This window comes from Pelecanus crispus, chromosome 2 (genome assembly GCF_030463565.1).
Source record: "Pelecanus crispus isolate bPelCri1 chromosome 2, bPelCri1.pri, whole genome shotgun sequence".
Classification (NCBI taxonomy): Eukaryota; Metazoa; Chordata; class Aves; order Pelecaniformes; family Pelecanidae; genus Pelecanus; species Pelecanus crispus.
In genome coordinates, this window is record NC_134644.1 from 130882205 (window position 1) to 130954293 (window position 72089).

A 72089-nucleotide genomic window follows, 5' to 3' on the forward strand; every position below is an offset into this window, starting at 1 on the left:
CAACTGTTAAGAAAATTTCAGTTATTTTTTTCTTCAGGCAAGTGTGAGTTTATTTATATCCACATTGTCACATGAAAAAATGTTTTTCTATTACAACATAAAAGATAGATACGCAATTGTTAAATTGAAAATCTACTAACCGTTCCTCCCAGCAAAATTTACAGCATTCAGATATATTTGATTTTGGTAGACAAATTTCTAATTTTTGTGAAAGTTAAATTTCCCATGTTTCATCGTACTGTATTATGTGTGAAGAGGTACTTCAACAATCCAGTCACAGTGACATCAATATTATCACTGTTAGTCTCAGAGGGATTGTTAGCACTTCTATTAAAGGCCTTTTACTCATGTCCCTCACTTTACACACATGCAGCAGCATGTACTGGCCCTAGATGTTAAACCACAGTATTTGAACCACCTGGCAGCTGAAAGTTTTTGGAATTATCTAGGACTCAGATTTACCTTATCCTTAAGAGAGAAAGACTTCCTTGCCTTGCCATGCCCTCCTCTTGAGAGATCTTCATTACAAAACCCACAAAAACATATTGCTAAACAACATATGGCTGGGAAAGGTATGCTCAGGTTTTTTTCCCCTCATGCTCACTTTTTTCCTAAGAACTTATTTTTACTTAGACCTTGATAAATGCATGTTTTCTCACCCATGGTTTCTTGGTATTAATAAAAGGAACCACATAATTTAAAACTTAATGTTTTATTTCATCAAAGTGCCAGCTGTTCTTACATAGATAATAATTGAAAATTGCCTAGGCAACCTGCATAACTACTCAAGACATGAGAGTTTCTCCAGTGATACTGGCTCTGACAGCTTGCACTTAATCACTTTCTTCTTTAGGCATGAGCAGCAGATGGCCTTGTATCTGTACAGTGCATCGCCCTCTCTAGAGATGGCACTCTGACCCTCGCTGTCGGCCTGTGTACACAAGCTGGCCAAGGCTAATGCTAGCCTTATGAGCTGAGTCTCCTTATATTGCCCTTGCAGGCGAAGGAGGGAGTCACCTCTGTCCCACCGATGGGTGAGTAGCTCTGCCACTGTTGCCTCTTGAGGAAACCCGAGCCAGTGAGCCCAGGCAGACTGAGGGCAGCCTTTGTGAACACATCCCCGTCTCCGCTTAAGCAAATTATGATGAATTCATGTCTCTTACTCCAATGGATTGTTAAATATGGGAGAACGATTTTATAGCTTTCCTTGCCAGATTAAACCCTTTCCGAATGTCCATTCTCAGGCAACCACTGATAAGAAAACCAGTTGGGAAGTTTGTTTGTATAACCTTAAATTGCCAGGTTTTTTTTCTGAAAACTGATAGCACAGAAAGTTCTGTGCCACTCCATGTTCCCCAATGTAATATTTTCCATATCAGTGTGTTTAGTTTACAAGTAATGTTCCTCTGTGTGGTGGTGCATCCTGCCCTCCCCCCCTTTTCTTTCTTCAGCTGCTTTATGGTTTCAGGAATTCCAGACCACGGCCTTTGTGTAGTGAGGTGGTTAGTTACGCACGCCTTAATTGTAAGAAACTTCTACATGGTCAAAATGGAGAGCGGTCCTGTCCTTATCAGAAACTCTGTATTATGGCTAACGAGGGGAGTAAGAATGAGACGCTACCCCTGACAGCCTTGAAATAGAGTGGTATCATTGTTACTGGAATTCCAGCAATTACCGACCCAAATTGTGGCTCAGATGGAAATTTGCTGATGACTAAAGCCAGTCATCTCACAGTCCTGTAAACAGCAGTCCTAAGGAAGGTCCTTTGAGCTCTCCTGGACTGCAGCAGCCTGCACCAGCATCTCTCAGAGCTAGCAAACTCTCGAAGTTTGCTAAAATAAGAAGTCCATCACCGAAGACCGACGGTGGAATCTGGGCTGAAACCCTTCGCTCCTTCTCAGAGGCTCAACCCTCACCCACTGAGAAATTCAGTGTCAGTATTTCATGGAACTTGAGTGGAATTTTTAACAGGTATACTTTTATATAAACGATTCTATGGTTCTATATATAAATGCGCATTCGTGTCTGTATGTGTGAATCAGTTTAAGTAGTCTGTAGATGTATGCTTTAATTACAAAGTGAATCTCATACTGCCGCATTATCCTTATTCCTATAAACCGTTGACCAAATCTGAGACTAAGATTGGACCTAGCTGCACCTACACTCCTCTCTGGTAAGGAATTTAGAAACCAAGGGGGTCTATTCTGAACCACATGGCTCAACGGGAGGGTCCTCCTTATCCCCTGCATACACGATCTCTCTGTGAATCATTCCAACTCAGCATAACTTAATTTTCCTTTATGCACTTCCATGTGGTAATAGAGTGAACCTTGCCATCTTCGAATCCGTAACTAAGTCACTGTTTTGATCGATTTTCTCTGACCACTTTGTTAATCACTGATGATTGAGTGCTACTAAAATATCACAATCAATTCCTGCGATTTGCCACAAGTAAATTCTAAACTGCTACTAAATCAAACTGTGTGAAGTCACTCATTCATGATAAATTAACATTATCAGCAGGATTCACAAATCTGCATTCGCGACATTCTGATTTTTAGCCCTATACATAACCACCAACAAGAAAGCCAGCTTGATTTCTTTTCATCTCAATAAAAGCTTAAATTCTCCTCTAAAAGTATATCCAGACAATAATCATGAGAGACAAAAGCAAATAGCTACCCAAGCAAGCCAGGACAAGCCAAGTTAAGGATCACAACTGTCTAATCAGGTAGGTGCAGAATTGAGCACTGGATAATTTACCACACCTTGATGCATGTCAATTTTATCCATGAATCCTCTTGATCTTCAGTGTGGCAATGAGCTACATAGTCTCTTGCCATTGTGTTTGCACAGGTATAACCATTTTCAGCGGGAATGTAGTACATTTATGTATTTAGGATTTTTTTCAGAAGTAAAAGTAGTATCCAAATAATTTACTTCTAGAGTACTACAGTGTTCAATAGCAAAAGTAAGAGCAAAAATTTACTTTTTTAAAAAAAGCAAGAAGATAAGCCTGGAATGCACGGCAAGTAGAAAAACAACCTAAAAAAAAGTACCGTGGATGTAGCCTACTCTCAAAATAAACACCAGCTATAAGTGCTTATGTTTGCATTTTTAATTTACATTATCGAATTAGCATTCAGTACCCATAGTCAAGATAAATCCCACATAAATTGAAATCAACAGTTACAGTACTGAATTACAGCAATCTAAGATGAACTACCCTATAGTACAGAGATTAAAATTCAATTATTCTTAGGAGATAATAAATTCAATTAGATTCCATGTTTTATTAAAAAATAAATCAGCGAATGTCTCAAATCCTGGACAAAGAGTTTAGAGCCTGAATTAGGTTGGCAGTGTTCTCACAAGTCTGTGGGTTGTTTTTTCAGTCCAGGACTTTTAAATAACAGACTAATAATTCATAGAAATTAAAGTGACATTTTGATCCTGAAAAAAAACACAAACAATATCGCAAGCACAGTCAGTGTTAAGGTCTACTGCCCCAAAATAAAAAATCTCTGGAGATACGACTGTGACTTTGTCTTCTGTAATATTCTTTTACGTTAATCATATTGTTCTCTGATATTCCACTCTCTTTGCCTATTTGGAGGCCTCATTTTGGCTTTGGTGAGGTCTTACATTTGTCCTTGTAAAGAACAGGAACTTTATGACTAAAAAGCATGAAAAGGTTAAGAGGAATGTTTCCTTCCCTGTTCCCTCCATCAGACCAGCATCCCAAGAACAGTGATGGTACAGATTGTGGAAGAAACAGTGCCCAAGATAGGAATAGGAGAATAGTCAAGAAAGGTTGTAGACATCAGTACCAAGATTTAGCAAAAAAAAAAATCCTACACCAAAATATAAATAAATAATTCAGTAAGGAATTTTTTCAGGACATACAAATTATCATAATGGATAAAAATGAAAAAACTTTCTGGCATAGAAGCTGAATAAAGAAATGGGTCAATATCATTACATTCACAACATATGTAATCAGCATAGAATAACATTTGAAAGACAGAAGACTGAAAAAAATTACCAGGATAATTTTTTTTCCAATGTTCTGGATAAGTTATTGATAAATGTAAAATCTGGGTGGCAAGACTGAAAAAATAAACATTTATTTTATCATTAAATGTAGGCTTCTTGAAGTCACTTTTGAAATGCCTCTAACTTTGGTAAAGCTCAGAAAGCCATAAAAAGCAGCACAAAAATAGGCAAGTGGTTTTAAAGTGGTTTTGAATTAGTTTTATTAACATGTCACACATTACTTTAACTTCAGTTTCATGTCTGGAGATTCATGATGGTATAGTTTGGTAGAGAAAAAAAATCAAAGATCCTAGTTTTCAATATCTCTGGTCTGCTGCTGAACCACAGGTTTGTGCTGAAGGTGTTTCTTAGTGGCTCTTGTCGTTGCTCTGCTTAGCTGACAAGCTCTCCTGAGACTTTGCCAATCATTGTTTGATGATCCTTTGGTTCCCTGGTCAGGTATATTATTTAAAAGCAAATAAACAATAAAAAAGAAGGCAAGGTAGAATAGCTTTTGTATGAGATACGTGGAAACAGCTCATTATAAGTGTGAGGATGTATTCTGGTTTAAAAGAGTGCATTTCCCATTTTTAAAAAGCATTAATCCCTATATTCTTATGTCAAAGATCAGTAGAGACTACAGAGCCTCCAGAGATTTATTTTTTAATGAAAATAAGGTGTTCAGCTGCAAGTATACGTGTTTCTACCATGTTCAATTCTCCACAGTATGTCTAAACCTTATGATTTTCATCAGCTTACGTATATCTTTATCTCCACACTTGCATCTACCCATCTTGAAGGTGAGATAGGAGTACAAGATGTGTTTTAAAGCCCCCAGTCTTAAGGAAGGTTTCTCTAACGAACTGTGCACAATATCTAATGGCCACCTTCTGATTCTTATCTCAAAATTCTCATATACCATATGAAAGGTAAGACAAGTGTGAGAGATTATATAAAACTAAAGAGTGAAGGTTCATAGCATGCCTGCAGAAGACTTCAGGGCTACCCAAAATATATCTAGAGCCACCTCAGTGCCTGGAAAGGTCAAAGGTTACACGTATGGCCCATCTGAACTGTTGCATGCACCTACAACATATGGCAGAAACTCTTCAAAAGGAGCCAAAAAATTGCATAAGATTATGCAGTTTTGAAGCTCTGCAAAAAAAAAAGAATTATGGCAAACTAAATAACTCATCAGCATTTGGGAGAATAAACACCAGAAGGAGCCCTCAAGGAGATGTGTATCTTACTGCATTTTAAACAAATATCAAGGTAGTTAACTTGCATGCTAAACACACTGTCATTTGATTTCAGTAATTTCTTAAAAGGAAAACAGTGATATTTGTTTATCTCAAACAATTACCAACATTGCATAAGTTGCTGTTATTTTCAAGCACAGTTTCAGTCCCAAGCATGAATTACAGAACAGAATTTCCATTGTATTTCAAATGCTTTTCAACCACGACTTGTCCTACGCAGGGTGTTCTGGGCAGAATTAAGGTTATGCAAACACACCCTTCACCAGTTTTTATGTCATCATATGCTAGCTATATCCTCACACTCACTTCTAGTGCTAACTGGGTTACTTAAAAATCTGTGAAATCATCAGATCTGTTTTCTAGGAACCCACTTATCCCCACCCCGTCACTGCAGTACCTAAGTCATGCAAGATTGTCACCTGTAGAAACAGGCTTTTTTACAGTCTAGTCCCTACATGTCTCTCATGTTAGGTCTTGGTTTGTGCTCCCAGCCAGGTCTGTCTGCAGCCACATACCCCAGGCAGAGGGCTCCTGGTCCAGACCTCCTCATCACAGTCAGACCTATAGCAAGACGGTTTCTTCAGCCAACAGGAGGTGGTACCATTACAGCTGTGAAATTACTTAAATCATATAGACCATCTTTGTAAAGGTATCTGAAAATGCAGATACGCCTCCAGTGTTATTTTTAAAACGTACCGGCACCCAACTCCTTCGGGGAGTCAGCTGCCTTAGCATTTCCAAATTAATCTTTCTTGAAACTACCTCGCAAAATTTGCCCACCTGACTTCCTTGATCTTCTAACAAGTATTGGTGACACTGTCTGGGGATGAGCTCCAGTTTCCCAAGTCTTAGTTCAGGACATCTGCAGAATCATTCTTCGACTCCTGGAGCTGCTAATTGAAGAGCTAGAATGTGAGCTTTATAAGGGACAAAACATTACCAGCTCTTTTTTTAATAAGCAACACAAATATTTCAGTAGGTTTGTTAAAAGGAAATTTGGAATTCACAGTCAGTTTCCACCAATGCAAGTTTCCCATGAATACTATTTAGCTCCACTTGTTGAAAGCAAATTAACAATATGGTGTGGAACAGAGCTCGCATCTGCGCATTCACTTATGCCCAACACCCTGTGCTTTGTCATATGATACACCAAAACATAGATTCTTACATGATAAAATCTCAGATCAATCAAAGCATTGCCTACATGAACCCTTGCTAACAAAGCAGAGAGTAAGGAAATAAAGGACTGGGAAAAGAGGAGAACTCTTTTCAACTGAAAGCAGCTGCTCAAGCTGTCTGAAAAACAAGAATTCAATTTGTAGCAACAACACCGAAACCACTTGAAAATGTTCAGGGAGAGAGAGAAAAATCCTCAAATACAGACCTGACAAGCCTCCCACGCCTGGCGAGACACTCATGTAGCTGGCTCCCATCTCGTGCTCCTCCTCGAGCAGAGCTGTATCCCACTTCTTTGCAGTGCAATGTCACGGCCTCTCTCCTGCTCCGTGCCAGACATGGCTTTGGGTATCTGGGTCTAACACAGCAGGTCTGACACTGCCTGGGCAGGGCCCACTTCCCAAGGAGCCCAGCTAGAAGGCCGAGTGCCCTGCCTTCACAGCCCCTTGCAATAACATAGCTTGTCTGAAGCCCCCCATGCAGGTCATCTCTCCCACAGCATGAGCCATTCCTGCGTTTCACATCTCTCCAGACGAGAGGTCTGCACAACTGGAAAGTGACTGCCAAAAGATTTCATTTAGTCCAGGGATGAAGCCACTATCTAGGACACGGGAGATCCATGTTACAGGCCCTGAACACCCCTTTTCAGCTGTACTAAACTCTGTCTCCTGCATCGCTAGTAAGCACGCAGCACCTGAACTGCAGCCCTTCTGGAGGCTGTTGTGTTTGTTTTCACTAAAAATTACACCCTTCCCTAAGAAACCTCCCCTAGGAAAGTTTTATCAGAGCAAATACATTTACAAAGAATTTCAGTTTTGACAAAACAATACTTCCTAGTGATAAGTACAGCTCTCAGTTACATCCTAGTGCCTCAATGTATGCTAATCACTGGGATGTGGTGAGCTTTGTTCACTGTTGACAAAGATGAAAGCATAGGCATGAACTCTTTCTGTCAACTGTCATAATTAGCAATAAGCTAGTGTTCACTGAAGAAAGTTTCTGGCAAGTTGTCAAAAACAAAATTGAAAATCAGAAAAAGAGCATTTATCAGACTTGAAAAACAAGTGTAGCATTTAATCATGCTTAATGCAAGGCTTGGTTTCACTGCATACAGCTGATCTGTGTGGAGTGGAAACAAACAGAAACAGGTATCTGAGAGATATTTGAGAGAGAAGGAAGAGAAGAGATTAGCTGACAAGTGGAAAAGTGTTATGGGAATTTGCAGGAAGGTCTAAAGCATCCAGTTTATCTTGTTTACTAAGTTGGAAATTTCTGGATACAGCTCGCAGTAGAAACCCTTCCTTACCTGCCCATTTTTGCATATCTATGGAGGGAATTCACCTTACGCTTGCTACACAAGTGTTTCTGTCTCCACTGAGGATGACAAAGAATGCTGAACTGGAAAAGACTTAATCAAAAAGCCACAAAAGTTTGTAGGATTCACCATGTCAAATTGGTCTGTTGCTCTAGCAAGATCAGTGTACTTCTACCACAGAGGCAGGAACAAATGACTTGGCAGAGGGAAAAACACAACACATCTGAACCCAGATTTAATGGAACTACATATCAAACTCACATTTAACCTCCTAATTTCTCATTGACTTTTAACACCATTGATAAATATTTTGAAGCATGATATCCGATACTGTTTTTCTAGCATCTAGCGTATGTAACTACAGCAAGAATGTGTTACTGAGGAAAACAGATATAAAGAGCCTTCACACTGAGAGTATGGGACATGTTAGGAATATATGCAAGGCTTACAAATAACAATCCAGATTAAAGCAATACAAGACCACTTCAGGGCTATACAACTCTCCTTTTATTACTGGCAGGGCTGTAACAAGGAACAGGACAAGACATGTCTGCCCTCAGATGAGGGAGAAGGGGTGCCAGATGAATACAGAAGGGTGGGATCAAGAAATTGAGAGAGGGTCCCATCTCAGACACATGCAAGATGAGGTATTTGGAGATTATGTATTAAGATTCAGCAAGATAATTTTAAAAGAGATGACGTGATGACTCTGACAGATTTTATGAGCTGCTTACCACACTTCAGTAGGCAAATTTCCCTCATAAAGAAAAATTCCCTCTATATTCCCATATGAATGCTTCTTCGATGTCCAAAGCAAGGACAAATGTATTTGCATGTATTTGCTGATGTTCAGAGGAAACCTCCTGTGTTTCAGTGTGTGCCCATTGCCTCTGGTCCTGGCACTGGACACCACAGACAAGAGCCTGGCTCCATCCTCTTTGCACCCTCCCTTCAGGTATTTATATAAATTGATAATATCCCTCCAAGCCTTCTCATTTATCAGATAAGCAGTCCCAACTCTTTCAGCCTTTCCTCATAGGAAAGACATTCCAGCCCCTTAATCACCTTTGTGACCCTTCATTGACCTCTCTCCAGTATGTCCATGTCTCTCTTGTACTGGGGACTCCAGAACTGGATGCAGCACACCAGGTGTGTCTCACCAGTGCTGAGAAGAGGTGAAGGATCACTTCCCTCAGCTTGCTGGCAACACTTCTCCTAACACAGCCCAGGATGCCATTACAGTACTCTTAATAGACTCCTCCTACTCAGCAATATCATGATTTCTTTTTCGTCCTTCAATCCCACCTTCTCTATTCAAATCATTGTCCTAGCTTTATAAGTAATTATTGTGAATGCAATGAAGAAAGTAAAACAGAATCCAAATAAAGCTTAGCATTTTATCATTTGCCTTACCTTGCTCTTTCCAAGAGCCACAAATTTCAAAATTAAAGCTACTTAACCTAAGTTTTGCCAGTGAGATAACTAACATGCTGTGCCCATAGGCCACAGCCACATGCCACAAACAGAAAGTTGTTCCGGATGCCAGTTTAGCTCCTTCAGCAACTGTTAGTTCCCAAGCCATTTTCTCCGTGCTCCAAGAACATCTGTCCCCCTCTTCAGGGGCTGGCGATGAGAGTGCCAGGCCACCAGCAATAAGCTATTTTTCACCAGAAAAGAAGAAAAAAAGACTCTGCTTTCTTATCCTCTTTTTTCCCCCTTCATCCATCACAATGCTTTTTTGAAAGGAATTCCATATTCAGATCAGTATTAATAAAGAAGGTAGCTTTCCCCATCTACTAACGCGTTCCCTGGTAAGCAGCAAATTTCCATTTCTTTCCTCCATTTATTAAAGCGATGATTCATTTTATACCTCAGAGGGTTCTTGTAAGGCTGAAGCACCCAGGATGCGTGAAATGTTCACATCAAACTAAGCCACAGGACACTTTACAAATTCATAAAAAGCTGTTAATATCATAGTAATCCACAAATATTTTTCTCACTGACAGATTTTGACCCCTGTTTGTGTTTGCAGGGGGAAGAAAGCTGATTCCACAACGCACATCTCATGAAGACCTCTTTTCCCAAGCAATCACTTTAAAAACATGATTCTCTAGGCCCTGCCTGAGTTTATTCCAAGCCTTTACGAGTAACAAAAGTAGGCGGCAGAGCTAAAATACAACACACTTTTTGTTTTATTCTGAAAATAAATGTTTAGCAGATAGTGGATAGGCAGCAACAGAACAGATATGTGAATGCTGTGGCCCGCCCTAATCTTTCCTATAGCATCTTCTAGCATGGCATATGCTCCCAACCACACAGTGCCACAGATGGCAACCAGCCAAGTGTCCCCATCAATATCAGTGCTTTGTCTGGCTCTGGAAGGAGCTAAAATCTCTTAAAGGGCAGCACTTTTCAATCTCTCATTGCAGAAATGAGAGAAAATAGAGAACAAATTTGTGAAAAAAATATTTTCTTTCAAGACTGTTTTTGCAAAAGTATGCCACCTATCACTTGTTTTGGGAGGAAACCAGATGAAAGGTGAAAAGAGTAAGGCAATATCCATGAAGTGTCTTCTAAGCATTTGTTAAAAGACCAGAAGTTTTTGAAATAAAGAGTGGTGTAACTATTTTTTAGCTTATGAGGAATGTTTTTCAGTTTAGCTGACTGAATTGCTCACAGTGCATGTTGAGACAGCATAGTCTTTTCCATGAATGTTTATATGTCATTTGTATCTTGCCATGAGGTGCCACAAAGGTTTGTGAGACTGCCATAAAATAGAATGAAATAAAATAAATTAAATAAAGTATAAGTTCCTGGGGTGTGTAATGCTCAACAACTTATGGCTAGAGCCAATACTGACAGACTGGATCAGATGAAAAAGTGATCTCTGTTACTTCACTACACTTCTCCAGCAAACAAAAAAAAAAATCTTAATTTTAGTAATTATATAATCTTAACAGCAGTTTTATAACATCTATGAACAATATGGTGGTAAAGGACAAGGTAAGGTGGATTAACGTATCACAATTAAAGTAAAAGCTTGCACTAAAAACTTGATGATTGTTAGGATGCGAATGGTATTACTCCATCTTTTTACCTGAGAATGGCGGTATCCATGTACCCAAGGTACTCCTACCTGTATCAGCTTCTTAATCAGCAATACCCAACACTGAAACTCACCCTCACTGGTATGGAACATAGGAATCAAAGCTTTTTGAGTAGGAAGAAGTACAAACCAAGGCTTTCAGCTGCATTTCCTGTGATAGCTACAAGGCCAGAAGATGCCACTCCAGCAATACCTCTGTAGGTGCCTCAGCATTTGAATTTCCTTAACAAGATACAGTTATTCCATAAAACAGGAGGTCCTCAGAGTACCACCTGAGGGGCTAAGTATCTTCCAACCAACGTATCCTCCAGTCCTGTCTTCTGCATGGTCCCTGTACTTGGTCAAACCAATCCCTTTCCCTTGTCATGAGCCACTGTTTGCCCTTTGGGAACATCTCTGCTGTAAAGAACATCAGATTGGCTAGAAACCCTATCTGCTAGTTTTCTGCAAAACCACAGCATTTCCTTCAAGGGGGCTGGCCAGTTAAAAGCGTGGCAATTCACCTACCCGAAATTCTCTGGCTTTACATTTAAACAAAAAGATCTTTTAACTTCGCTCAATAACCAAATAGCTTGCTGCATTTCTTCAGCAGGAAAGAAACTTCTGCTCATTGTATGTATTTTGTAAAGTACCTTGGGATCCCTCCAAATTAAAAGGGCTATAAAAAGATACAGTAGCTTTATTATTTTAATTTATTTGTAAGTTCTGTGTTGTTTGATGAGACCAAAATGCTTCCCACAGAACAGCATGATGCTTGTCCTAACTATCATCTCTTTTTTTTTTAAGCCATTTAAATGAGAAATATCCCCTTATAAAACTTTTCCCTATACTGGTTAAGAAATGAACAAAAATGTTAATACATGTGTTGTACAGTGGTTGTATGAGGGAATCTAATCTGACATGTTGCATATGTGACACCAATTAATATTGCTTGAATAGGTAGGATTCAAAATTTGTGTGCTCCTGTCCAGAATTTGTATGAAGAGTTAAGCTTCTAAGTTCATAAAAAGAGCTCTATATTAGTCATCTGATGCTAATGGGGTTTGAGCTGCAGCTGTGATGTTCATGGGGTTATCATTAGGTCTATGTGACTTAACTGTATTTTATTTTCTATTTAAAATTCATTTATCAGAGTGAAATCAGAAATGTGGTTACTGTCACCCACAGAACAATTACTTTCTGTACAAAGGCTGTGAAGAGGAAGGTCTGCTTCTCTTTAAAGAATAGGTAAAATTTAACAGAATTTTGTACGCCAGCAGCACACTTTCTATATCTTGCCCAGCTGCCATTTAACACTATAGAAACCTATAGGCATACACTTGTTCCTGAAGTTTTCCACATGTCCAGATTTTTGCCTTTTATATGCTGAGACTGTGCCCAACCCAAACAACATCTTCCCTAGCTCATGCTTTTGCCTGACAGCTGTGGCTTGGAAACCTCTCCCACACGCCTCTTGGGGTTCAACATAAAGTGCAGTTGCAACTGCCACCATCTGGCATTCAGGCAAGTGAAAATAACAGCATTAACTTGGGGACAAAAGCAGTCTACACCATGCTTAAATCCAGCTCTGAGACCTACGACGTGATGTTCAAACTTGTATTACTCACTCAGCTGAAAGCGCCCCAACAGCGCGCACAGAAACTCCTCTGTGTTGCAGAACGTTTGTTGAAAATGGAAGTTGCAGAGAGTTTTATACAGCGGAAAATGAAAGCTTTTCCGCTGTATAAAAACAAATAAAGCCCGTCGGCCATAACTGAAGTGTTCTCTGGGGATGGGAAGGGCTTCTGTTCTCCCCCTGATCCCAGAAACAGTACATGCATTTTTTCATTAAATGAATTAAATGACTCAAATGTCTCATTTTGTCAAGAAAAATATTTTGATTACTTTCATAACATTTGATATGAGCCATTTGTTATTACTATTATTATTATTATTATTATTATTATTATTACTCACTCTTATGGCCGCCACACTGAGGAATAAATTTATATGTACCTCTGGGTTATGGTGCAATCAACAACAAAACATTTTTAAAATGCACAAACACAAATGCAGTTAAGAACCATCTATATCATCATATGTTGCTGATATCTACAGGGTGCAGTAGAGTGGCTAAATTTCACTTTGCCCTGTCAGATAAGAACAGATAAACTCCATACCAAGAAGCAGCTGCCAGGGAGCACTGTATGTGCGTACTTACATAAGAGGCAGAGATGCAACACCCACCATAGTTCACATAGGGCCAGAGCACTATATTTTTTATGTGACTTTCACAGTTAGAGGTAATAACTGAGTTTTGGGAATCTATAGGAGTTGCTGAGGTGCAAAAATAGATAAATAAATAAATAGATAAATAAATAAGTAAATAGTAAGATACTGATGTACAGATAACAGCTTTATGCATAGATGTAAAATTTCTAAATCTCTTTTTCTCAAGAAGAAGACAGAAGGTGGAGCAGGATTGGCAGGAAGAGAGAGGCATGACAGGGTAGGTAAGCCTAATCCCTGTGCAGGAGCAGTGCTGCCTGTGGCAACACCAGCAGCACCTCTTTTCTCAGCTGGTGCCATGACCCATTGCTGAGCACCAATCAGCATCAGCCCATGGTTCTCCCCATCCCACCCCAGACACTTCTTGCGCTGTGACACAAACCAGAGATAAGAAACATCACCAGACTGAGGAGGAAAAATGTGCTCTGAGAGCATGAAATACCACCTTACCTAAGAGAGAGAGTAGTACATTAATGCTATTTTTGAGCTGAAGAAAGACATATTTTCAAATAGGGGCAAAACATTCAAATTTTGGCCATACAAAATTCTTCTTCTAGAAGAAAGGGAAGACAGGGGGCAGGTATGTATCCCTAAGATGTGCCCTGCTATTTCCTTGACTAATTAACAGTGGCTTTGCCAACTACATTACAATTTCAAAGTACAAGAGTATTTTCACAGATCAATCAAACAAATGTCCAACAGATGCAGAACTTCAGTGCTGTGTTTCAGATTTTTAGAAATGGAAAATAAATACATTCAATAGGTTTCTTGCATATAATAAGCAATAACTAAAGAACAACCTGTAGTCCCAGGTCTATCATCAGACTGCCTTCATGATTGCTTCCTGGTGTTGCTTTTTCAAAACCTTGTACAGCAAAATATTTTAAGAATGGTCATGACTTTTTTGGAGATAGACAGCTAAGTATTTGTTTTGACAGGAGACAGTCTGGAACAAAACACATTAGCAGTAATAAGTAGTCCCCTTCCAAGAGATGTCTTCTTCCAAGACACGATGGCCTCTATCAAGAAAATCTGCAGTATTTCATAGAAGTGTCCAAACTCCCTTTTTACCTTACAGCTTTGTGCCACCATACCAAATCTCATGTCTTACTTTTGTACATCAGTACCCATCTTTTCTACTTTCTCTTCTGCTCGTGGCTGCTATCACATACATGGTAGCTGGGTCCTTCTCCTGAGGGGTAGAGATAATGCAAAGACTATATTTAATGAGCAAATTCCCTGTTCTGTGAGAAATTCTGAAACTTTCCATTTGGTTTTGAATCAAGACAAGAAGTGAAACTTGCAGGATTTTTCAAGAAACAAAACAAGCCAAAATACTTTGATTCAGCCAGTTGAAACATCTCCTTTCAGTCTATCACTGGCAATTAATAGATGTACTCACTATATTGTACTACACACCTGCAAGACACAGTTAAAAATGAAGCACTTTGATATTATCCAGGCAAAATGAATTTCTTTATTTGACAGATTAGGTAAGTTATCGCAAACTCAATCAATTTTGCTGAATCCACATTTTTCTGAAGAAAATACCCCAGTGCAAAAAAAGATACCAGATATACAAGGGTTATGTTTGATTAAGAATTGATAAGCAATTAAAAAATAAATCCCAGCACAATCACCCCTGACTGTCTTCTTTGTAAGGACTACATTCATTTACCAGCACCAAGAGAAATGCTGGCTCAAATCAGTGAGAGTCTTCCCTTTGTCTTTCACAGGACAAAATTTTCCCTTTAAATTTTGCTCTGAATTTCTCAGCGTGTTCAGATATTGCTCATTCACTAAGCTTGGAGTTTCTCAGCATCTGAGCATCATTTCTCTGTCGTCTACTGGTCTCACCATTTCATACATCTCAAACAGATTTTTACTCGTGCTGTGCCATCCTGTTACCACACAGCCTTCACCTTAGAGGTCTGCCTTTTAGGCAGCTTCGCAAGTATTTAAAGCTGGAATGAAGTTCTAGCAATTCAAAAATATTACATTTCTGTGAGGAGGTAGGACAGGGGAAACAAAGGTATTCTCATTGGTGGTCATTTCTGTTCCATTGAGCCTTTTATTAGTGTGCATAATGAGTAACCAAACCTTATCAGAGAGCAACACTAATTAGCTTTCAAACCAGTGCTTTGAAATCAATAGTCCAGAATAATTTGTTCTTTCTGGACAATGTCCCACATGTGTCCTTTGCGGGAGCGGGGGAGGAGAAAAAAGAAAAGAAAAAAAAAATCTGCAATCTTTCACAAAAAGAGGCTAGAAAGGAAGGATTAACTGTATCTTACTTTTACTTTTTTTTTTTTTGAGCAATCTTCATCACTCTGTGAGGTAAATCGGCTTTGCTCCTCTTCCTTCTTTTCCTTCTATTGTTTCACCAGTTCATAATCCCTCAAAAATGTGTTGCTACTATTCCTATCATACAGTCAAGCTGCTTAAGAGGAAGCCAATTACTACCAACACATTGAGGTGAAAGCTAATATATGCAGAGGTTTTCTAGCTGATTACAACAGCTGCAAGCAGACAGTATGAGTGGCAGCTTGAGTTAGTTATAATCAGTTGCCAGATGCTAAATCAAAAGTGTTTAAATCCAATCCAAACCAAGATAGCATCTCTCAGCATTAATCACCTCAAACTAGATTAAACTACCTTACAACTTAGCTCTTCCTGTTCAGAAACAATGGCAGAACATACCTTATTTTTTGCATTGGAGTAACGATGCATAATCATAGAATCATAGAATCATAGAATTGTTTAGGTTGGAAAAGACCTTTAAGATCATCCAGTCCAACCATTAACCTAACATTACCAAGTCCACACTAAACCAGTCAAGGGTAGACTAGACTAAACCATGTCCCAAAGTGCCACATCTACCCATTTTTTGAACACTTCCAGGGATGGTGACTCCACCACCTCTCTGGGCAGCCTGTTCCAATGCTTGACCACCCTTTCCGTAAAGAAATTTTTCCTAATTTCCAACCTAAACCTCCCCTGGCACAGCTTGAGCCCATTTCCTTTCATCCTATCGCTAGCTACTTGGGAGAAGAGACCAACACCCACCTCACTACAACCTCCTTTCAGGTAGTTGTAGAGAGCGGTAAGGTCTGCCCTCAGCCTCCTCTTCTCCAGACTAAACAACCCCAGTTCCCTCAGCCACTCCTCATAAGGCCTGTGCTCCAGACCCTTCACCAGCCTTGTTGCCCTTTTCTGAACACGCTTCAGCACCTCAATGTCTTTCTTGTATTGAGGGGCCCAAAACCGAACACAGCATTGGAGGTGCAGCTTCACCAGTGCCAAGTACAGGAGGGACAATCACCTCCCTGCTCCTGCTGGCCACACTATTCCTGATGCCAGCCAGGATGCTGTTGGTCTTCTTGGCCACCTGGGCACACTGCTGGCTCATGTTCAGATGGCTGTCAACCAACACCCCCAGGTCCTTTTCGGCCAGGCAGCTTTCCAGCCACTCTTCCCCAAGCCTGTAGCGTTGCATGGGGTTGTTGTGACCGAAGTGCAGGACCCGACACTTGGCCTTGTTAAACCTCATACAGTTGGCCTCGGCCCATTGGTCCAGCCTGTCCAGGTCCCTCTGCAGGGCCATCCTACCCTCCAGCAGATTGACACTCCCACCCAACTTGGTGTCGTCTGCAAACTTACTGAGGGTGCACTCAATCCCCTCATCCAGATCATCGATAAAGATATTAAACAAGGCTGGCCCCAAAACTGAGCCCTGGGGAACACCACTCATGACCAGCTGCCAACTGGACTTAACTCCATTTACAACTACTCTCTGGGCTCGGCCACCCAGCCAGTTTTTTACCCAGCAAAGACTATGCCCATCCAAGCCACGAGCTGCCAGCTTCCCAAGGAGAATATTGTGGGAGACGGTGTCAAAAGCTTTGCTAAAGTCGAGGTAGATGACATCCACAGCCTTTCCATCATCTACCAGGCGGGTCACCAGGTCATAAAAGGAGATCAGGTTGGTCAAGCAGGACCTGCCTTTCATGAACCCATGCTGGCTGGGCCTGATCCCCTGGTTGACCTGCACTTGCCCGTTGAGTTCACTCATGAGTTTTTCCCCAACTTTAAAAAAACCAAAACAATTATTCCTTGTGGTACAATCCTAGTACACAAACATGTGTAGACTGAGTTAAGTCCCCAGGAATAGAGAGATTTTAATAAGTTTCTAGTTATTTTTTACACCTAATTGTTCTTTCACAATCTGTATTAAAAAGTACACACAATTAACTGTAGGGGTTGTCTAGTGGCAGCTGTAGAGTATTTAAATGTTAAGGATAGTTAAAATTACAGTGGAGACAGAGGTGAGACTGAAACAGCCCCCCACTCTCTAGTTAATCTGGTACCTCTACACTGCAGAAGTCTGAGATTTCAGAGAAGATATTTGACCTGCAAACTTCAGTAACTCCGTGGTACTGCTCTTTTGCTCTACTCTCCAAAGCAGAGACAAAAGCACTGAATCAGAACACCTGGTATGTTTTCCATACAAAAGATTTCTAAATGAAAAGAAGCAGGCAACACAGAAGGTGACACCCTAATATCCACACTAGTTGATTGGAAATTAACCCCTGAAGCAGTTTAAATGACTGTGTACCATACTTTTGCAATACCAAATTTTTGGAACCTCCCAAAAGGAAGAGAGGTGAGACTGGCTGCAGCAAGTATGGCTGATTCCCAGGCTGCCTGCACGTGTCTGCCCCATATTGCCTTCCTCCAGGACCCATGGGACAGCACAGCCTGTCCCTGCTGCCCCATCCCTACCCAGCTAGTTCCCAAGTACCAGACTCCCTGGCCTGAATCTCACAGCTCTGCTCCACATGGCAGCACCACTGAAAGGCTGTGAACACCTCTGACAGTTCAGAGCTGGTTTGGTACTGCAAGACAAATGTAGGAGCACTGCATCTATCAACCTGATATCAAAAATATTTGACATACATGACTGTGTTAACAATGAAGGATGTGGAAGTTATGCAGAGGGATGAATCTCTACAGGATTTCTAAAGGAACTGTACTGCCAGCTGTAAGAGCAAATCTCACAATTTATACTGGTGTGCATAAACGATTTTTGGTCCAGTAGGACCAACCCAGACTGTGTTTCTGAGAAAAATTGCCATGCAATGAAGGCACCCACCTTATTTATGATTTTATATAAAGAACAAAGTTACCAGGAAGATGTCTGGTGACCAGATCTGTTCCCAGTGAAGATAATGAGAGCATTCCTCCAAACTTCAGCAACAGCAGAAGTGGGAGTAGTAATATATAACCATTAGGATGACAAAAGACTACAGACTGCAAGTTAGGCTCAGTTCTACCATAAACTTACCTTCAGCAAGCCAGTAACTTGTGTAGCTGTGCCTTGGCATTTCCATCTTCACAGAAAAACCGAGAAATTTACTGAATTCATAGGACTGTATTGAAGAAAATGTATCATCAATAAAATGGGAACTTTTCCAATCAAGTGCCATTAAAGCATCCAGTATATTTAATCTTCATTTCCTTTGTATCAATCCAGTTAATCCATGTGCTAATTCACTAGTTTCTCATTTGTCAAATATTTATTTTAGTCTGCTTACAAATTGTCCAGGAAAACAAGTACAGCACTATTTTAAAGTAAGTCCCTTTGTCCCCTTTTCTGAAAATGGAATGCGACTATTTCCCCCCATGTAATGAATGTGGCACAGTTTTTCATCAGTTTTGTAACAAGTGAAGTATTTGAAGTTTTCTAGCCTCTTGTTCAAAATACAGCCTGAAAATACATATTATATTATTCACAATCAATAAATATACAATCATCTTGGAAAATCACACATAGAAAACATTACACACAGATGATTAAATATGTGCTAAAAATGTACTAACAATTCTCCTTAAATCCCAATATTTTTAAATGCCAAAATGTTTTACCATACGCAGACACAATAAAATCACTTTGGTGTGTAGGCAGATCATGCTTAAATCGGATTTCCACAGCACAGACAAATGTTACAGATATGTTAGTTGAGGACAATATGGATTATAGATCTGGCATTGTTCTGCAGAAACCTAAACAACACTCTTCACTGTAAAAGAGTATGACAAGTCAAGTTGTCAAACTACATAGTTGAGAAGCAATCACTGTTGGAGCAAAAGTTTCTGGCATAACTCAGTGTTATGACCAAATGTTGTTTAATATAACGTTAGGTATTGTAAAGAGAAAAGCCAGAACTTTCCTCACCCAGAATCAGCTGGTACAACACTATCTCCTGTCTCCCAAAAGTGTGTATTAGTACCTGCTAAAGTACAGCAAACATGGTGCCAAAATCTAACCATCAGCCAGATCCTTTTCATTTGAGCTTATTATCAGGAGATTCTTGTTTGTCGATAATTAACTTGCTTTAGTTCAAACTACTAGGATTTCTGAAATATTCCAGAAATGTCTGTCTGGGTGAGTCTAGTTCAAACTGCAGTGGTAATCTGCGTCAGTCCTAGGTCATTGGACTCTTCTCTCTCTTGAGGACAGTAAGACGACATTTCCACGACTAGTCATACAGGTTTGTTTGTCCCATCTGTTTCCCTCATATAAGCTGTGTCTTGCACAGTGTTTCTGACTCTGCTGGTGCTCTGTCTGTCCATCCTCATTTTAAAGGGGAAGCAGAAGTCCTTGAAACACCTCTTGAAGTTTTCATCCAAAAAAGCATAAAGGATTGGATTGAGGCTGCTGTTGGTGTAACCCAATGCAATACAGAAGTAATAGCTGGATATAGCAGCAGTACTGTGGGACACATCCCCTAATGCTTCAACCAGCACAAAAATGTGAATAGGGGTCCAACAGATAATAAAAACTGCCACAACCACAAGAACCAACCTGGTGATGCGGCGCAGGTTTCGATCTTTTTCTCGAGAACCTGAGAGAAGCCGTACACTTTTAAGGCGCAGGATCATCAGAGTATAGCAAACAATTATAATGAGAACTGGAATAACAAATGCAAAGACAAAGACACAGATTTTCATGAAGATGTCCCACCACACGTAATCTCTGTCTGGAAACTGCAAGGAGCATTCAGTGCTAGCAGTATCTAGGAATGAAAGAAGCAAGAAGAAGAAAATTGTTTTATTATTAGGTATTCTAAACAATGTAATTATCATAGCATAAGCTAGGAAAAGTGATTATCATGTAATGTGATACTAATAAATGGAGTTATCATTAAATCACTCCAAGGAAAGCTATCAATTACCATTGAAACTGGTTTTATGTAACTGTCTCTAGAAAATACTTAGACAGGTAGGGTTTTTTTAAAATGCATAACATTGCATAAAATTTGTTTCCCATGGGAGGACCTAAAAATGCAGAGCACAATAATAAACATTTGTAAAGATGTTTCCACTTGAATCTCACTGAGATTTAAAGCCATAATAAGTACCACATTCAATGGAGTAGAAATCTCACAATTATTATCAAACTACATATGTTTTTGTCTGCGGGCGGAGACAGATTTTTGGTATCATGAATGGTGGGAGCCAAATGAGGTTTTAATCGTAGGAAGATTTTGCCAATATATGATAATTGTGTAATAATCTTGTCCCACGTGCCTTCTTCAGTGCAAATGGAATACATGTAAGTGCTTGCATTTAGAAAAACTTATTTCCTGGCAATAGCTTCTTTTCAGTTAAACAGAAGCAAAATAGATGTGTGTGTGGAGTCAAATGGAAGCTGCTCTTTTTGCAGATCAGATCACTGAAAATTCAGCCTGCACAGAGACTGCAGGATCTGGGCCACCAGCACCAGCCCTCTCCCTTTCTGATTGCCCATGCCAGGAGTCAGAGTCACAGGCTGTCACTTGATTTTATGTCTCAGAAATATTCCATCTGACAGGAGGCTGCTAAGGAATGGAATATTTGAGGCTTCATTTGCTGACCTCATTGGAGCCTTCCAGGATATAAATCATATGGAAAACCAAGAAACAAGATAAATGGCAAGGCAAGAGAAGGGGTAAATTTACAACCACTATCAGCAGTTAAACTCTACTGAAGACAAGTCAAGGTAACAGGGTCTTTTCACTCTGAATTGTAGCTTAGATTTTATACTATTGAGCACTGCATTATTCTTTGGAATTTTTTTCATTTTTCCTACTGAATTTGTCATTCGTCTACAAATAATTGTGTATTGGTTTTTATTGAATTAGATCTGAGGGTGGAATGATTCAATATACTCTTGCACATCACTTTTTCATTTCTGTCTCCAGCCAAACTAGTCAGAAAAATTCCATCAAGCCATATTTCCCTGCTATCAAAATGCTTCACAAATCAAGATGATATTGCAGAGAATTTGTTTTGAAAAGCAAGTAGGGGGAAATTATCAGTATGGTATCATATAGACATTTCCGTGGTGAGCTATCAGAAAGCTGTTACTGGGTGAAATTGAATACTGAAATGTTCAAATAAAAAAGTTGAAATTAAAGCTAAATATTTGAGGTTTTATTTTAAATAATATAAAAACTAATGGATGATTCTGAAAGATGAAAAGTGAAAAGACATATCTTTCAAGCCTGAGAAGGATGCTAAGCTGACAGAAGTATGACTTAAGAGGGTCTTGACATTCAATCAACTTTTTAAAATCCTTTGTGATCTAGGTTTTCATAAGTGTAGTTGCTTTTACTTAATTTTATTCTAGAAATGTCAACAATCATCTTCAAAGAAGTTCTCACATTGATTATTACTGTTATTTGTAGATCATGGCCTAGCAGCAGCAATAATATCAGGATGCAGCTATAATATCTACACTAGCAAAGCTGCATCCAGATGTGCAGTTCTGGATAAAACTGAGGTGTGATCAAGGATGACTGCTTCAGAACACATCCAGTTACTCACTGAACCCCCCTCCCAAAGGAAACTCCTTCTTCAGATCTACTGACACATTTTCATATATTTATCAAAATAATTAGGTCATGCTTGCTACATTTTAATATAATTTGTAGTTGGCAATGGTATTTTAGAATTCCAAATTATCAAATACGAATTTAATGATTGTTTTACATCTTATTACAGATTACTTTCTATGGAAAATCTTATTCTAAATTCACTAATATTCATGTGTCTCACTTGATATATATATATAATGCTATGAATTGTATCTATCCCATTTATATTTTCCCAGTTTACAACTGGCAAACAATCAACAAAGATCCTTGTCACAAGGCACAGTATCATAATAATTTTCAGGAACTTTGGAAGAGAATAAAATCCACTTCAAATTTTATTCCTGTTGCCTGAAAAGATGCAGAACTAAGTACAGTGTCACAAACTGAGTACTTAAGATTTCATACTGACCTTTTCCACTCTGAAAGCCAAATATTCCAAATACATTGATCTATTTAAGGAAAGATACTGCATTGCAGATGGTATTTTAGTGTACATATATTTTTTAATGTGTTTGATAAGCTACCATTTAAGATTTAATCTTGACATAGGAAATATATTTCTGTTAGATACATTATTAATTATGTCACCTTCAGGCATCCATAGTCCTCCGTACTCAAGTGAAGCCTTCATAATATTACTGGGAATGCTAATAGTACCTCTAATTTTTTTTTTTTTTTAAGTGAACAATTCTTCAGCAAGAAAGGTTCCATTAAGAGAGAGGGAATATTTACACAGATGTAAAATTTATTCTGCAGGGAAAATGTATCCAGAAGGACACCACTGGGAGCAATCCTGTACTGTGAGAACAAAAGGGACTAACTCAGCATGGGGTGGGAACTTTAAATACAAGCACTTTCCATTTGATGTTCAGTTGTTTAAATCTGAATCCAACAGATGCCCTGTAGCATATAAGCAACAACTATTTTGACCAACATAACATGAAGTTTCAGTCCTGAGCTCCAGCTGTCAGGCAAAGGGAGGATCCTTGCTTTTCTCCTTCACCATTTATCAGTGCAATTCATGAACACACCAGACAAGATAATTGGCAGTAAATGCTCAAGAGAGACCTTAGATCAGACCAGTACGGTGAACAGTAGGGGCTGACAAGCATTTGCCAATAATTTCCAACCTTGTTTGGCCCAGTTGAGCTGTGTATTACTAGTCTCTGTTTCAGGAGAAAAAAAAAAAGGCTGCATGTCACGTGGCGTGGAAAAGACAGTTAATCATTGCTGGCCTCAGAGCAGCCCCTTGAACTCAATATGATGCTTACAGTGAATGACAGGAATATTCTGCTAGTTAAGCATGCTCCAACAAAACACCTGATTGAGTCTATGTCCCATGGCCTTCAAGATCTCATACGCAGTGAGACAATTATTCTTTCCAAATGAAGATGCCTGGAAGTGAATGTTTCCTGAGCTAGACATTGTTTTATAGAGCCTGTCAAAACTTTACTGCGGAGAAGAGTTACAGCACTGCAGACCAAGACACTTGACCCCCAAAGGGCTGAAAGAAGGGTTTCCAGAGGACTCTCCTGCCACCTACCCCCACAAGACCAACGGCAAGAAAAAATCTATACCCCTTCAGCCAAATCAATCAGCCCTTGAGCAGCTGTTACTGAAATGTTTTGTTTGCATTGATCTATGCCAAACAGTTTAACACACAGGATTTATTGTCTCTGCCAGTTAAAACAGTGTCCTCAAGCAAAGTTTACCATTTCTCTTGGGAGGAGTGAAGCCTTTCTAATAGAAAAGGTTGTTAATTCAGGAACTTATTAATCATTCCTCAAAAGATTATTTACACATCAAACAAGACTACCACCAAATAAATATGCATGTCTTGTATTTTATCAAGCCACCTATAACAGACGGCCCCAGCACAAGGACATCACTAGAGGCCTCAAGCATTTTGAAGACACTGAGGTGCTCCTGCACCACTATCATACTTGTGGTTATGAAGTATATGTTTATGAGAATGCTTCTCCCCTTTCCTTCTCAAGAAGGATTTCAAAATAAGATTAACTTCATAGCAGGGCAGTTTTGGTAATGAGTCACCAGTTATAGGGGCTAAATCTGCAGTCCTTCATGGATTATAAATTTCAAGCAGAGCCTACAGATGGTCTGTGCACAGATCTCATTGACTTCATATTCTTGTAGTTGCTTCCCTGACATGGTCTGTATTCCCAGTTCCTCTGATGATCCTTATTCTCAGCCTTTCCAAGTCTCCATGTACATCCCCATCCCTTAAAGAATTTGAGATACTGTCATTTTCATAGACTTTATCTTCATTTTCTCTCTCCAGCTACTGACTTGTTTCCTTTCTTCACCACGCCTTCAAGTTCTGTGAAATGGTTGCTGATAATAAGCTCCCAAGTCTTTAATACTAATGATAGTTTTAATAATACTACTAATGACAATCAATCTAGTTTCTGCTCTTGGAACTTCAACAGAAAAACTCTCACAGCACCTACAAAAAAGCACCTTAAGCCCACATTTCAACTTTCATCCTAAACTGATCTTTGATCAGCCCACTGTGATCAAATTCCTATTTTCCCCTGGTGTTTGCTACTAGTTTTTGATAGTCTTATTGTAGCGTGGACAATGCTTCAAACCGCATTTTTTTTTTCTTGCAGTTGGCAAAGGCATCTGCACTTAAATGATTTATATTTCATACTGTAATGTTCCACAATATATTTCAAAGTGTCAGAAATTTAGACATACTTTTTGAATCAAGGAATTTGGATGAACGTGCTGAGCACACACAAATTATTGAAAAAGGAATCATTCAGGTTTAGTCAATATTCCAAGCTACATTTTACATCATTTGAGAAACAAAGAGACTCAGTTTTGAATGCTCACACCCACCTTCCCTGACTTTGGTACCTCCAAGAACTATCGCGGATATACCAACAGATGAGGACAATAGCCAGATACAGATGTTGATTATCTTTGCCTTGAGAGGTGTACGGAAGTCCAGAGCCTTCACAGGGTGACACACGGCAATGTACCGATCAACACTCATCATGGTCAGTGTGAATATGCTGGTGAACATGTTATAATAGTCAATCGAAATAACTATTTTACACAGCACATCACCAAAAGGCCAAGAGTTCATCAGGTACTCAGTGCTTTGGAAAGGCATAGTCGTGGTAACTAGTGCATCTGCCATAGCCAGATTGAAAATGTAGATGTTGGTTGCTGTCTTCATCTTTGTGTACCTGAAGAACAAAATAAGTAAGGTTTTATTATTTCAAAATATAATTATGTACATTCAGATATGTAACAGTATATCAGTCAGGCTTTGCCATAGTTAGGTTTTTTTCTGTCATTTCTAATTTATGACAGAAGTGCACACAAATGCAAGGCTCTTGGGATAATAGTAAACACATTTGACTCAGTCTCTCAGCACCTGCATTAGCAGTTAGAACTATTCACCACAGGCAAAACCAGGTATATGAATACGTTTAATCTAATTAGCCAAATGCTGGTTTCAATTTTATCTTCTCAAATCCTTCTACAAGAAAATATCATTGTTACATTTGCAAGTGATCAAAATGTTTTGTGTTTCCTTTTCTTATAGCTAACAGTCAGTGATTGTGAGCTTCCAGGGTTTGTTTTGTGGAAGGAATAGTTATCCTATTCTCTGGTAAGAATCCATGTTAACTGTTACATCTGCCGGGCCAGATTGCCTCTTATATGAAAGCTTCTCTTCCTTGAATTCACTGCAACAATGCCAGCTTATACAAGTTTTAGCCATTTCCCTTCTTTGCTCCTTCATTTCCAATTTCTCCTCCTTTCTTATCCTCAGCTTTTCCCAGTCTTCACTTCTGTGACTGCTAATGTAAAACGTAACTATTGTTTAAGTAGGATACTACATTGGGGAAAAAAAAGATCATAGCATTTTTTTCTGCATCCTTTAATTTCACCAAAATGAATCACTTGTTTTGTCCAGCTGGTAAGGAACTCAGCCTACACAGAAAAACAGGATCTGTTTCTCCGAGACAGCACCCTGCTTTATTCTGCCTTGATGACAGTCTGACGCTGGGGCACAGCCTGTGTCCCAGGGTGTGGAGGGCTGCTTCCAACTCTGCTATGGACACAACAGATGAAGGAGAGCCTGTTAAAATAGGGACATACCTAACTCTCCTTTCTGAAATGCTTCCTCCCCCTAGTTACTTTTGCTCATTGCTATTAATTTATTTGAGATTCAATGACAGATTTTCCTTCTCAAAACTGTTTCACCCACATATTTTGAATGTGTTTCCAAAGTAAAAGGTGCACATGCAACACACAGAGAAACATGTGTAGCTAGATTTCTGTATGTATCATTAATAATTTACAGTGGAAATATAAGATTTGATCAGTCCAGCTAATGAACATGTAGAGTAATGAGTCTATTTGCCTTTAAAACTTTGATGAGTAAAATAAAAAATAATTTGAAAACAAAGTGTTGACAAAATGTGCCCAATAAGTAAATTCGCTATTAATTAAAATACGGGTAGAAATGTCATTTTATGATGAACACAAAATGTTAAAAATAGCATCAGTTTTTCTAAAACACTCTAATTATGACTTACTGAGAAAATGAAACCAAATGCTGGTTTGAAGCATAGAAAAGAGAACTGCAAGGGAAAGGAAAGTAAACCCTTCTCACCCAGATACCATACCCAGGCTCACATCTCGAACAAAGCCATAGCCAGTGGAGCATTAGAAATATCCAAGCAAAGACAGCCAAAAGGAAGGAGCAAGAAAAGCTCTATGCTGATGGCATGACCCCCATTGGGGGCGTCTAGACTCCCTCTGCCCCGGTTTGAGCTTCTCGGAGATCAAAGGCAGAGCAAGGAGGCATCTGCCAGTCAGAGCTGGGCTTCTGCCTCCTCCCAGATCAATCTCCTCAACAGGCCCTCCAGCAGAGGAGGCAGTCTGTCCTGTAGGTCACATTATAGCCCATAAGGCACCACTCACACATAAATATGAGATTATATATCTAGGACAAACAAATATAAGACACATTAACAGACTAGGAACTTTCCTCCTGGTAGAAAAAAAAAGCAGCTCCAAGTGCATCTCAGCTCTAAGACTGAAAAAAAACTCACTAAACACTCAGACTGCAAATCTGTGCTAGAATGGCCTAATTTCCATTAACTGTCTGAAAAGCAGTAGAAGAAAGGTGATTTTAGTTCTGTGGACATCACTGATGATATTTGGAATTGTTGTCTTGTTCATATTGCAAAAAAAGGCTATGAAAAGTCGGAAAGGATGCATAAAAAGCTTCACAAAAATAAATGAAAGGAGTGGAGAAAATTCTTACTGTGAGTAACTTAAAGAGCTCAGCACATTTAGTTTATCAAAAAGAACACCAAGAGGTGACTTGATTACAGTGTCTGAAGACCTCCACAGGGAGAAAATAGCGGGTACTGAAGAGCTCTTTCAGACTGCAAAGAAAAGCATAACAAGGACAAATACGTAAAAGTCAAAGCCAGACAAACTCGGCTTAGAAACGACGACAGATTTTTACTAACAGCTAAGGTGATTATTATTGGGAATAAATTACACAAGAAAGGCGTAATTTTTCCATCTTTTGATATCTCCAAATCAATGTCTGCTACTTTGCAAAGGGTGTGCTTCAGTCAAAGACAAGTTACTAGACTCAATACAGGAATATCTGAATGAAATGCAATGGCCTGTGATAAGCAGAGGTGAAGTAACTAATAGTTCTGAATCACTACTTCCGTAGATCTTAAAAAAACTTCCCCAAGGGTTTGGATAGGGAAAGTTTGCTTTCACATATAGAAGAATTAGTTTGACCTTTTTTCCTTAAAGAAAAATCAGAAAAGTAGTGAAAATTAACTCAGAGGATTTTATTAGCCTTGAAAAATCAAATATCTGAAAGAATTTATATTGGGCATTTCCTGTTTCTTGCAACCTTAATTCAATTCTTTTTTGTGTGTGACACGGTGACCATATATACAGCATATTTTCCCAGTACCCCTTTCCCTTCTCTCCCCAGCCTTCCAGTGGCAGAATAGGAAAGGCCCTCTGTAAAATAGAACTAGTTTTTTAGTTAACTTCAAAATTCAAATTTTTGAAGTTGCAACATAAAGCACGTTCTTTGTATATATACTGCTTATGTTATACATGTAAAGTGAGCAATTTTGATTTTTTGGACTATGCAACACATGCACATATAAGAAAATTAATTTTCCTCACTACTGTTGATCCAACAGGAAGGATGTCTTGTCATTCAATAGAATATAGAAATATAGGGTCATCGTAGCATCAGCATTTAGACAACTTCCAAAATCAAAGCTATAAATGGGAGTGAAAATATTATAATGGGGAAAAGAAAAACCCACAGTGTGCCATTCCTCCCATAAAGCTCTGTGAAAGCTTTACCTCATTTCCGGGGCACCTATGCACATAACAATCCCAGCTTTGATAACCTTATCTGGTGTGCACCTAGTGCTTCCCCACAGCTCACCAGCCTGGCAGTCCCATGACTAGTTGGTCTTGCCTAAATCCACCCCAGTTCACAGACCACAGGTGCCTCCTTGCACCACTTACTCTGAGCCAGAACAGGCACCTGACCCCTTTTCTGCTGGACTTTGAACAAGAACGCAGGAGACCAATAAATACTGCTCTAGTAAATACTTTATTACATTTAGGCAATCAGTTCTCCCAGACACTGCAGAGGGATCATGTGTGCCTAACTCAGGGATGAAGTTAACCTTAACTGGTTAACCTCAGCAATGCTAAGTTCAAGTATGTTTTACTGATGCAACCTTAAAACTCATCTGTCTCACACTAGTGATGTAAAGAGCTTGATTACTTTCACCTGAAAGCATTGGCCTCAATGTAAATGAGATGTTGGCCTTTAAAGTTGTTAGGCAATATAGATTAAATAATACATTCATTTAGAAGTTCATAAAATTCAGAAATGCTTTTGAGAATCTGGACTCAATCATCCAAACTCCTTTCAACATTTTTAATTCAACACCTAAAAAATATTAAATTCCTACACACCTCTAAAGATACGTGCTTGCAGGCTGAATCAAAAGTCCAGTTAAAGTACTGGAGTGACTGCTGTTGCTGTCAGACACTTTGAAATTGATCCTGACAGAGTCTTGACTCGAACATGAGATAAGGGGTTTAACTAGTTTTCTACAACTCATTCTATTGCACCAAAATACAGGAGGCAATATTTTATGTGGTTTGGGGTTCGCCCACCATACCCTCTACTCACCCAAAATCTGCACTTGAACAAGGTCAAAACAGTGATCGAGTAAGGGAGTCTTGTCTTCCTTTGCGAAATTAAAATTATTGCTCAAACACCTGAATTGCATTTAAGGAGAAAATACTGCTATCTGCTTTAATTAGTTTAGCAGAACAGATAGGGGAGACCTGGACATAACTACAGCATAGACAGCACAGTGGTAATTAATGACAAACATTTTCATAGTGTCTTTGAGATATAACTTTCAAAGACCATTAAAATATTTATAAACCATTGTTGTATAAATTGTTCATGGGAAACCTTATGTCTAGAAAATGATTTGTTAAATATTGGGATTTCATAACAAGATGACAGCTTTCCTAACACTACATAGGAATGGAAGGTCCCTCTCTTAAATCAGGTGCTAGAATCTAATTTCAAGAGGCAGAAAAACTTAAGCTATTTGGTGGATCTTGAGACTGCTTGTCAAGCTATAAGCAGGCCTCAAGCCTCTGTAGACTTTAAATAACTGGAAAATATATGGAAACCCTGCAGAAAAACAGTCAAGATGAAAAATAAAACTTTGATTTGGATGTATTTTTTTGATGGATATATGACAAGAGTTTTTAAGAAGCAAGATTTAAATTATGTCTACTTAGATGTTAAAAGTAAAATTCGCAAAACTATCACAACTTAGGATAAGTCGACTTTCCAAAAGTTCTTTGAGACTGACTTTAGACTGACCCTTAGAAAATTTCCCCTATTTCTCAGTTGATGACTCATTACTGTACTTTTCCTTCTGGAGTAGAATTTACTTTGCACATTTTTTTAAGACAGTAAATAGGAAGGAATCACATCTCCACATTGCTAAGACTAAGCTTATCAATGAAATTGTGGTAACAGAAGAAGGAAGCATGCTATTAAGAAGTTGCTATGCTTTCAGAACAAAATCAAAATGCATTACTAAATCTGCTAGTAGAGCCCCTTAAAATTATTATCTCAAGCAGAGGAGAGGAGTATGATTCTAAAGTACCCTGTAACATCAGTAAAGCTAATAAAAGCTGAGAAGGAGGATCTGGTCAAATGTTTTTCATGTAACTGGTAATAGGCTGAAATGTTCCCTGCAATATGAAATGAGGGATGGGGAGGGGAGCACAACTAACAAATATACTACAACAACATTCTCCAGTAGCAGAGTGAAAGTACAAAAGCATGAAATACAATGAGGTATAACAAACACATATTTTTGGCAGATACCTGAGTCAGTGAATGAAAATGAAAGCTAATGCACATTTAAAAGCAAATTGCAAAAACACCTATCAGCGGGATGCAGGGTCTGTTCCACTAGGTTCCTCTGAATGAAGTATATGGAGATCAAGCAGCTGAAAATCTTAGTCAGGAAAGCTCTAAATCTCAAGGCTATATTCAGGGCACACTCAATATCACACTGCATCAGAACGGGGGGGAAAAAAACCCCAAAACCAACCCAGGAGGATCTATTCCAAACACATACCATGTCAAAAGGATGGCTCAGCTATCTGTTGGATCTTCATAAGTCAATATAAAAGGCTTATGCTAATATGAAACTAAGACTGAGGTAATTTAACGAATGTAAAAATCAACATACTGCAATTTCCATATTCACATTGGGTTATACGTTATTACCACATTTTGAGTGACAGACAGAATTTAGCAGGGGTTAGGACCTCAGAAAACACTTTAAATAAAGGTAAACATTGTTACTTCACACATTTAAAGATTGCCTGTCTTTAACATCAAAATTGTTAAGAACCTACAAAAGAATGTACATGTTGCCTACAAAATAGTATCCTAAAGTGGAATTCTCTTTATTAATAAGCACTTGTAGGTACCTATTTTTAGGTGGCTTAAAGAAGAAAAGCATGATCTTGTCTTTTATTCTCCTCTCAGGGAGCATAATCTACCTGAATGTCAGAGGGTATCATTAAAATCCTTACAATTTACCACTATCATTACTCCCCTGAACTAGCCATAAACTGAGCCTGAACAAGATCTGGCAGAATTAGATTAGATGTGGAAGCTTTCCTTCTTGAGCTAAAGAACCCCCTTCTGAATTATAGAGGAGAAGTTCAAGTCTACATATATCCTGGACAAAATGAAGAAAAATTCACACTACCTAAAAAAAATGAACTTTTTTTCCTCCTTCTATGATAAGGACTTTTCATATTTTTATGTGAGCTTGACAGCCTCTTTTTGAAGAAATATGCTTAATGCTAAAAACACCAATACTGTGAAATTTGTGCTTCCATGATTTTTCTAGGGGAGCTCAGAGAAATGTCAAGGTGCTGTGATTTATTGTGGCTTAAACTGAAATAGTGAGAATGCAGAATTTTACAAAATTGGTACTTTATCCAAAACCAGTATGGCTAATATTATTAGAAAGCCTAGACAATTAGCTTAGACTATGTACCTGATTTTTTTTACTTCTATTGGTAAATAAGATGAATCTAGACCTTGTCAAGTAGCTGACTGTCTTTTGAGAAACTTTGTGCTGCTGCAGATGTTTTCCAATGACCACTCATGCTATGGGGAGTTCCCAGGGTGCTACACAGCCCATCCTAATACTTCTTACTTGTCACAAGTACATTGCCCTGGTGAGTGCTGGGTCTCTGTCTCTGGTAACATGCGCCTTTCCCATTGTTCTTCTCTTGGAAGGACTTTTTTTCATGAAGGACATGAGATCCCTTAGCAGACCAAAGTGCTTCCTATGTGTTTGTCGGAGAGGGAAGTGAGTAGGACAGAGACTGCCTGACAAAGAGAAAAAATCTCATTGCTCAAGGGGACAGGGGTAGCAGCTCCAGAAGAAGATATTTCAGGGTCTTACTTTTCTTCTTATTCTTTGGAGAGGCTCTCCATAGATAGCTATGTAAGCAGAAGTTGGTTGGAAGCAGCCAAATGTTATTGAACATTTACTTCCCCTAAGATGTTTCTGCAGGAGAGAAGTAAGGAAAGAATTCAGAAATCTCTCATGCAGGGGTCTTGGGGTGTAGGTGTCACTCTTGTTTTCACAACAAGGTACCTGATCTCCATTTTGCAACAGGGTTGAATAATAACTGTCACTGCTGGGAGTGTTTTATAAGACAACTACACACTTGGATGTGTGGAGATCTGATTCTCTGGTCAGCACTCCTGTAATAAAGTTGAATGGGAGACAAGGGACCTCACTCTGTAACAAGTATAGGATTATGTGGTAAGGCAACAAATACATATACCAGCAGTGAGCCAGCTCAGGGAAGTCATCAGTCCCTCATAGGAGGCAGTTGGGCAGCTTTCTCTGGACTCTACCACTCATCTGTTCTGCTCACCTGCCTCAGAGAAGCCCACAGCACAGACCAACTGAACACACACTTCTCCAAAGGAGATGTTACAAACAAAATGGAGGAAGCTTTAAGGCGTAGTCAACCAAACAGCACAACTGATAGCTTCCGTGGTGAAAATATTCTTCTCCTGAGCACTTTAACAAGCCAGTCATTCTGAAAGGCATGTGTAAGAGTAAGTCCTGATTCTGTCTGTCAGCCAGCAGCATGGTAAAAAAAAATTCTGGATGTGAACACTAAAGGAACACTGAATATCTTGTCCAAACTAATCCATGCAGATTCCCATCCATCACTACTCAAGGAGGCCTTTCCCAGTTGCCCTACAGTAGCCATAGTGGCTAGGCTACCTACAATGCAGTGGGAAGTGGATTTAGCTATGTAGTCAGTCAGCAAATATAAAATATTCTATCTTCCAGGTGCAGGGTAGCTAAATTTGGGAACCATCGATATTCACTCATAATGCACTGCTGAATGCCACTGACTTTTGGAGCAGAGACGAGCAGCCAGGCAGAGTACCATGTGTTGCATAGGTGGATTTGTGTGAGGAGCGGAGAAAACAGAAAGGTTCTGCATATGTTCTTGGCATGTATTAGTGGAAACTCATGCACTGAAATAAATCACATTACGCTCTCAAGCAGAGAAGACAGAGGTTTCATTGTAAATAATGTCTCAAAACTGAAAATAGCAAACTGCCTAGAATTAATTTTCACTTCCCTAGGGATTAGAAGGTGAACCTAATAAGAGCTGAACCCTCTGGCTTCAGAAGGAATAAATATTTCAAAGATGATACACAGGCTAGCATGCAAACTCCCTAGTAGGACCATGGAAATGCTGTGCACCTTTACATATTCTTTATTTATATTCTTTTTACATTTTGCAGAATGCCAGCATGGCCAGCCACTCCTCTCTCCATGTCCTCATTCCATCTGTATACAGCCCTTCCCCACAGCTAAATCAGTTCTTGCACTCACATCTGTCAGTAGACAAAGTGACATTCATACTGCCATTTCCTCATGCCTCTCAAACTCCACAAAAGAGACTAACAATAAAAAAGCACAAAGTCTTTCTTGAGGAGAAGAGCACAGGGTTCACGCTTTTCAAGAATTACCTGATTCTTACAGATGGAGGACCAAAACAGACATGAAGTAAACTTCCTAGAAGTAGAGTTTGTCAAAGTTTTTCTGGATGCTTTTCCATTAGAAAGCAATATATAACTGAAATCAAAACTCTCCTTGGGAACTCATCTGTTTCAGAGAATTTCACGTAAAGGACAAACTAATCACAGTTTGAATAGACAGGGAGAGTAGGCAATCCAGGAAGATTATCCTCCCTTGCTCTTGGCACATCTCAGGCCATCCAAAGCCACCAAGTTAAGAATTCCCTGCCACAACACCCTTTTAGCAAAGCCAAAATCCTCCATTGGGAAAAAGCAAATGAAGGGTCCCCACTCTTCCCTTGCTCTGTCCCCTTCACCAGAAGGGCTTAGCCAGCCTGCCCCCCCCAACACCGTCTCCACGCTGTGCTCCCTCCCTACGCTTCAGCCAGCAGCATGAGCTTCCCCACCACGCTCCTGGTTGAGGACAGGCGAGCTATCTCAAGCTTTCTACCTTGTCAGCAGCCAAACTGGAAAGTTCTTGTAAGTTTTCACTTTCTGCCAGTTCAAAAGGGCTCCCCATAATTTGTCTTTTTTCCAGACATTGATTCCAGTTACACCTTTCTCTGAAATAAATGACTACCTGGCTGCTAGCCCAGTGGCAGTGTCTGGATGGATAGCAAATTACTTTTCAGAAGCCAAACTGATTACTCACTATAAGCTATAGCCTTTATCCAATACTTGCTCTTGTAAATACACCTTCCAACCCTTTCCTCTGCTCTCTCTGCTTTTTCAGTATCTGCTCTTCTTATCATAGCATCGTATTGGGAACTCATGTTGAGTATCTTGTCAGTTTAGAAACCCCAGGTCTCACTTAGCAGGGTATTAAAAGTATTAGAAACATTCAAATTTTGTTTAAATGAGCTGTGCTTGTCAAACTACCAATGCTGTTTTTTTAACCTGTCCCCTTCCATGTTTCCTGTTACCCTGGTCTTTGTGCCATCTGTAAAAGCTGTTAGTAATGATCAATCTTCACAGCTGTGATGAAAATTGTGTCAAGTTTGGCCAAACCCTGCGGAACCTACCAAGATTACCTCCATTCAGTGAGGTAAGGCCAGACGCTCTTTGAGGTCCTGTGATGAATTACTATCAGTTGATATCAATTGATACCCCTGTACTTATAATAGTAAGGTATCAAATGTTTGATTGGGTAAAAGAAGGTAAAAAGCCATAAACTTCACAAAGTATAGTACAGCTAGGCCTTTACTTTCAGCAGTGAAACACTTGATTTCATAAAAGAATGAAATCATACCAACTGGGAACAGGTAATTCAGTTAGGTTGACTCTTCTGGAGCTTCATTTTTCATTTCAGAACAACATTCTTTCCAAATATAATTTAATAAAATCAGAACAATAATTTGAAGCAAATTAACAAGTTATCTTTTGATGTTATCAACATCTATTACTGATTTAAACCAATATTCTTCTTTAGTTTGGTTTAAATCCTTTTTTCCTTGTCCTGTCACAACAGGCCTTGCTAAAAAGATTCTCCCCATCCTTCCTGTAGGCCCCCTTTAAGTACTGGAAGGTCGCAATAAGGTCTCCTCGCAGCCTTCTCTTCTCCAGGCTGAACAACCCCAACTCTCTCAGCCTGGCCTCATAGGAGAGGTGCTCCAGCCCTCGGATCATTTTTGTGGCCCTCTTCTGGACCCGCTCCAGCAGGTCCTTGTCCTTCTTGTGCTGAGGGCCCCAGAGCTGGACGCAGTACTCCAGGTGGGGTCTCACCAGAGCAGAGCAGAGGGGCAGAATCACCTCCCTCGACCTGCTGGCCACGCTGCTTTTGGTGCAGCCCAGGATACGGTTGGCTTTCTGGGCTGCAAGCGCACATTGCCGGCTCATGTCCAGCTTTTCATCCACCAGTACCCCCAAGTCCTTCCCCGCAGGGCTGCTCTCAATCTCTTCATCCCCCAACCTGTACTGATACCGGGGGTTGCCCCGTCCCAGGTGCAGGACCTTGCACTTGGCCTTGTTGAACCTCATGAGGTTCACACAGGCCCACCTCTCCAGCTTGTCCAGGTCCCTCTGGATGACATCTCGTCCTCCTGGCATGTCAACTGCACCACTCAGCTTGGTGTCATCTGCAAACTTGCTGAGGGTGCACTCGATCCCACTGTGTATGTCATTGATGAAGATGTTAAATAGCACCGGTCCCAGTATGGACCCCTGAGGGACCCCACTTCTCACCGGTCTCCATGTGGACATCGAGCCATTGACCACGACCCTCTGGATGTGACCATCCAACCAATTCCTTATCCATCGAACAGTCCACCCATCAAACCCATATCTCTCCAATTTAGAGAGAAGGATGTTGTGGGGGACTGTGTCGAACACTTTACAGAAATCCAAGTAGATGACATCCATTGCTTTTCCCTTGTCCACTGATGCAGTCACTCCTTCATAGAAAGCCACTAGGTTGGTCAGGCAGGACTTGCCCTAATATATTGAATCAATTTCATTTTTGTATACTTTTTTTTTATATTTTCATTCTTGTTTGGAATAAATGATGGAGCAGATTTAAAAACAATCTGGAAAGACATCTATTTTATATGAAATTTCTTAATAGACTCTTCCTGTTCCATAAGATGCCACTCGGTTCGATGAATATAAGAACAAAAATGTATTACTAGTTATCTTTTTTCTTCAACATTAGACTAAGCAGAAGAATACAAGCTTTCTCTTTTCCCTTAGGAATGAATCTACATATCTGTGACACAGCATCTTGTTAAAACTGTTTTTGAATGTAGAAAATTATTCAATTCACTGGAAGCGTGAAAGATAATTTTAAAAGAAATACAGGATTGGCTATTTAGGATCCTGATGATAGCAGCTGCTCTCAGTAAGTGACTTCAGGAACAATGAGGGTAAGGCACATATATGGAAAAAGTGAATCTGGAGTGGGTAAGAGCATCTCCCAGAGTTTTTACCACAGTATGTTTATGGTTTTGATAAGGGAAAATCCATAGTTAAAGTTGTAACTTTAGTCAGGAGACTTTTCTTCCCCTCCAGCTGTCACAAGAAAGCACCATTTTCTTTAAAGCCAGCACTACATTTTAGAGAAATAAAGTCAGGAGGGAGGATGAAGAGAGGAAAAAGCCTTTTTGCTTCTAAGGACAAGTAATTTTATTGATCAACCTCAGCCAACTATTTCACCTCCAGAAACACCTTTTAAGACCTCAGAGGTAAAGTTAATCTCAAAAGAAAAGGTTTGGGGTGGAGATAGATTCTGATCATGCCAAGACACGCAGAGCTGTATACCTTTACTCAGGTGAGGTCAGATAATTTCCCCTGGTTTCTACAAACCCATTTCATGCCTCCTCTCCTCCTCCATAGGGGTAGGACTGTGCTTCCCACATAGTATCTGCATTTCCCACCAGTGCAAGAAGCAGCGTGGTGCCCTCTTTCTCTCTCACTCTCTCCCCAGGAAAAGCAGCAGCCACAGAAGAGCGTTTCATCCCATGTGCCATGGCTCGGCTTGAGCGAGGCACCGTCAGGCCACCTGACCAGCCGCTGGTCTGACAGCAGATCCCTTGGGGCTGGCACACGTGCCTCACAGCTGACCCAAACACGGGGAGAGCTCCTGTAAACCATCCACACTGTGAGAGCTGACTGCAACAGACGTGCAGAGTATAGGTTGCACTGCACATTCAACACATTCTGCACATTAAAAATAACCATTCTCAATGTGCCCAAGGAGTCTGGGGTGCTTACAATCATTCTGGACTTGCTCTGTTAGGATTTTTAGTGATTGGGCTTTGGCTTTTAAAAATCTAACAGTTGCTGTGTGTTTAAAGACAGTGAATACCAGTATCTCCATTTTACACTTGAGGAAACCAAGTGTCCTGGTTTCAGCTGGGATAGAGTTAATTTTCTTCCTAGTAGTGGGCATTATGCTGTGTTTTGGATTTAGTATGAGAATAATGCTGATCACACACTGCTGTTTTAGTTGTTGCTAAGTACTGCTTATGCTAGTCAAGGACTTTTCAGCTTCCCATGCCCTGCCAGGTGCACACGAAACTGGGAGGGGGCACAGCCAGAATAGTTCATAGAATCATAGAATCATAGAATGCTTTGGGTTGGAAGGGACCTTTAGAGGCCATCCAGCCCAACCCCCCTGCAGTGAGCAGGCACAGCTTTAGCCAGATCAGGTTGCTCAGAGCCGTCCAACCTGACCTTGAATGTTGCCAGGGATGGGGCCTCTACCACCCCTCTGCGCAACCTGTTCCAGTGCTTCACCACCCTCATTATAAAAAATTTCTTTCTAATGTCTAGTCTAAATCTATTCTTCTTTAGTTTAAAGTACTTGGAATTAACATACACGATAGAAACGATCAGCATCAGTAATATTCTGGCATATTTCAACTTGTAATCAAAGTTAAGAAAAACATTTTATTCACAATTTTATCAATATTTATGCCTTGAATACCACTTCTACGAGCTACAGCTGCTGAGCAGGGGAGAGAGCCCATAGTTTATGGTTTTCCTGTAAGGCTGGAAAATAGAACAATTAAAGACTCATATTTCAGTACTAACCAAACAAGCTATTAATTTTATATCTGCTGGCCAAATTGAAAATAATTCAGAAAGCTCAACATCTGGGGAACTAATGTGATAAACTGGGTTTATTTCTGGCCAACTGAAAAGCATATCATCCTAATAACCATGCTAGCTAATATTAACCCAACACATTAAGTGATAGGTAGGTCACAAAACCATTGACTTGGCTGGAGTTCACACAAAAACATGAATGATCTGGAGTCAGTGAGGTTATGGACACATGAGCTTTGTTATCCCAGGAAAATTCTAGACTTTCTGTTCATATTCTCAATACTTGAGTCCAACCTTATTTTCCACTTTAGCTACCTAAGTTATTCCTAACTGTAACTACTATAATCCCTTCTTATTGACCTTGGTTACTGTAGGCATGTACATTCAGCTGTACATGATATTGTACATTCAGCTATTTTTCAGAAGAAAAATGAAAAAAAAGAAGAAACAAAATTTTGAAAATTTAACTGAAAAGAAAATCTTTTTGCTTTGTTTCTGCTTCCCCAACACTTTCATCTGAAATACAAATATTTTACCTAGCATTAGTTATGAGTTTGAACTTCCCCGTTTAGTGTGTGTCAAAAATGAACTGTGTCCATCTGTTGGCATCCTAGACTCATGTCTGGATGGAAATCTGGTACAGTATGCTGCAGCACTTCTTCATCCTGGAGTACCAGTTTTGTTTTTAAAGGAAAACAGTAGGTCAGGTCCTTACCTAATCTCAGATGTTGTACCCAAGTCCTAACTGTAAATTTACAGAATTGTAACAGGTTAGAATACTAGTAAATTAGAGAAGCTCAGCAAAAAAACCCTTAAAGATCTCCTCTTCACATAGACATCTTTGAAAGAACATGAAGGTATTCAAGATTCATTAACCTGTCAGACCTAGCAGAAATTCAAAATTTAAGAGACAAATGTTGATCCAAACTGACCAAAGGGCTATTCCATACCATATGACATCATGCTCAGTATATAATCTGTATATACATCATGCTCAGTCTATAAACTGGGGGGGGGTTGGCTGGGGGGGGGAGCGATCACTGATCAGGAACTGGCTTATGATTTTGAAATATTCCAAATGTCACTGATCAGGAACTGGCTGGGTATCAGTCAGCGGGTGGTGAGCAATTGCATTGTGCATCACTTGCTTTGTATATTATTATTATTATTATTATCATTATCATTATTATCATTACTATTTTACTTTCTTTCAAGTATTAAACTGTTCTTATCTCAACCCAGGAGTGTTTCTCACTCTTACTCCTCCGATTCTCTCCCCCATCCCACCGGGGCAGGGGGAGTGAGTGAGTGGCTGCATGGTGCTTAGCTGCTGGCTGGGGCTAAACCACGATATCAAGTCACAGGGCCATGAAGAGACCTTCTCAGGACAGGACAAAGTGTTGAAGCTTGGTAGTAAAACCAAAAGAAGAATCCAGGTCTCCTGCGACATGGTTTAACAGGCCATGCTGCCACCACCGTACTAAAGTACCATTCCCACTCTGCCTTCAGCACAAAACTCTATTTAAAGGAGCTGTACCAAATTCAGCTATTTTTCTTTCAGAAGCTTGTATGTGTCGTCAAAGTGCTGTTCTCCTGTTATTTTTCCCCCTGAGGGAACTCTGAAACGGTTTTCTCCTTCAGCAGAAACACACCCAGCACTCTGCATGCAGGCTGCTGAGATGCTGACTCGCTGGTCTCCATGAGCTTCTTCAGCAACCTTTGTGCAGAAGTAGCAAAACTGCCCTTGAGGGGGTATTAAAGCAAAGAATAGGCCAAGGCCTGCCTATGCCACAGCTTATGGCTGAATTTGAGCCTGTTTCTGAGGCATCTCAAGACTATTTGGAGTCTCCTGAATCTACCACAGCACTGACACTTCAACAGTTTCACTGAAAGTCGCAGAACATAAAGGATCTTGTTTGTGTCACCCAAAAGGTGACTCAGTGTCAGCCCTGAAGTGGTCAGGCAGTTGGACTAGCTGAGCATCGTAGGTCCCTTCCAGCTGAATTATTCTAACAATATCAGGTGTCGTTTAAAAGAGCAAAGGGAGGAGGAGCCGTGCCTGCCTTGCCTGCCAGCCCAGAGCAGGTTAGGAGGAGGAGAGCAGATCTGGAATTCAGAGAGATGAGAAACGGCAACACGGGGCCTCACACAAACCCTGTGCTCAGCTAGAGGGTAAAGGAGAGCCACAGTCTGTCCCCATCCTCCTTTAGAGTAGTGGCAGCTGGAGGAGAGGCAACACGGGATGGCTGGGGAACACGATCCCTCTCTCCCTTGCCACCCTCTTTCACAGACTTCCCACAGACCTTGGCTTTCCACACAAAAGGACATCACTGCAGGCTACATTTTTCAATGGGTCATGAAAATCCATCTTGAGATGCAATCATGCAGAGAGCAGATGTGAGGAAAAGAGAGAGGGAGATGGAGGTTAGGACAAAAATGAAGAAAATACACCTCTTGCATAAACATTTGGAATATTTCAAAATCATAAGAAATGTTTGAAACTGTAGGTTTGTGTATACATGCACTTCAGCTAATGATTCTAGTAGTGTTTAAAGCATTTGCCACAGAGAAAAGCTAGGAGAGGGGGATACTGAAAAAAAAAAAGAATAAAACCAATAGGTGTTTTGTCATACTTATTTATTTTTTGATCATGTAATCAAGAGATGGACCAAAAGGAAACTGAAACAAAAGGCTAATGCAGGAACTGGTAGGAGAGTGAGCCATAGCTAGCTAGACCCTCACAAAAATAATCTTAGGAGGGTAACAGAAGGAGAGAAAGGGGGAAATACATATGCACCAGTATAATCCATACGTGCTAACTTTTAGGGCTCTGGTTAAGTTTGAATTATTTCCACTGCCCAGGCCAGTTAATCCAACTATCATTGTTAGTGACCGACAGCTTAGAAAATCGCTGCATTTGCAGCTGTGTGTATCAAGTATGGAGTCTCTCTTCTTGCAAGAGAAATACAAAAAGAAAAGGAATCTCTACTCTGAATGAAGAGCAAAAGGGCATGCAGGGGTATAAAAATTACAGCTTCACAAAGCTGGAGCAAATCAGTTTCTCCACATCGACCACAGGTATCTTAATTTATTGCACTGACTATTAAAGGGGGTTTATTCCCATTATTCAAGAGTGATCACCTGGTTATAACTCATCTTTCATAAAGTACCTCATCAACAACTTCACTGCTTCCAGTTAACTTCCCCCTATATCAAGTCTGGCAGTTATTTCACCATCCTGCAATTGCTTGACCCTTACCATGCATGCTTTACTAACAAGATCCCTTCCAGTACCTCCATTTTTCTTTCTGTGTACAAGCCGATTTCATCTGAGCAATGCATACTTCACAGGGTTTTTTTTCCAGAATTTTTTGCAGGATTCAAATGGACTGTGAAGCAAGAGTCCAAAAAGTTGCATGATTTCAGTCCCCTTATGGCCCTGCTGATCTGCACTGTCCAAACATTTTTATAAATTTCAAATGGAAAGGACAAAAAGAGAGAGAAATCATAATGCAAGCTAAGATATACACCAACAGACAAGTGTAAGTGCAAGTATTGGTGCATTTCACTAAGTGGTTTAATATGAAAAACCAGCTAACAGAGATACACAGCTTTTTCCTGTTTCCTGAAAAAAACAATAGGAAAGGTATTTCAGCATCTGCTTTGCTTTCTTCAATCCAACACCAACAACTGGAGTTAAACAGCACTAGACAGAGAAACAACATCCCGTGCATTACATTAAGCATTTCCACATATCTTTACTGTTTCCTTTTTTTTCCCACCTTGTTAAACGAGCCACTGGGTGACAAGGCAGCAATGTACAAGTGTCCACATGACTAGACGCATAAGCCATCCCTCCGGGACTCCTCACAGGGGAAAAAAAGCTGCCTTGCAGAAGTAAGTTTCTTCCACTTGAGCTTTCCCTCGGATGCGAGCAGCCTCTCATCCCTAGAGGGCACCCGATGAACGCAGCTCCGGGGCACAAAGTGCCTTTTCCACAGGCTGCAGGATTTATCACTTTCAAACAGCTTCTCCCTTCTGTCTCTAACTGCACGTCCAGGCAAACCACTGGGACTGAAAAGGTTTGGGTCATTCCAGTTACCTTCTTCCAGCTCCTCATGTAAGCACTCCCAGAGAGCCTCCATAAACCACCCCCTCCCTCCACTGCCAAATTTAGGGACAGCCATTTGCACCGCTTCCAACAGGTACTCCAAAGCCCCTTACCTTATGATGACAAACATGACCAGAGAGTTTCCCACCAAGCCGACAACGAAGACCACGGAGTAGACAGCAGTGATGATGATGGGGATGGCAGGGGAGATGCTGGTGTGGTTGTGCTGGCCGTCCCCAAAGGCCCCGGTGGCGTTGCTGTCGTAGTCCGCCCAGCCCAGGAGCCAGCTGCTGCTGGTGCTGGGGGGACGACAGGGCCCCGGGGAGCAGGTGGAGTCCAGCTCCTCCCGGAAAATCTGTACGGGGGCATCCATAGGGGCACAGGCCCCACGGGCAGGAGGGAGACGGGGAGGAGAGTGCAGACAGCAGGAGGCGAGTACACTGGAAAGAGGGAAGAAAGGGAAAGAAACAGAAGCGCTATCACAGCCACTGGACTTTAAGACCTCCAAAATTTGTACGCGTTAAGGAGAGCTCTGCTGTAATGGGAGCTGTAATTCGCCAAGCAGACATTTAAGCAAACCACATTCATATTAAATAATTACAAGTTTTACATCTCACGATGTAATGGGTAAGTGCTGCTCCTCTAGGTGCACAAGGAAAGTTTTCCTCCACTTTCAGAAATTGCACAGAGAAACAAATCAGATGGGAAACAGCTCAGATCCACCCCCACGCTTTAACCCTCTCTCTCCCATCCTCCATATTTTAAGTCGAACTGTATCCTAATGGCAGGGGCTCCTTACTGCCTAAACTCTACTACAAAGCAGGGGCGGGGGGGAACCAACCACCTCTCTGCACATCTGCTTTGACATCCCGCTCTGAGTTATTTTTTTCCAAATCCCATACCTGCTTTCAAAGAAAAGATACATTAATGACACAAAATACCTCTCTCAGTCCGGGAGAAGGAGCGGAGTCCTCAAACAGATGTTCTTCGCAGGAAAAGAAAAAAATAAAGCAGCTCCACTTGGCTCCTGGAAGCACCACCAACCTTCTAGGACTTTTGAACCTGAGGCACCTGCACCTTTGGAGAGGCGTGCTGGCAGCAGAGCCGATTTCTGGGCATGAGCTGCGACGTGGTAGCAGCAGTTGCTGCTGTTCCAGCTCCCACCACTTCCCCTTTTCCCTCTCAGGCTCCCTCTGCCTCCCTCTCGCTCTGCCAGGGCTCCAGCAGCACTCTGCACTGATGCACACGTTCTCCTCTGTCTCTGTCCCCGCAGCTCAGAAGCTCACATGACTTCTGTCTAAACACTGAGAGGCAGATAAATTAAAAGAAAAGCAAAAAATAAGTTCTGCAATGAATGAATGCTTATTTTTAATATACTTTTCCCAGTTGCCTTTCCTCATTCCCCCTGCACTCCCAGGCCTCAAGCAATGATCCTCTCTGCCTTATTGAATCCCACATGTTTTTACAGAATAGTAGATGCTGAATAAAACAGGAATTTTCAGTTTAGATGCCTTGCCTGATCCATCAGCTCCTTCGTGCCTCAGCTTCACAAAAGTGCATCCAAAACAATTCTCACTGGGTGGCCGTGTCCCTGTTCCTTTACACCTGCAACGTGGAGGAAAGTCAGAAGCTGGCTACCAAAGCGGAGAGAGGCACCGTGATTACTGTCCATAGTTTATTCAAGCTGTTCCACACCATGTAAGAAGCCAAGAATTCCCTGTAGCACTGCCAGAGCTCAGGTCTCCCCGGGCTCCAGCTGCAGCCAGGGATGGAGAGATGGTGTGTGTAGAAATCGCATCCCTCAATGTTTATCCCTGATATAGTCCATCAAGCAGGGGCTGGGAATGCACCAATCTATGTTCAGGATATCCCTTAATTTGCACATAGACCTTGAAATCCCCACCAGGAGTCCCTCTAAATGGCAAATTGGGAGAGGTGAGGCAAGACCCTGAGTTGTTCCCACTCCCTCGGAAGAGGTGGGGAACAGCCAGGCTGGCTGCATCTCAAAGCATGCAGCAGGAAAGCAGGTCTCTGCAGGGAATAGCAGACTGCCGTACCTCTCTGGGCATTTGGTGAAGCTTAGACAGATAGGAAAGGGGCTGTGGGTTTCCTTCATCCTTTTCTAATGTTGAAACTTTACTTCGTGCTCCTTTTTTTGAGTGTCTGTGATCAGGATGAGGTTTCTGTTTCTAAAACTTTTTTTTTTTTCTAAACCTATAATCAAGATGAGAAATTATGTCAGCTATAGAGTCAAAAGTCATGTAGGAGGTTTAAAAGATACAGAATCCCCTCTCTTAGAGGCAGAGGCTTATGCAAATGTGGTGATGGCTTCGACTGCGCTCACAGCTTTCTCCAGAACATCAGCATCTGCTCACTGTCATCTGGATAGAACTGTCTAAGAGTTTCGCCCTCAGTGAAGATGGATAAAAATGCATAATAGCAAACATGTGACAAAAACACCCCCAAGCCAAATACATTTTAAGGACATAACACAGATTGGGGACAATAACAATTTTCTGGAATGTAAAGGGAGATCCTAACATAAAATGTACCCCAGTCCTGGTTTTAGCCTCTGCAATCCACAGGCTTTTGCAGATGTACTGAAGGGAATTACTACTGCTATATCTTCTCATACATAGTTTTACTTGGCAATTTTCAACTTCTTGTTAACACCTTCCCTGGACTTCTTCACATACTGGAATTAAAATATACAGGAGAGCTTTAAGATTGCAATATTCTAGCATTCATTGATAATTTATCTCTTATCAGCAATCATTTTGTTTGGATAAGTACCTTAAATATGAGCATATATAGCCACAAAATAATCAATAAAATGGATTCTAAGGGTTAGGCCGAAGTAAGGGATAAAGAAGCAACAGTTTGTCACTCTGCAATTGCTACAGGTGGATCAGAAACTTCTGTATCAGGGAGAAAAGTCTATTATCGCTCTGATAAATCTAAAGCACAGATGATCTAAAAAACTCAGTACAATTAATAGCAGACCCAAAGGTATTCAAGGACCAGTGGCTGGACAGTAAGCTACTCTTTCTCTAGCTAAATTCTGTGCTGAAACTCTCCAGCGATCTTAGAGTTAGCACAGAAAAGATGTGCTCACAGCTACAGTCACTGACCCTTAATGGAGTGTGCATTGCAGCTACATGGGACTGGAATGAGGTGGAGTTTGACCACAACACTGCAAATTATAGGGTAAACCAGAGGCAACATTTAAATTTATGTTGCCTGGTGCTTTCTGCCTGTGTGTGCTCCACGTTGGAGGCTCAACTCTGGCTCTTGGTAGCTGTAGGCCTTTGCAATTCAGTAGAAAGAAAGCACCTGGGCTAGAGAAATGCCTTTTCTTCTGAAAGTCAAGTCAAATCCATATAAACTGTTAAAAATAATCTTTCTTTTCTTGTGCTTGCTTCCTTGATGAAAACTTTAATATCTGGATTATCAGCAGTAACTGGTCTCACTGCCGGTACTGGGAACACCTGCAATGATACCAACAGAAAAACCAAGGACAGAGGAAGAACCATGCTCCATCACCATCTTCCTCTCCTTCAACACATAAGTGCTCAGTGCCTCTGTGCCCTTCCTGACAGTCCTGCAGAAAAAGCCAGGAGTCCCCTGAAGTCACCAGGGAAGAGAAAGAAAGGGTTTGCGGGTGACTTAACCCATTCTGTCCACACATCGATGCCAGAGGTCCCTATTCCCTCTGAGGGATCGCATTAGAAAAAAGGCCCTGTTCGTTCAAAGGAAAGCAAGAAAAGATTTAGGGAAGACAGCACAAAAGCACAGTCTTGCCACTCAGCTACAACTTTCCTCCAGCACTGTGGTTACAAACCAGTAGCTCACACGTCCCCAGATTTTTTCACCACAGCACTGCAGAGTCAGCGTTCACCTCACTGGACTTTGGGAGACACAACAGAAATCACCTAGACTTCTTTTCATTAAAATACAAAACTATATACCAAATGTTATATTTAGGGAACATTGTTTAAACTGTAAATTCCAGCCCTCAAAGGTGAAGAAATACCACACTCAGCTGTCCAATACCTAGGCACTAAAATACATGTGCATTTACACAACTATTTTTTTCCCCAGGCTTTCTGCCGCATTCACAGGTCAGCTACACAATATTGCTGCATTTAAGTAGAAGGACAACCATAAATCGGGAATTTTGCATGTGTAGAGTGTTTTCTTTTGCAATCCTAGTGAAATTCTTTGAATGAATAAGCAACATGGGGGGGAGGGAGATATGTGATATTTAACAATAGCAGGTGGGAAGGGCTTCAGCGTTGTCTTTTTTTATTTCCAAAAGCTAAAGTTATGAGCTGCCCCCATCAGCACAATGCTTCAAAACCTTAACAATGTGCTGGGACATTAATTCAGCCCTGACTCAGAGGTAAGAATGAACTGCACTGAATCACTGGCACGACTCTGTGCAGCACCCGCTCACCATGCCGCAGCAAAGACCCAGCTCCATCGCTCCAGCACATGCAGGTTTTGAGTGAAAGCTGCGTAGTTGCTGACATTGTTTCCCAGAAGACTGTGACACTTTCTAGGTTTAAATTAAATGTGCAGGATAGGGCAGACCTTGAAGTTGAGCCATGAATTTTAACAGTGGCTACTTCAATACGGGAACATTTGCAGAGGTCATTTTTTATTCTAGAGGTTGGGAGGGAGACCAGATGAGTTAAGTGGAGCAGGCTATCGAGATGCTTTTTTTAGTTCATAGTTGGTTTTACTACCTGACTGACCAAAGGCTGCAATAACAGTGAACCTGAGTAAAAGGAGGAGATGCTGGAAACACTTTCTGGTGGCTCCAGTTGCCAGGGAAACAAAGTTCTCCTGTCTCTCTGCATCCAGAAATGTTAGCTCTCTGTGTGAACGCAGCTCTCAGGAAATGGTGTATTTTATTCTTTTCAAAGACCAGCAAGGGAGAGGAAGGGAAAAAAGAGAGGCAGGAAAGTATATGTAATACTGCTTCCTCAACAGTTTTTGTACACATGTTTTGGTCATAGCAGACTGTAAATATTCAACGTAAGACTTGTGCTTTGTTGTTTACTTGTAGATGCCAGAGGTTTGTGTTACATTTTAAAATAAACTACTACTACAGATCTGCACTGTTACCTTCAGAAACCAACCCAATGAGACCCTGGGCATCAGGACAGCCTCTGTGGCCCGTCCCAGGACAAGTCCACCTTCCACAGGAAAGTCCTTGGGAGGGTAGGGCGAGACCAGCCGCCCTCAAACTGCCAACTGCAGGGAAGCCCTGGGCAGGTGTTGAAAGGTTTCTGACCCTAGGACTTAAAAAAGGAGGGGTGTCGTACAGACAGGAGCTGACTGGCAGCGAGGAGGTGGGTGGCTGGGATTAAGGAGTTCAGCAGGTCATAACAGGAGGCCATCTGCTCGGCTCTGCTGCCGCCCTGCCTCCCCCCGTCAGCCCTGCCGCCGCAGGAGCAGGGGCAGAGTTGTCAAAGCAGGTCACCGCTTTCCCTGCACTTCATTTCATCAAGGTCCCCAGATGAAAATTTTATATCTTCCCACTTGTCTGGAGCAGGCTGCAGCTGTGGCTCCTAGAGGAGATGCAAGGATGCTGAGAGCAGCTGAACATGGGCTGAAGAACAACTTTAGTGCCTCTCTTTAAAAGATAAAATTGTAGTATGCCTCAAATAGCTATAGAATAGATACAGATATCTGCTATACGGACCAGATCATCTGATACAGATGGCGTTTTTTAACTAAAAAACAAAACAAAACAAAACAAGGTCTCTCTAATTATTATTTATAATTACTTCTCCTGTGGGACACTATTAGTTAATCAACTTTCACAGCAAGTTGGCTTCCCAGCATGTGGAATTGCAGTTCTGCTGCTAGCTGGTACTCTGCTCCAGGGAGAGAACGGGGGTCAGCTAACACAAGCCGAACTTCAACCTTCGGCTCTGAGACACAAGATGCTGTTGATGCCATTGATAAATTTTATGGGAATAAATAAAACTCACTTTAAGATTAGCCTGGTCATTTCTTTTTGGGATGATCCCAGTGGATTGTGTGGGATAAGTACTGACTTCTCCCCAAAGAGCTCAAGCCCCTGGAGAGCCTTCTCTTTACCTTTTTGACAAGAAAAGAAAAATGATTCATTTTCAGGAGGTAAGAACTGTGTTGATTATATGTCAATGATAGCCAAATCTTAATCTTCTTTGCTTCAGACTTAGAACTGTTTGTTCGTTTTTTCTGTTGTCCTGCAGAAGTAAGAATCAGAGTGAAAACAAGTGGTGTGGCTGGAGCTAGAGAAAAGCAAATTTTACATACACAGGCCCTAAACCTCCCTCCTCCTCTGCCTCCTGATTTTGGCACCTTCATTCATACATAATTAAATGCTTGAGCACAAGCGTGTTGTGATAAAAGAGGGGTGAATTTAGCTCTCTGAATAAGGGGTTGTGCCGGCACCAGCTGATTAAGCCAGTCTCTGCTGACTCCAGGATAGAGTGGGGAAGGCGAAAGCTCCCTTAGCCGTTCCCCCTTCCCTTCTCCCCGCTAACTGAGGCCTATTAGTTGCTCAATCGATATACCACAGAGAACCTCCAGTGACAAGTGGGGTCCCTCAGGGGTCCGTACTGGGACCGGTGCTATTTAACATCTTCATCAATGACATAGACAGTGGGATCGAGTGCACCCTCAGCAAGTTTGCAGATGACACCAAGCTGAGTGGTGCAGCTGACACACCAGGAGGACGAGATGTCATCCAGAGGGACCTGGACAAGCTGGAGAGGTGGGCCTGTGTGAACCTCATGAGGTTCAACAAGGCCAAGTGCAAGGTCCTGCACCTGGGATGGGGCAACTCCCAATATCAGTACAGGTTGGGGGATGAAGGGATTGAGAGCAGCCCTGTGGAGAAGGACTGGACATGAGCCGGCAATGTGCGCTTGCAGCCCAGAAAGCCAACCGTATCCTGGGCTGCATCAAAAGCAGCGTGGCCAGCAGGTCGAGGGAGGTGATTCTGCCCCTCTGCTCTGCTCTGGCAAGACCTCACCTGGAGCACTGCGTCCAGCTCTGGGGCCCTCAGCACAAGGACATGGATCTGTTGGAGGGGGTCCAGAGGAGGGCCACCAAAATGATCCGAGGGCTGGAACACCTCTCCTATGAGGCCAGGCTGAGAGAGTTGGGGTTGTTCAGCCTGGAGAAGAGAAGGCTGCGAGGAGACCTTATTGCGACCTTCCAGTACTTAAAGGGGGCCTACAGGAAGGATGGGGAGAATCTTTTTAGCAAGGCCTGTTGTGACAGGACAAGGAATAATGGTTTTAAACTAAAGAAGAATAGATTTAGACTGGATACAAGGAAGAAATTTTTTACACTGAGGGTGGTCAGGCACTGGAACAGGTTGCCCGGAGAGGCAGTGGAGGCCCCATCCCTGGCAACATTCAAGGCCAGGTTGGACGGGGCTCTGAGCAACCTGATCTGGTTAAAGCTGTCCCTGCTCCCTGCAGGGGGGTTGGGCTAGATGGCCTCTAAAGGTCCCTTCCAACCCAAAGCATTCTATCATTCCATGATTTTATGATTCTACTACTGAGCTGCAGGAGTGAGCAGCACACAGGCAGCAATGCTGAGTGAAGAGTGCCAGGAGAAATCAGGAGGACAAAGCTTTCCTCAGAGCAGGAGCGAAGTGGAAAGAGGGATTACTTAAACACACACCTACCACTGCTACTCACCAAACCAACCCTGAATTACTTGGGGTTGTTTGGGTTTATTTGAGCCCCACCGAACAAAGGGTTAAGAACTGGCAAGCAATGACTCAAACACAAGGGTCGAAGGCGGGCGGGGGGGAAGCCTAAAATTTGTCAAAATGCTCAGAGAGCAGCCGGAAAACAGGAGCCCTGTACGAGACGGGGAGGCCGCAGCCGCGGGAGGGGGCAGCCGGCAGCCGCCCTCAGCGCTGTTTCCAGAAGCGACAGCAGAGGGTGTCGGTGCCCCGACATGGCGCCGCCAAGCACCGCAGCCGCCCGCCCGGCCCCGCTGCGCTGCAGCCCGCTGGGGGCCTGGCACCCCCGGCCCCCCGGCCCGGCAGTGGGGTCGCTGCCCCGGCCGGGCTCCCCGCGCTGCCGCCGGCCTGTGCGGGGCGGGAGGAGTCGCAGGCAGCGGGGGGCAGGCCCGGGGCGGCCCTCTCCCTTCTCCTCCCTGCCCGATCTCCCTTCTCCCCCCTGCCCGCTCTCCCTTCTGCCCCCTGCCCGCTCTCCCTTCTCCCCCCTGCCCGATCTCCCTTCTCCCCCCTGCCCCGTCTACCTTCTCTCCCCTGCCCGATCTCCCTTCTCCCCGCTGCCCAGTCTCCCTTCTCCCCCCTGACCGCTCTCCCTTCTCCCCCCTGCCCGATCTCCCTTCACCCCCATACCCGATCTCCCTTCTACCCCCTGCCCGATCTCCCTTCTCCCCCCTGCCCGGTCTCCCTTCTCCCCCCTGCCCCGTCTACCTTCTCCCCCCTGCCCGATCTCCCTTCTCCCCCCTGCCCGGTCTCCAATCTCCCCCCTGCCCGATCTCCCTTCTCCCCCCTGCCCAGTCTCCCTTCTCCCCAGCACTCTCTTGTACACTTACTCATTTCTTTCCCCTCTTACATTTATAATTACTCAGCAGCATCAAGCGCCAGAAAGGCGTATACTTTAAGGCTTTTGCAGCCATTTGCTTCAGCGTATGAAACAGCAACATCCGTTCGAATATAAAGACAAAAAGATGTTTAAGCTCATGCATAAAATGTCGCAAAGAGGACAAACGGGCGTTTTACACCTGTCGTGTTTGATGCTGTTACTAAATTGTAGATTACTAAGTGTGAAAACGAATCCGCAAACTCGTGCCAATGTTTTGCAGCCTATGGAAAGTGCGCCTTTTGAGGCATTTGTTTTAATAAGCGATGCGAAAAGACAGTGAGTCTGGCATCGATTTGTCCATTGCTTACAGCCGAGGTGGGTATCAAACTGGAAAACTCATGCTTCACTAAGAAGGGTACTAAGTGGGTCACATAAAATACCAAAGTCCGATTTTATTGCCTTTACTTACTGTGCGTAGTGCCACTAAATTCAGTAACGCTGCTCATGGTGTAAAAATACCAGGCTAAAAATTTCATTTCTAAAAGACAAGGAGGAGCGGAAGGAAAGAAAATCACTGGAAGTATAACACAGAAAATTGCAAGAGCTATCCAAGCTGAACAAAACCTACAGAAGGAGAAAGTGTTGACTAGGTATCATTAGTGCGAGCAAGTGGCACCAAAAAGAAACATGGAGTGTAAATTAAGACTTTGTCAGGGGAACAAAGAAAATCATCAAAGGCTTAGACATTACACTGAAGTATACCCCGTGACTGGGTTGTCTTCACCTTTCTTCTGATTTCACCTCTTTTACTGTTAGTATAACTGCCTATTATTACAAATTATCAGCATATTCATAAAGTAAATGGCACCAAGGCAGTTCCTTTCTATTTGAATAAATTAGAATCCCATACCAGCTAATTTTCCAAAGTACTTTTCATCTGTGGTAAGAGAAGATTACTAATTGCTTTAGGTTGCTAATTGCTCTACGTACTGAAGGATTTTTTTAGTAAATGCGAAGATCCTTTGAAACCTCAAGAATAGAAAGTATTTTAGTGCCCACTGGTTTTATTTCCATTGTTTCAATAGCATGCTTTAAGTGAAGACACCAGCGTGTCTTTACTGCCTGTGACTTCTTACTTGCTCTGTCATGCAAAGTGGCAGAAACTGCTGCTTCCTACCAGCAGGGAGAGTTGGCCAGTCAGGCATTTTACACAGCTGGCTGTTAAAAGATGGAACAGTCTGGGTTTTATCCACACAGGCTATTAAAAAGGACAAGGCATTAAGCATGCCCAGAAGTCCTTACTTCATATGACAAACAAATTACTGATTAGCTTTAGCAGACACAAGACAGGCATACAGCCTGACATGTTCCTGACAACATGGAACCCTCATGCTCATTTGCACCCTACAGACAGAAGCTCTCCTAAAAAAATATTCACCTTAGAAGGACTGAGCCCAGCAACCAGCTTCTTATGCAGATATGCAATTTCTGAGAAAATCTGCATCATAGCTAAAACCAATGTTACTCCTAAAATTTACTTACGGATAACCAGAATGTAAACGCTTTTTATAGGTGTGCCACCCCATGGCTCTAAGTAAATTTGCACAACAAACAAATTCCCTGAGCCAGTCCTGTGATCAGCTGGCAAAGACACTATCTTATACAGCAGGTTTTCCTCAAGCCAGAAAAGCTCAAGATCTGCAAATAACCCGTTCTTGAACACAATTTTTGTAGAAACTGTCTATTTCGATGGTACTTTATTGCTGCAGAAGATAGAAGATGGCTGCATATATAAACATACAGGGAGAGTGACAGAGAGAGAGAGCTCCAGCAGCTGAGGCTGGCAAATGGGTTGGTGGTTAGGGTTACAGAAACAACCCATCTTTCGGCTTTAGCTTTTCCTCTTGGAGCCAGTCCATTGTAGATAAAAAAAAAATATTCAGAGAAAGACAGATTGGTCTCTAGTCTAGTAGCCAAAACTCTTGCTAGACATAGAGAAAGCCAAGGCTCACCTCCTTGCTCCAAACCAGATGTAATAACTGTCTTGATCTCCCACATGCTGGCCAAGTGAGCCTGTCCTTACTGGGTTCCACCAGTAATGTGTTTGGTTTAATCCAGGACATTCACATTTTATTGCCGATAGCAATTTAACCTGTAAATTCTAGTAATAACAGTTAAATATTTCAACTTAAATGATAAAACCATCTCACTGTATTTTTAGGTGTGAATCTGAGTGTCTTTCTTCAGTCATTCAAACCTGAAGTTTTGACTGTAGACTTTGAATGATATTTACCTGGAATTTTACCAAGTGTTTATGGGACGCTGTATAGTTTAAAGCCACATGATGCTTGTACAATGCTTAATCCATCTCTTAAACTGATGAAGTGTTAGGAAAGTCTCAAAAACTAGTCAGATTAAATTTATTGTGCTAGCAGTCAGCAATAAATTCAGACACCATTATGGGCCCTCTAGCAAAATAGGTTTATTATTTATTATGTTAAAATTGATATGGAAGAGGTAAAAGTTACAAAGAAAAACTTCTTCAAGATAAATGATGTCCTACTGTTCTGGAATAGTCAGGCAAGTGTAACAGGGTTAAAATATTTATTGCAGCATTGCAAAATCTGTATCCTTCTCATGCTGCATGGCAGTGACCCACACATTATTGTTTCAGAAATCACAACATACACATGTCATCTCAGAAGAGAATTTCAGAGATCGTCTTAGACAGTCACAGGGATGAATCCTTGTTCCAAGGAGACAAGGGTCTGGGTTTTATAGACAGGTCTACTGAGTGCAAAGGATCATGATGAGGTGTTCTTTGTGCTTTTCAGAACAATGCAGGAGACCTCTTGTCATTAACTTTCCCCCTGTTATTAGAAATACCAAAAATACAGGACGAGCTTTTAGGAACCAAACAGGATGAAAGAAGAGAGAAGAGCTATTCTTCTACAGGAGAGGTTGCGCTCTAAAATTTTTATATAATCTGGACAATACAAGAATGAACCATTTGAAAGTAGACAGAATCAAACAGAGGCCTCTGCTCTTGTACCTTTGTTGCCTCTGAAAAAAAGAAACGGAATGAGCCCAGGGCTGCCGGGAAGAGACATTCCTGGGTTTCTGTAAGTGTCTTGAGGGGAAAAAAGCAGATAAGCTGTTCTTATAATTAGATTTTCTCTTCTTTTGCGTGTCTATGGCAACAAAACAACCAGGGATCTTCAGAGTTCATGGTCATCCCTGCTGTTCAGCCCAGCCCCATGGGCAAGATCAGTCCCGCCACCCCTGGAAGTGCTTCACGCAGGCACACCGGGTTTTAGGTGAAGGTCCTCTTTTGAGGATGTTGCCATGGAAGCTTCTTAGTAACTCAGCTCTGATAAGCCTATACCATGCAATTACCAGCTGGCGGTTTGGCTCAAAAAGCCTGCAGTCCCTTGGCACTGTGATTAATCTGAAGACCTGTGGTGTGTTTCAGCTGACACTAGTGTTATGCACCCGAGGTTCCCCTTAACTTGTTAGTCTTGCATTCAAACTGCTGGTTTTGCTGGTCACCCGTTCTCCCTGTAATTCCTACTCCATAACTGCTGGTTTACCCCTGTGGGTTAGTACATTATACCAAACAACTCTATATTAAGGAAAAAATCATAAAGAAATACAATAAATATTTTAAAAAATCATAAAGAAATACAATAAATATTTAACAATAAACTGTTGCAACTCAACCATTTCTGCACACCGGAAGTAGTAAGATAGTGATAATCAGGTGAAATAGTAATCTTATCTATACAATGTGAGCTTTCTACAGACACCATTTCTGCAGCAACTTATTTCAACAAATTGAAGGCTAGTTTTATTTAGTATTTTGCAGACTGTGTTCGTGAATATTGTTTTGTTGCAGATTTTGTCACTTGAAAGTATAAATAAGACTTTACCATTTCCAGATTAATAATTCCTCCTGGAGAAAAGGTGTTTCTGGGAAAGGATCCAGGTTTAACATTTTTGAACCTGTGTACTGTATATACACACAGCTACTGCTTTCCCTCTGTGATTGCCCCACGTTGCTTTACAGCAAAGCACTAAATGGATTTTGGGGCTACACTCCACTAAAACAATTTTCATCATAATTATGTGTTCAGGTAGGTAGAGGATTTTTAAATCCCCAAACTCTTCTTTTATTTCCCTGTGGGCCTTGTTTTGTGCATAGCTGGACATGATTAAATAAATCCAGCCAGCAAAATTGTCTGAACCAGCCCTGCGTGGAGGAAGGGAAATGCCATTGCTGATGGGAACTTTCTGCATTTTGTGCATTCTGATTGATTCTAACACAGTGTTTTACAAACTGCTTAAGCACCGCATTACTGCTGTGAGGCAAATACAGTAAAAAGGCTGACCATCTGTAAGATGGAGAAAACACATAAAGGCTGTACTGTGCTTCCAGACATACAGAAGGAATCAATACGAGGGCTTGAAGCAGACTCAAAAGTCCCTTCTTTTTTCCTTTACTTATTCTCTCCTTTACCAGTTCATGTGTCTAGCTTTTCTGCAAGCTTTCCTGTCATTCCTTTTCCTAAACCTTTTCCCTGTGTTAATAACACTGGCTAATTATGCATCAGACCTGTGAACCTTCTGTGAGACAAAGAGTCCATCTCTATCAAAAGCTATCCACTAGTGGCTGGCAGGACTTGGTCCAATTAGCCCTGTTAGCAAGGCCCTACAGGACAAGCCTTTTAAAATAGTGGATTATTTTTCTCTGATTCCAAGTCAATAAGAAGGACAGAAAAAAAAAGCATGCCTAACACCACGTGGAAACATCTAATCTTAGTATTTCCCACCACCTGCATATTCAGGAAATTAGTCTCTTTCATAGTCTGGATACGGCTCTTTACCATGCAGGAGAAGGAAAGCCATTCAACTCTAGACCAACAGGAATTTTACTGGTATAAAATCTATATCCTGTTGGTACTGTAACTTTATGACAGAAAGAATAATTAATTAGTGTGCACGAGAATAATTTCAGAATATCAGCAACAACAGTATGAGCAACTAACTAATGCCTCAACCACCAGTCTCAAAAAAAACCCTGTTTCCACAAATATATACTCAATAGATATATAACTGATAATTAGCACTTGCATTGCTACTTTCTTTTGAAAGATATAAGCAACAATTAATTACAACTAGAAAAAAACCAAAATATGCCATTTGCCTTTCTAGTTTTCATTTGACTTCCCAGAATGTAAATTAATTGCGCATGATCTTATCAAACCTACATTTTGGTAAGACTTTGTACATCTTTGAGGTTTGAAAAAAGATCTCTTAGGAAGTATGCATTAATAAATGAGAGAGCGCAAATCTTCAAAGTGGTTTAGCCTTATGCACTTTTCAGTGCAACCAATAAATAAGAAAACCAGAAAATAAGGAAGAATGACACATTTAATTCTGACACTGATATATCTATAAGGTGCAACCACCACAGATGTGAAATACAACTGCCAAATTATAATTTATCCCTCTTGGGAAAGATTCAAATTTGGGTGCTTTAAAATTCTATCAGATATTAAAATGGAACTGAAAAACGTCTCCAAAGTACTTTACTCACTGTTAAATAGTTGGCTCCATAGCTCTCCTTCTACAATAGAAGATGCACATAATTTTGCTCCTAAAATACTATACGTGGACATACCCTTCTTCCTATGATCATCTCCCCAGTCTGCACTGGTATTAAACCTTTCATATTCTTATTTTTAAGAAAGTTTTTTCTTTTGTCTTTCTTTGTTTTACACTCATCAGAAAATAAATATTCCCTTTTCAATCAATTCTGCTGCAACTAAATTCTGAATATAGAACTACTAATCTCTTCGCCATGAGATCCAAACTTAATTTCCACTATATACCTGTTTGCATTTTGACATACAGACATAGACATGTGTGGAAGATGCAATATGAGATAAGGTAGGATAATAGCTTCCCTGGTTCAAATTTGGATTTTTAACCTTCTGGAGTATCAAATTTGTCCTAACCTGATGAGCTTAGCGACTCTTCCTCAATAAAAAAAATTTGTGTTCTATACCCATCAAGCATTTGATTTATGCAGCATAAATACAGTTGTATATAAAAAAAATCACTGATAGGAGACATTAAATATCTTCTGAGAGTTTTATACAGTTTTACCAACACTACCATTCCCCTTTTCATGTAAAGTCAAATTGTCAGTAGTTAAAAATCATCAAACTCACAAAAGACAGGTAATGCCTGGCTAGCAAGGTGAACACTTCCAGAATGAATATTTTAAAAGCATATTTAACCTACCCTGGCCTAAATATGCTTCCACTGAAAACTGGAAGAACAGAATGAACATTGAAAAAGTATGCTTCCATTGCAAAATGTTCCCAATGACTTTGATGGCTACAATTAGTTGGCAGGATTAAGCCACTTTGCTGAATCACCAAGTTCAGCAAAACAAGCACAAGTTTGTGGCCCCACCTGCCTTGCCCCCCAGCAGCCAACAAAAAGACATCAGCAGCAATCCCTGGAGAAAAATGAGTGGCCTCCCTCTACAGCAAGCAAAGAAAGTCTCCTCCTGCTCTGCCCATAGCCCCCAGTGGAGGGCTATTGCCAGAGGGTTTAAAATCAGCCTTTAAGAAGTTACTGCTGCAGCAGGTAGAGATTCTCAACCATTGTCCTCTCTGAGACGCTACTTGTTCACTTTTCAGACAGACTTCTAGTACTGGATCTGTTAATTTTTTTTCTTCATGCTAAATTTTGGCCTTTAGCTTAATGATTTTGAGAGAAATTGGCAAAGAAGAAAAGCATTCAGCCACTTCGGAGAACAAGGTTAGGCAGTTTGGTTTTACCTTGTCTTTTTGCTGAGGCCCTCTGGTACATCTTAGCGGAAAGACTCCATATTTTTCAGAACGGAATCACCTTGAACTGCAAGAGCACTGCTTGTATGGAAATTTCCCCAAATGGTGCTATGTTGAAAGCTTTTGAAAAAACTCTCTTAGTGGGTGCCTGAAGGAGACTTGTCAGACCATAGGGAGGTGACATCTCCATAGAGCGTGCGCACCCCGAGCAGGTTGACTCTAACTGAACACAGCAATCTCAGCTCATGAGGTCCTGCCCCGGTGTCGAGGCAGCAAAGAGGAAAAGAAAGAGACACACAGAGAGAAAGGAAGGAAAGGATGATTATAAAGCTGGGGAGACTGGACAAAGAAAGAGGCAGAGGCGGACAAAAGCAACTGGCTGTTCACCTGCAGCCTTTACTTAGAATAAGATATAATAAGTGTAGAAACTAGATGGAAAAAACAATTTTTAATTATAATCAGTAATCATCTCTATCAGTATAATAAAGAGAATGCAGTCTAGGAAAATAGCCTGTGATTATTTTTTTATCTTGTGAACAGAGACAGTAAACATTATAGTTTTGATCACTTGAATACTTTTTTCTGCCTGTTCCACTTTAGCATTTCTTTCGTAGCATAGAATCATAGAATCGTTTAGGTTGGAAAAGACCTTTAAGATCGTCCAGTCCAACCATTAACCTACACTACCAAGTCTACTCTAAGCCAATCAAGGGTAGACTAGACTAAACCATGTCCCAAAGTGCCACATCTACCCATTTTTTGAACACTTCCAGGGATGGTGACTCCACCACCTCTCTGGGCAGCCTGATCCAATTCTTGACCACCCTTTCCGTAAAGAAATTTTTCCTAATTTCCAACCTAAACCTTCCCTAAAATATCCATCAGCACTCAAATAATTGAATAACACAGAATAAATCCAGCTGAAAATGCAAAGGTTTGAATGATATCTCCCCAAGGTTTTCCAAAATCCAACCACAGGGCAGTAACTTTCAGAAGCTTTTTGCCTGGAGCAAACCTGAGTCTCAAAGCTCTCCAAGTCAGACTACAGGGGATTACTACTACAGGAAATTACTGCTAGTACCATTTAATGGTCTATCTTACTGTTCATCCTTTTCTTCTACAAGCAATATCCAGCAGGACCACTCCCAAGCAAAAACATTCAATAATTATGTTTGTGTGTTCCTCTCCATTGCCTTTTCAGTTCAGGAGTCCATAGGAAATACCATAAAATTACATATTTTCCAGCTCATTGCAAGGTGGATGAGAAAATTAACTTCTTACAATGATATTTAATAAGTTTGTTAAAAAAGATGCTTTGAAGCAAATCACCCAAATAAATTGAAATTAGGCTTGAAAGAAAGGATCCTCTGAAGTCGTATGCGTCTCAGTGATTTTGCTGCCCTGATGTCTGCAGGTACTCAGCAGTGCAACTGGCACTGTCCTTGTTAACTGGTGGGGTCATTTTGTTACCCCATTTATTACCACCATTTGTTACCTGCTTTTCTGTGGTCTAATATGGAGAACCTTCTACAGCTAGGAGAGTACACTGTCTCAGGCACGACCATCAGTTTGATAAACATTTGTTGCTCATTAATGCTTTCAGCTCCACCACTGTGAAATTAACTTCTTTTTTGGCATTAGCAAAATAAAAATTTGCTCAAAACAGCAGAAAATCTACCCTGGGTTGAAGGCTTATTTCCCCTTCCTCTGTTTTTCCCTTCCAGTTTTCTCCCCTCAAAACCCTGTAGTCTTTGGTCCAAGAATGTATTTGGAAAAAAAAAAAACAGACGCTACTTTGCAAACCAGCTAGGTACTTCCAGTTGACAATAGGACTAATAAAACTGAGGTAATAAAAGCTAGAGTACAAATAGAGCAAAAATCCTGACCATTTTCCAGTCAACAGAAAGACATCCATTGACTGCTTCACCATCATGACTGTACCTGTAATTTCCAGTATTTAAGGGTTTTAGAAAACATAGAAAAGGAAATTTTTAGTACATGAAAGATGGAAATTTTCTACACTGAATTCTTCCTAATTGCATATCCTGGCTTTTTCCAAAAACCTTTAGACAGTTTTTCACATAGTTCTTACATGGAAAACCTTGCATGTAAGTTTTCACAAGAAGAATTTGGTGAATTGCTTCTTTGCTGTTAATAAAAAATCTGAATTTGGAAGGACAGTTATGCTGCCATTTGAGTGCTTCTAATTAAATCTACATAAATTTGCCACCATGCATAAGTGTCTAAGGAAAATAACATTCATTTAGTATGACAGCATTTTTTTTTTAATTTTCAACCCTGTTTTGATTATGAACATAATTAAAGTATCTAATATTTGAAAGGGGGACAAAGGATGGATATAAGTGGTATTTTTTATTACTAGAAAAAATGTACAGGTAACATTTATTTTGCAATGAGGCTAATGTAATCTTCATGGCTATTCTAGAATGCAAAGCTATAAGCCAACATAATAGTCTATCTAGTTTATATATGTTCTACAGAGATGACATGCGTCCAGCCTAGAGAAAAATGCATAACTTGTTGTTACTGAAGTTAATCAACATGCTACTCCCGGAGAACCACTCAATCACAGACTTAGAGGCAGTAATGGATTGGCAAAAATGCAGTGTTCCAAGTGGACAAATGATGCTCAAACTGGCATTTGGAAAACACAGATTTATTAAACACTTCATCATATAGTACATTTTGAAGTGTACTTGCTTTGGAAGGAATTAGGTGTACATCACTTCTGTCTGTTTCTACTTTCCTGATATAAATAATAAAATAGGGCACTGTGCCCCAGACAATTAATCTAAGCCAAGCCAGGTCAGTGATCATCATGGAGACTTTTAAGCACTCGTAAATGTTTTAAAAATGAAATAAGTTGTCCTAGCAGTACTGGAACAACACCTGTCCTGTTTAAAACCTCCTTCTTCATATTTGGCCTCTCCCTCATATGGGGCTCCTAATGTTCTCTCTCTTCTCTATCCAACTGTTCAATTTCACTAAACTCATCTCACATGTATTAAATCCTTTTGATTTTTCTTTCAACAAACTGGGTTAAAATTGGCCAATGTCTTTAAAAGCCATTAGGAGAGACATACAGAAAGATACATGTGATATTTAGATTTTTTACCTAAAAACAAGATGCTAAAAAATTGGTTTTTACCTAAAAACAAGTAATGCAATTTGATACCTTCTGAATTGTAGACATTCTGTATGTAGCACAATAAGACTATGGCGCTGCCAGTTATGGCATACCTTCAAAATTAACCAATTTCTTATGGTTGGAGATTAAAAGAAGATAGCATTCTGAAAACAGTGTTGTCCTACCATCCAGTTCCAATGGAGCTGTGACTTTATAAGTAGGAACTGGCCTCAGGGAAGTTAAAGATGAATAGAAATTTCTCCTGTTTCAAGATAAATGTGATGCAGAAAACTGAGTCCCTACAGTGGAATGCACTGGAGATCTGGATTGTAGCAACAGCAGAAGGAAGGAACTATCTTCCTGCAATGATTGTCTAATCTATTTTCTTGAGCCAGTGCCCATTAAGTGAAGGAACACAGATGCTGGCTTATAATGAAAAGGACAAAATTAGGTAGAAAATAAATATTAAGTATGGAAAAGACCAGGGTTTTGGAAACAAATGCCTTTTTTTTTTTTTTTTTTTTTCTGGAAGAAGATTGGTTAGTAGGAGCAGGAGGTGCAATAATGAGAATAATTTTGGTCTCTGCAGTTGGGAAATAAACAATGGTCTATGACACATAGCTGAATGATTTTGGTGGATGAAGGAAAGGCTGTGGACATCATTTACCTGAACTTTAGCAAAGCCTTTGACACCGTCTCCCATAACATTCTCCTTGGGAAGCTGGCAGCTCATGGCTTGGACGGGCATAGTCTTTGCTAGGTAAAAAACTGGCTGGGTGGCCGAGCCCAGAGAGTAGTGGTGAATGGAGTTAAGTCCAGTTGGTGGCTGGTCACGAGCGGTGTTCCCCAGGGCTCAGTTTTGGGGCCAGCCTTGTTTAATATCTTTATCGATGATCTGGATGAGGGGATTGAGTGCACCCTCAGTAAGTTTGCAGACGACACCAAGCTGGGTGGGAGTGCCAATCTGCTGGAGGGTAGGAAGGCCCTGCAGAGGGACCTGGACAGGCTGGACCGATGGGCCGAGGCCAACCGTATGAGGTTTAACAAGGCCAAGTGTCGGGTCCTGCACTTCGGGCACAACAACCCCATGCAACACTTCAGGCTTGGGGAAGAGTGGCTGGAAAGCTGCCTGGCTGAAAAGGACCTGGGGGTGTTGGTAGACAGCCGGCTGAACATGAGCCAGCAGTGTGCCCAGGTGGCCAAGAAGGCCAACAGCATCCTGGCTGGCATCAGGAATAGTGTGGCCAGCAGGAGCAGGGAGGTGATTGTGCCCCTGTACTCGGCGCTGGTGAGGCCGCACCTGGAATACTGTGTCCAGTTTTGGGCCCCTCAGTACAAGAAAGACATTGAGGTGCTGGAGCGTGTTCAGAGAAGGGCAGCGAAGCTGGTGAAGGGTCTGGAGCACAGGCCTTATGAGGAGCGGCTGAGGGAACTGGGGTTGTTTAGTCTGGATAAAAGGAGGCTGAGGGGAGACCTTATTGCTCTCTACAATTACCTGAAAGGAGGTTGTAGTGAGGTGGGTGTTGGTCTCTTCTCCCAAGTAGTTAGCGATAGGACGAGAGGAAATGGGCTTAAGCGGCGCCAGGGGAGGTTTAGGCTGGATATTAGGAAAAATTTCTTCATGGAAAGGGTGGTCAAGCATTGGAACAGGCTGCCCAGAGAGGTGGTGGAGTCACCATCCCTGGAAGTGTTCAAAAAATGGGTAGATGTGGCACTTTGGGACATGGTTTAGTCTAGTCTACCCTTGACTGGTTTAGTGTGGACTTGGTAGTGTAGGTTAATGGTTGGACTGGATGATCTTAAAGGTCTTTTCCAACCTAAACGATTCTATGATTCTATGATTCTATGATTTGAAATAGATGAGAAAGCAGAATGAAGAGCCTTTCCTCCATTTTAAAGACAGAAGAACAAGACACTGATTACCACACAGACATTTCTGAGGCCAGAATTTTCATTTATTTTAAGTAAAAGTAAGCCACTGGAGTGTATATCTCCTTAAGCAGATATCAATTTATTTCTCTGTCAGTCTCTTATTTGGACAACCATTTAAGCTACCAATGAAAGAAGGTGAATTTGCAAAGCTTGTCATACCTTGATAGGTGTGTTATATTGTTAATTATCTACTGGCTGGATTAGCAGTTACAAAGTTGGTGGTCTGCATAAAAGCTGCATGTGGAAAACAAGGAGGTGGTTACAACTTTTTATTTTGGCTGCAGATTAAAATGAGCCACATGGACAAAGCCTAGAGAAATGACCTGTGGGTGGCCTCTTTGCCACCGGATGGACCCCAGGGTACGTTCACCATTTGTGACACATAACAGCTCATGGAGAGCCCAAACATGTGAAATGCCCACTGCTCCATTTATTGTTCAAGCAGAGAACATGGTTTTCCATTTATGAGTTGACAAGGTCCAGTTTCAGAGCAGAGAGTCAGAAGGTATCTCTTGCTCCTCACCTGGACCTATTTTGGATTGCAAATTTTGGAGTGCCTTTGGGAGTGCAAATTTTCTGCAATCCTGTCACACACGTGCTTGGCCCAACAAAAAGAGCAAATGGCTCCTGCACCTTCATTACCTTATTGTTCACTTTCTGAATCAGTTGGTATGATACTGCCTCGGGGAAGAAAAGCCACAACTGAGAGAAATGTTGATTCATTTTTTCACAAGCTTTTTACCACCAGTTATGGAGGGCAGTGCTGCTGCACTGAAACCCCACAGAGCGGAAAGCTGCTTCATCCTAAGTAAAGGCTGACGAGGGAATGCTGAAGCTAGTGGCCATTCTGCTGCCATGGAAGCAGCTAAACATCATAAAAAAGTATGACATGTCCTTGGCACCTACTTTTCATGCAGTGACCATTTGCATTTGCACCTGTTTTATTAGTAAGTCAGCCACTGGCCATTTAAAACGCATTTTTGACAACATGAAAAACTACACTATTATCAGACCATTGGCTTTACCTTGAATTGAAACTAAAATTGAAAAAGGGGAGCAAACAACTTGGAAATGTTACCTGTTCTAGGGAAAGGTCATATCTTAGTCATATCTTCAAAAAACAGCACGATGTTGATTGCTTTCAGTTCAATAATTATTTTATACTTGCCTCCTTGCTTAAACTCTAAGTAATCAACATCGTGTTGGTTTTTTTAAATATAAGTTAACGTTGATTTTTTTTTCCTTCCTACTTAATTAGTTTTGCATCCCTTATATTTCTACATTTGACGGGATTGGTAGTACTTGGATTAAGCTTACAATCTACTTTTTATTTTAGTTACATTTATCATACATTATTTTTATTAAATCTCTGAAAGGCTTGCAAAAGATACTTTATAAAAAATAATAAATACTTACTTTGTCTAGAAAATTAAGTTTCAATCCCTGCTCACTGCAAGGGGGGTTGGGCTAGATGATCTCTCAAGGTCCGTTCCAACCCAAAGCATTCTATGATTCTATGATTCTATGAAAGATCAGTAGGAAACAGGAAACAAGGATTTGAAACAGAGAAATAATATTGGCAAAAGTAGATTACTGGTTTTTCTTTGTCCAGCACTGATAAAACTGTAATCAGTAACAGAACAGATTAGTTAGAGAATTTTTCTAGTTACGGAAATGAATGTAGACTGAAGTTTTTTTACAAAAACACATTTCAAAAGCAGGCAGAAATCTCGGGACATTCTTAAATCACAGGGGAAAGGCAGTAATCCTCAAGAATGGTGGCAGACTTGCATTGAAATTTTTCTTTGTAAAGGGTAATGTATGCAAAAGAAAACAGAGAAAATATATGCTATAAAATATTCTGGAAAGTGAATTACAATAAGAGATCCTGGTCCTTAACATAAGCTGTGAGGTAAAGCAAATTCCTTCAAAAAGAAAACTGCTAAAATTAACTCAGGACACTTCTGATCCTTGAATCAGGCACATCTGATTCTGAGGCGACCAATTTGCTTCTTGAATAGCCAGATTGAAGAGCCTGAAAAGTTCTCACAGCTCTACTAGATGTGACCACCATGGGCTCCCAGAGAACCGGAGATCCCAGAGACATCCCTTTGCTGTGGCCAGTGCTGGTCCGAGTCCTGCCTGCTGGCCCACGCGTGGGGCAGGAGCACAGCTCAGGAAACCCTGAAGGGGGATTCCCATGGGATGCCCACGAGCCTGGCAGCGGGAAGGTTTAGCCAGGCACAACAGCCAGCAGATAGTTCTGACATGGGCAGTAGTGCTGCCCTAAAGTGAGTAGAACAAACCTTACAGTGACCTTATGTTTTGATGCCTTCAAGTTTGGAATCTGCTATATCATGGCCCTAATTACTGGATCAGAAGCTAACAGGGGAAAATGAAGAACGCCCGTCTCTACCCACAAAGTACTTTTGCTGCTTTTAGTGGTAAGAGACACATTAGAGCCCACTGGATAAATGACAGGAGCTTTCCTTCTGCCTAGCCCAGCTATCCGCTATATTATTTCCACCTCGTACGAATTTATCACACTGCTTTTTTTGCCCTTTCTTTTTTAATTAAGGTCTCTCTAATATTTTAGATCTCTCCTCTGGCATTTATGTGCCAGAAACTTCAAAAATTACTTTGTGCTAACCTGTCTTCCATATTGTAAATTTTCAATTAAAAGAGAAATGCAATAAGAAGCATTTAATATCCATAACAGTCCACACTGCTGCCATTACACAGACAGCAAGGAAACTCATTATGTCCTCTTAGCATTCGCTACTTCTGTACAGCACAGAGTCACAGAGTCACTGAGTCACCGTCTCCCCAACATAGAGGAGTAAAATAATTCCCAAACTTTATTTCCAAATCAGATATAAATGCCAAAGCCTGTCTCCTATAAGATAGGAGTGCCACAGCAGACTCAGGGCCGGTGGCGACGGTCATACCTGGTCTCAATACCCACAGCCAAGACAACCACTGCACTGAAAAGTGCTTAATCGGTCGCATTCACAGGAGCATTTTGAACATCACCAGGTTGCTATTCCATATCCATCGTAGGATTGGTGCTTGTTAGCAGTATGCTTAGCACAACTCCAAATTAAGATCTTTTATAACAAGCTTCGTCCACAGAGAGAGTGGTAGGCTATGTCTGCTGAAAGTTGCTTATACACCAAAAAAATCCAGGCAGCCCACCTGCAGGGCTGGGGCTCCCCTTCAGTGCACTGAGCATCTGCTCTCTGCTCAAAGTTAGCCCTCCAAGTTTCCTCTACAGTCGGTGAGAGAAATACCACGCCTGGTGTGGGCACCAATGAGGCTGGGCTGACCTTGTGCTGAGGATGGCCACTAGATCAGGAGGTCACATATTACTTCTCTTAAATCTAAAACAAAAAACTATGAGTATCTCAAATCATGTAGTTCCCTTCGAGGGTGCGCTTCGGCGAGCAATTCAGTCCAAGCATTAAACCAGTTTGAAGAAAAGCCCAAATCATGCTCATGGCTATAAACAGAATAACTGACACTAACTCTTCTAAAAGAAAGTATTGTTGCTAAACCCAAATGTCCCATAAAGAGTTCTCCAAAGAATGCTTGACTTAACCACACTTCTGTAGCTAGGTCAATAAAATGCTTCATAAGTTTTGGGATTGCTATTAGGTCTTGATGACTAAATTAGTTTATAGCCACTGTAAGCAGGCTTCATGCCTTGCTTCCTTAAAATATTAATAGTTTTAACAACCGCATAGTTCAAATGGTTTTTGCCATTTTAGACAAGTACTTCATGCCTACAGACTCTCTTAGTATTATTCTTTAGCATGACATTAAAGTTATTCTTAAATACAGAAGGAAAATTCTTGACAACTGAAATCTTCCCCCCTGAGAAATCCACATCGATTCGGTACATGCTAGACTCTGGTGTTACATACAGAAAGTTCAGAACATCTTCGCTGCTCTAAGGAGGTTATAATCCTACAGGGATATGAAAATTTTATTGGAGTTTCACAGACAGCTTTTTTTTCCCTTTCTCTGGCTGGATTATATTCTGTCTGGAGACAATGAAGGAAGGTCTCCTGACCTTCTAAAGTTGACTGTGATTACTGTGTTAAATTCCACTCTTACTATACTTATTTAATTGCATGGACCTGTTCTTTCTTGTTTCTGTTTATTTTCCCTGAAAATTCATCTTTAGACAGAAAATTTACTTTGAAATTGCTGTAACATTTTACTTCTCCATTTTGTCAGTACATATCTACACTTGAATGTAACAAATAGAGTTTTAAATTAAAGTTATTTTTGTCCCTAGGAGATAAAAAATATAAAATATCTCCACAGTTACTTCCTTTCATTGTATCTGGAGTACTCCTCCAGTTCACAGGGTACTGCAAGTGGCATCATTGATTTTCATGGTTGCTGTGTCTCAATACAGTATATATCAATTTAGAAATAAAAAGGCAGCTTTCTAACCACCTGTGCCTCAAAGACTCAACACAAACTAGAATACTAGGAGGATTTTATGTTCTTTTTGGTTTTTTGTCAGTTATGTCCAGGAATAAACTTTCAGTAGACCAAATCTTAGCCTTGCTTATATTTCACTAATTCCAGTGTCTTTATCACCTGCTTTTGGAAACAGCTGTAACACTATCACACCTTGTACAGTGAGATTCATCAGGTCATCATTTCCTTCAGCAGAGGGTGTGTATCGTACCAGCTAATATTTCTTCGCTGTGACACTGACTGTGGCTTTGCTTGAATAAGAACAGTCATGCTTTCAGACATGATCAAAAGGTTATCTCATCTGATCAAGGTTTACACTAGGAGTCCCTGGGTTTTCTAATACAGTGAATTTTGGAGGACGATAAAACAAGTAATTATAAACAGTTAATTTGTTTCTATACAACTGCCATTATCTAGGGCAAAGCAGTTTTTAATATGCTTTAATAAAATGTTTTAATTAACAGACATTTTCTTCCTTGTAAGAAGGTGCGAGGTTGAAATCCTGGCCTCGCTAAATCCAGTCTGATTGTATGAAAAAATTGTCAGCCATAGCCTGTCACTTCTGCCACTGTCTCAGCCTATTAGGAATGAAAGTGTGTGAGGAAACCAGGCTGCAGCTTTTCAAGCAGCTACAAGAGCTTCAGGGGAATGTTCTTTGGTGAGACTATATAAATGCTTTGCCTTTGATATAGCCTAGCTATGCTTTTTAACCTTGTTTACAAGACGTCTGTAGCACCAACAAACCCCATGCTGCTCTTTAGCATCCAGCTGGTTGTACACTAGGACTTGAAATGAAAATGTTTTGCCCCTGCATTGAAAAAAAAAAAAAATGGATGTGTTTAGACACACAAGGGCTGTAAAATCTTGAGCACTTTACTGTGTCTGTAATGCCAGCAGGAGCATTCATTCCCCTGCTGTTAGTGTGCTGAAGCCTTCATGGTCTGGAGTATGTTTTCCCTCGCTGTGGTCAGCAAGGTGCCCACCAGCACAGACCGTGCACTGCCTCAGCCCTGTGCTACTGCAGGGAACAGAAGTGTGGCATTTACTTCCATATGCCACAGAGACCAAGTTACACAAACCACCAATGTTGCAAAACTTGCCAGGTGTCAAAAAAAAAAAAAAAAAAAAAAATCCAGAGAGTGAGCACAAGAGTTTTAAGAGGGGTTTTCTTCAACGCTTTTAAATTTTACCACCAATAATGCCAGCTGTCATCTTCTGGTTTACATTAAAAACCAGAATTCCTATCAACCACAACTTCTTGGCATAAAACAGGTAAGCCATTGGTCCAGTAGGACCATACGTGTTTATGTCAGTGCTCTTATTATTATACAAATGCTTCCAAAGCAAGCCAGCCCATTTTCTGCCATTTGGTTTATTCTTGATATCTCACTGGGACTCAAAAATCAAGTCTAGGCTGAAGACTAACTTTTCCTTAAAATGTATAAAAATTCTAGTTTGTATCTTATACAAAACAGTTTCATTTTGAACAAACAAATTGAATAAACATAATTGTTTAAATAAACATTTGTCACAGAATCTTACCACAGCATTTAGTCAATCCAAACACCAAAAAACAAAGTAGTAGAACATGAAGGATGTCATGTATCTTGTAATGTCCATACATATTTGTAATGAACACAAAAAAAATATGTTTCATCTCAAAGATCCTTAATTCTGATCTAGGCTTTAAAAGATTTTTTTTCAATAGCATTTTTAATCTTGATTCTGGTATCAAAATGTTGTTGGTTTTAAATGTTATTGGTAAATGGACACTATTTTTAGAACATATTTATTAATGGACAAACTTTTGATAAAGTATTTTTGATCTGAGAGTCTCACATAACTTCCAAAAATACATAAATATTGTCTATGTATATATATGGGTGTGTATTTACATGCAAACATAGGTATAAACATAAATATGCAGATGGACTCTTGACTTAATTTTTTAAAGCTGTTTTGTGCTGTGTTTATGTCCAATTCCACTTTTCAGATTACTGAGGAAATAATATTTATCTTGAATTACCATGGTTGAAATTTACTTATCTAAGTGCAACATTGCTCCCCAGGCTGGGCATGGAAGAGGCAGAAAAGGCAGAGGGAAGTATGCTTGGTTTTGACTTGGTTTTATCTTCGCAACTCTCCCTCCTGTGCATGTGCATTACCACGGAGATTTTAAAGGAGATTAACTGTTTTGTTACCTTCAGGATTTCTGCTTCATGCAGGGAACACATTCAGCAGAGAGATGTAGTGAAAAGATTAGTACAGCTTTATTCACGATGATTAGTGCAAGCTGGCACCAAGAGCACCCCAACACCATCGTTGCAGCTGTGAGATCCTGCAGGAGTTCAGGTTCCAGTTTAATCTCAGTCCTGAATTTCTTTGTCATCGTGAACAAGTCCTGCCGGGCATGACATTTGTTAAGGGGAAGGCAGCAATATTCCCCAACCTCACAATGATAGGTTAAGGTTGAATTAAATAGCATCTTGCTACAAGCAAGCATTTGCTTACAACTGAAAAGCTGTAAAACAAAATAAAGTCTTAATTCAATGCTGGGTGAAAATAAGAAGTTGTATGGGCTGTGGGGAAACAGCTCTCTCCACTCTGAGCTTGGGGTACATATAAATGTGTAAAACCTGTGCCTCATTGCAGACTCTTTAATTTACCAGCTATCTCAACTACCTATCTCCATGGTAAGGAAGAAAGGTGAACGAATCATATATACATTCATCATCCATTCAACATCCACTCACTTACAACCTTGCTCAGATCAGAAATCCCTCAGTTCATAACCAGGCTGAAATTAGATTTATTTTCTACATTTTCATCTGTTCTTCTCCCTTACCCCCAAATGGTTCTTAAATGGTGTTTGTATGCCATGTGTCTCTGTGGTGGGTTGACCTTGGCGGACCACCAGGTGCCCACCCAGCTGCTCTCTCACTCCCTATCCTCAGCAGCACGGGGGGAGAAAATGAGATGGAAAAGCTCGTGGGTTGAGGTAAGGACAGGGAGATCACTTACGAAGGGCTGCAGTTCCTGCCGGAAAACGTGCTCCTGTGTGGGCTCCTCTCCACCAGCCACAGCTCCTGCCAGGAGCCTGCTCCTGCGTGGGCTGTCCATGGGCTGCAGGGGACACATCCACCTGCTGCAGTGCAGGATCCTCCACAGAATGCAGTGTGGCTATCTGCTCTGGTGTGGTCCTCCATGGGATGGGGGGGGACAACCTGCTTCACCATGGTCTACACCACAGGCTGCAGGGGAATCTGCTCCACCGCCTGGGGCACCTCCTACCCTCCTTCTTCACTGACCTTGCTGTTTGCAGGGCTGTTTCTCTTGCATTTTCTCACTCCTCTCTCACAGCTGCTGCACAGCAATTTTTACCCTTTCTTCAATATCTTTTGCAGAGTCACCACCATCTGATGGGTGCAGCTTTGGGCAGCCATGGGTCCATGTTGGAGCCACCTGGAGCTGGCTCTGTCCAACATGGGGCAGTTCCTGATCTTTTCTCACAGAGGCCGTCCCCGCAACCTCCACCCATACCAAAACCTTGCCACATAAATACAGTCTCACAGGCTTTCTTGCATCTTTTCAACTCTGTTTGAATGCTGGTTCACACGAGGTCATTGGTACGAACACATCAAAACTTTGGGGCGCCTCAGACTCCAGTGTGTGCATGAGAAACTATGAGAAAAGAAACTGAGAATTCATAAAAAGGTGTGGAGTCCTTGGAAAAAAGGTGTTGAAGAATTCTCATTATATTTTATGGGAAAGAGACAAATATTTCATGAAATTTCTTGCAAAGTATTTGCTCCAATATCTCCGACATTTCCTAAAGGCAATATTTACCATTTTGCTCCATAACACTGCATCGTTCACTTTTAGTACCACTTGAATGACGTGACATTTTTCAAAACCTACTGTGAAGGCAGTAAATCAGTCTAGTGCTTAGAACAGATAAAATTCATTATTCAAGCACCAGTATTATTGACAGTATATCAAAAAGGTCAAATGAGCAGATTAAAAATTTGCGGTATGAATTAAACATACCAGTTGATCTTTATGACAGTGAATACATTTCACACAGACAAAAGAGATTTGTATGTTTTCTGTTAACAGATGTGGGTACATCTTTTGCACTTTCTGCTTGAGGAAGTGAAAAATATGTTTGGAGAGAGGCAAATGACAAGCTATGAGATAATAAGCAACGTGAAATTTTGCACATTGCAATTTTAAAGGAAAATGTTGACTGAGAAAGTTGTAATAGAAAGAAAAAGTGTAATTTTTAATCCTCCTAAATGGACAAAACCTGTCTGACCGTGTACATGAATATCACATATACAAATAGATAATTTTCTTTTTTTCATATATAAAGGGCTTACAGCAGCCAGATTCACTATGTAGTCTGTGTGCAGTCATTGAATCATAGAATCATAGAATAATATAATTGTTTAGATTGGAAAAGACCTTTAAAATCATTGAGTCAAACCGTTAACCTAGCACTGCCAAGTCCACCACTAAACCATGTCCCTAAGTGCCACATCTACACATCTTTTCAATATCTCCAGGGACGTTGACTCAAACATTTCCCTGGGTAGCCTGTTCCAATGCTTGACAACCCTTTTGGTGAAGA

General features: G+C 40.9%; 1 protein-coding gene across 1 annotated transcript; it reads right to left on the minus strand.

The window, feature by feature from the left end:
- Positions 1-19702: 19702 nt before the first annotated feature.
- OPRK1 (opioid receptor kappa 1) lies at positions 19703-42825 on the minus strand. Its single transcript, XM_075704920.1, has 3 exons — positions 42566-42825; positions 24940-25292; positions 19703-20235 (listed from the first exon to the last, which is right to left on the minus strand). Exons 1-3 carry the CDS (start codon positions 42823-42825, stop codon positions 19703-19705), a joined length of 1146 nt encoding a protein of 381 aa, XP_075561035.1.
- Positions 42826-72089: the final 29264 nt, after the last annotated feature.

Bases quoted from the DNA above. Each gene is read 5' to 3' on its own strand.
- OPRK1 (XM_075704920.1), bottom strand. From the start codon at position 42,825: ATGGATGCCCCCGTACAGATTTTCCGGGAGGAGCTGGACTCCACCTGC. The intron at 25,293-42,565 runs GTAAGGGGCTTT...TTTGTTCTTCAG, and splicing joins GTCATGTTTGTCATCATAAG to GTACACAAAGATGAAGACAG. The intron at 20,236-24,939 runs GTGGGTGTGAGC...TTTCATTCCTAG, and splicing joins AGGTACCAAAGTCAGGGAAG to ATACTGCTAGCACTGAATGC.